General features: G+C 41.6%; 5 protein-coding genes across 6 annotated transcripts in view; 1 reads left to right on the top strand and 4 right to left on the bottom strand.

Annotated features, from left to right (window-relative positions):
- Positions 1-4,317, bottom strand: part of plk3 (polo-like kinase 3 (Drosophila)) — an 8,486-nt gene extending 4,169 nt beyond the window's left edge. The window contains exons 1-9 of the mRNA XM_061083756.1: positions 3,964-4,317; positions 2,934-3,041; positions 2,674-2,790; positions 2,251-2,380; positions 2,025-2,112; positions 1,446-1,541; positions 1,010-1,208; positions 717-843; positions 303-418 (exon numbers count right to left, since the gene is read on the bottom strand). Of these exons, the coding sequence (XP_060939739.1) occupies positions 303-418; positions 717-843; positions 1,010-1,208; positions 1,446-1,541; positions 2,025-2,112; positions 2,251-2,380; positions 2,674-2,790; positions 2,934-3,041; positions 3,964-4,194 (1,212 nt within the window). The 5' untranslated portion in view covers positions 4,195-4,317. The remainder of the gene's footprint in view (positions 1-302; positions 419-716; positions 844-1,009; positions 1,209-1,445; positions 1,542-2,024; positions 2,113-2,250; positions 2,381-2,673; positions 2,791-2,933; positions 3,042-3,963) is intronic.
- A 1,263-nt stretch (positions 4,318-5,580) lies between these two features.
- Positions 5,581-9,157, bottom strand: cacybp (calcyclin binding protein). The gene is made up of 6 exons (XM_061083757.1): positions 9,069-9,157; positions 7,933-8,143; positions 7,726-7,822; positions 7,528-7,627; positions 6,962-7,056; positions 5,581-6,614 (listed from the first exon to the last, which is right to left on the bottom strand). Exons 1-6 carry the CDS (start codon positions 9,084-9,086, stop codon positions 6,452-6,454), a joined length of 684 nt encoding a protein of 227 aa, XP_060939740.1. The 5' UTR covers positions 9,087-9,157; the 3' UTR covers positions 5,581-6,451.
- Positions 9,158-9,431: 274 nt separating this feature from the next.
- On the bottom strand, positions 9,432-11,520 carry mrps14 (mitochondrial ribosomal protein S14). Its single transcript, XM_061084686.1, has 3 exons — positions 11,451-11,520; positions 10,344-10,508; positions 9,432-9,974 (listed from the first exon to the last, which is right to left on the bottom strand). The coding sequence occupies exons 1-3, from the start codon at positions 11,517-11,519 to the stop codon at positions 9,792-9,794; spliced, it is 417 nt and encodes a 138-aa protein (XP_060940669.1). The 5' UTR covers position 11,520; the 3' UTR covers positions 9,432-9,791.
- Positions 11,521-23,696: 12,176 nt separating this feature from the next.
- tnn (tenascin N) lies at positions 23,697-58,603 on the top strand. 2 transcript variants are annotated; one of them, XM_061084579.1, is made up of 19 exons: positions 23,697-23,748; positions 29,206-29,394; positions 29,894-30,094; positions 30,238-30,612; positions 37,181-37,311; positions 37,406-37,535; positions 40,054-40,236; positions 40,830-40,919; positions 46,961-47,224; positions 48,612-48,875; positions 49,029-49,292; positions 50,846-51,109; positions 53,452-53,582; positions 54,145-54,283; positions 54,414-54,565; positions 55,112-55,208; positions 55,321-55,485; positions 55,876-56,039; positions 57,768-58,603. In XM_061084579.1, exons 2-19 carry the CDS (start codon positions 29,208-29,210, stop codon positions 57,915-57,917), a joined length of 3,351 nt encoding a protein of 1,116 aa, XP_060940562.1. In that variant the 5' UTR covers positions 23,697-23,748; positions 29,206-29,207; the 3' UTR covers positions 57,918-58,603. The 2 variants fall into 2 exon arrangements, with proteins under 2 accessions (XP_060940562.1, XP_060940563.1); XM_061084580.1 differs by lacking the exons at positions 23,697-23,748; positions 50,846-51,109 and having other exon boundaries at positions 29,314-29,394.
- Positions 58,604-65,556: 6,953 nt separating this feature from the next.
- On the bottom strand, positions 65,557-70,306 carry LOC133018467 (uncharacterized protein KIAA0040). Its single transcript, XM_061084834.1, has 3 exons — positions 70,171-70,306; positions 67,344-67,450; positions 65,557-66,845 (listed from the first exon to the last, which is right to left on the bottom strand). Exon 3 carries the CDS (start codon positions 66,216-66,218, stop codon positions 65,889-65,891), a length of 330 nt encoding a protein of 109 aa, XP_060940817.1. The 5' UTR covers positions 66,219-66,845; positions 67,344-67,450; positions 70,171-70,306; the 3' UTR covers positions 65,557-65,888.
- Between the last annotated feature and the right edge of the window lie 635 nt (positions 70,307-70,941).

The following is a 70,941-nucleotide window of genomic DNA, read 5'->3' as shown; positions in this document are numbered from 1 at the left end:
TTTGAAGTTAAAAACTACAAGTGCTTGAAGTTAAAAGCTCAATATTTAGTCTGTTGAAATGTGTCAATGGCAGTTACATTTGTAGAATAGTAACAGCATTTAAATGAATGCTCTGGTGTTCGGCTCACTTCAAACAGTTTTAGAAGAGGTTGTTATCTATCCGTATATTTATCCATTTACGAACAATGATAAAACTTTTAAATAGGGTTATTTTTATCCAATTATTAATATTGATAGTGTGATGTAGAGCTGAAGCTATAGGAGGAGGGGAAAAAACAACAACAAAAGAAAAAAAGGTGTACCTCATGTGGTCCCACTGTCTTGTAACTGATCTGGCGGTTGATTGAACATTTGACGATGCCCGAAACCAGCTTGGAAATGTCTTTCTCGTCCTTTTCCTCGCATGGAATCTTCTCCACTGCAACAGAAACAGTTGTACATTAGAAATGACAAGACAAATATGTTCAAGCATGAGGTGACGCTTCATGTCTCATTTTCAGAAATGCGTAGAGGAAATCTTAACCTGGAAACCATCCGGTTGGTCAAGTGCAGTTTTAAAAACACTTCACACAAGAGCAAACCGGATTGACAACATGACCAAAGAGCAGAGTTTAATTTATAAAAAGAACAAATATGTAACCAACCAGATTATTTACTTAATGAATGACCTAATCCTCTACTGTGCCAGTCACTTCAAAGCTGCTGCTGCTGCTTACCTTTCGATTTCTTCTTGCCAAAGAAGCTCTTGGCCATTTTAGCAAAGAATTTCTTGGCAGGACTCGGGGGGTGGAGCTCTGGCTCCATCTCACAGCTGCTGGGAGGAAGCTTATCAGGAGTGAAACCCTAGAGGAGGAAAACGCAGAGAGCAAACAGACAAAAGGTGAGGAACATGACGAGAGAAGTAGAAGGCACAGATCTCATTCTCTGTGAACACTAAAGAGAAGAGTACTAAACTCTGTAACAGTTTTAAGCATAATTTCCCGCTCCCTATACAGTCATTTGGACGTACTTTGGTGAAGAATTCATGGTTGAGGATCTGATCGAGCGACAGTCTGTCCTGGGGGTTTTTCTGCAGGATGCCCGAGATGAGTCTCTGTGCGGCGGGGGGAAGTGTGGCGGGCAGGTTGTACCGAACTTCCTTTATACACTTGTACGTCTCCTTCAGGTCGAGAGTCTCGAACGGAGGGTTGCCACACATCAGCGTGTACCTGGACAGCAGAAACCAAGACAACCGTCGGTCAAATAAAGAGACAAACAGAGACTTTTTTTTTTTTTAAATGACCTCGCTGCTCCAGTGCAATGTCCTCATTTACACTCTGACCGAGGCAGGATAGATAAACCACAAAGAAAGTAGCTACAATATAAGCATTAGTCATTTACACATGACCGGAGAGAGCATATGACCCCGGGCTAAATTAGAGAAGAAAGAACTAAGCCAAACTCACATGACACATCCAAGAGACCAAACATCAGACTCAGTGCCATGGCCCTGTCTGTTGAGCACCTCAGGGGCCAAATAGTTTGGAGTACCGCAGATTGTTCTGAGGAAAGGAAAAAAAACAAAAAAACAATCAAGACACATTTAACACCTCAATCTTCCAATTCAGATTTGGTCTGAAGGAAGCAGTGGTTGAAGCAGTTTTCCCCGTCACAGAAACACTTCTGGTATTCCACAGGAAGGTGTCAAACAGGTAGTGAAACTCTGCTCTAAGCGCTACATTCAACTGCCACTTGGAAACCGGTTTACTTAGGTACTTGCTGAGGGGGAAAGAGGTGAGAGGAACAATGTGCTTTGTAACTGACGTAAGGGTTTAAGGTAATTGTGCATCATACAAGTCTAGAACAGGACTCGTGTTCATGATGTGGATAGAGATACCCCTCAATGAGAACTATGCACAGCTTTGAACTACAAATCACATAAGGTGAGAATGTCAGACATGTCCCAAGAGCCATTTATAATTTTTACATATAAACAGTTTGTGTCTAACTCCTTTAAAATAAAACTTAGGTTAAAATAAACTAACTTTTTCCTCTGTTCGACTGTCTCCAGCTTGGCAGCGAGGCCAAAGTCTCCCAGCCGCAGCTCCATGTTCTCGTTGACAAAGAAGTTGCCTAAAAAAGAGACAAAACCATTTGTCCAGTCAGCATTCCACAGATAACATGTGCACCAGCCCAAAGCCACAGCAGATTCCTGGCATGCCTTTGTGTGCGTGTGCACGCCACGTTTTCCAGTGTCGTCGGTTCACATACCTAGTTTGAGGTCTCTGTGCAGGATTCCTCGGCTGTGGAGGTACTTGAGGCCGGATATGATCTGTTTGAGGTAATATCGCACTTCTGGCTCCGTGAGCGTGTGTCTGGCCTTCCAAATGTGTGCTAGAGACTAGGGAGACAAAGCAATGAGCATCCGTCAACGCCACATCCATCAGTGGGACTGTGCACCACACATCACACGCTCCGCACCAGCACAGAGATGGGGTGATGCTGGTAATCAGATGGGTGTCTGGGACTCTACGTCGATAGTCATTTGACACGGAGATATATATTAGACAGAGCCTTTGTTTTGTTTCCATTGCACCACTGCAGAGCAAAACAAAGCAAGCTGTAAACTGTAGGTATATGCAAAACACATGTAGGCGTATGGTCCCACATGCAAATAAATGTCTGAGGTCTCACCTTCCGACTGCAGAGCTCGAGGAATATGTAGATGTTTTCTTTGTCTTCAAAATGATGAGAGAATTTCACCACATGCTTGTGTGACAGGGTTTTGTGCAGCTCGATTTCGTTCGTAATCTGCCAAAAGAAATGTGACATCCGATCAGTTTTCTGGGGCCCATTATGTCAAGCCCCGACACATCCAGATGTTTTGAAGTCAGATAACGCAGCGTTCTCTTCAGCGAGACACACCGATCAAACAAACAAGTACGGTCGTGTACCTTGTCCCTCTGGTGTGGTTTGGACACCCTGCTCTGGGGAATCACCTTCACGGCATACATTTTGTTGCTGGAGAGGTCTGTCATCTCGTAGCATCGAGCAAAGCCACCCTGAGGGGGAGATCAAAAACAACCATCGGTTAAAATGCAGCAGGTTGAAAACCTGCAATGGCCATAAATAAGCTGCATTAAAGCAAGTCTCTGATCCAAGAATGACTGGGCCAAATATGATGTGGAGGCAAAGGGTGAGGTGAGGCAATATGCAAACCAGAATTTAACACAATTCAAGAAAAGGGTTAACTCAGTCAGGTGGATCATTTCATAACCAAGGTAATCAGCATCTGGATGTTCTCATTTGCTTGTTAATCCCTAAAAATCATGCCCAGATTTTCATGTCTCCTGGTTTACGTTCACGCATTTCCCAGGTTGTAATCAAGATGTGCTCGAGGACAGAAGGGACGAGGCAGAGCCGGCTGCTGCATTCATTAACCGTGAAATTGACGGAGACGTTTCCAGCTCTGCGGCAGGCAGCAGGAGAGAGAGAGAACCGACTTGGCTGGGTGCCTGACGCAGCGTGTGGATGACGAGCAACACGTTGATCACACAGCCCCTCCATTCATACATGTGCGAAAACACACACAACACTGAGAGGGAGGGGAGACACGGGCGGACACATGCGTTACTGGTTTCACAGACTGGGAGCCCCCCCATGCCATTTAAACACACGCGTGCTCTCGGATGAGGAACTCCGCGGGGTCTGTGAAGGTGCTGCCGGTCATGTGTGCGCACCGGAGCCGGGCACACCTTGCGCCGGATTCATTCGGCATGACGCGCGGCCACGGAGTGGAAGACCGGCCACATCCACCACGAGGTCGAGCCCTAGTCCCGGAGGAGGTAACACACCTGGGAGACAGCCCGCGGTGATTCGGTATCAAACTAAAACCTGAGACTCAGTTACACACGGGGGGATATAAAAAAAAAAAAGATTCCGATGGCAACCATGAGGGGGGAAACATGAAATGAAAGTCCATACCTTTCCCAGAAGCTTCCCTTTACTGTATGACCTCCCCGTCTTTGAGTCAGTCACCACCTGAGCCAGCTCCGGCTTGCTCTGCTCGGGTCGGGTCCTGCTGGCTCTCCCCGGGGCAGCGGGCTGCGGAGCTCCACGCTGCGGGGCTCCGCGCTCCGGAGCAGGCTTGAATAGATCCGCATTCATGGCGTGGCAGGAAAGGCGCTGCGCCGCGGTGAAACAGCCGGTATCCATGCAGCTCGGCGGCGGTGGTGGGAGCGAGACAGTTCGTACTCAGGCCCGAAGATGAATAAATATCCCTGTCGCTGGTTCAGCAGTTGCTCGTGTGCTTAATGATCCTTCCGCCGCTTCTGACTGTCTCCATCTGGCTTAGCACGGCTCGGCTCGGTCGGCATATATAGGCGGGCGGCGACGTCACGGAGCAGGGGGCGGGGGGAGGCTGGCGCAACCCCGGCAGGGAGGAAGTCCAGACGATTTGTCCAGACACGTTCCCGATCACAACAGTATCCCGACTGCGGTCAAGGCAGTCGACACTCTCGTCTCTGTGGTCAAATCAACCGACACAGAACCTCTACTGCGCGCATATACTGACGTTTGTGGTAAACGCATCCAAAGCGTTTTTTTCAAAATAAACTGTTGACATGGAGCATATACAAAATGCATCATTGAAAAGGAAATGGATTGGATTATATTCACAAGAAGTATGTATCGTCTCACGTGTATTTTAATGAACCTCTCAAATTATCAATGTACTGAATATCAATCCAACATTTTCACAGTGGAATATATAATTTAAGGATACTTCAAAGTACTGTTCAATAAGTTCAGAGAGAGACTGATATGCATGTGTTCAGGACCGCTCTGACTACCTACATACTGAATAGCAAACATTTTTACTGGATAGATTTGGAGATTTTTCAAAGTAAAGTCCAACATTTTCACTATGGAATAGATCATTTCAGTATTTTCACTGTAGAAAAGTACTGTAAAAACACTCAATAAGTTCAGAGGGAAGAACCGGGAAGCGCCGCGGCCACACACACACACAAAGCACATAATCTCTTAGATTATAGATTATAAAATACATTGCAGTAAATCTCATTCATTTTGTAAATCTACAGGAGCAGAAAATGCTAAAAACTTAAGTCCTACAAAATAAAAGCTCACATTTCCCAATAAAAAAACTTTGATTGGACTTCTCTTCAACGAACGATAAATGCTGCCCCCTGGTGGAGTAGACATCTAAAAACAACTTGAGTATACATAGACTCCCCTTATACAATTGTGCTGTGACTGTTTTTAGAAACATGACAAGTCATTGTCGATTAAAAGTTGCACTGGATCACAATCAGTTCTCTACGTGCCCATTAGCAAGTTAATATATTGGTCAAAACTAGGATTGTTAAATGTACGGATAATGAGGCCTTATATTTTAGCTTTAACAATGAGTAAAGATTCAGCTCACAGAGTCCTGAAACAAAACCTAAAACTTCCAATCAGGCAGCCTTCTGTGAAGGCTTCACTAAATTCAAACGCTTCATGAGAGTAAATATAATATCCAATAAATGTAATCAAGTCCAATTTGACATCAAAATCACAAGACAAATGGAACCACGAGGAGTCAGTTCAAAAGTTATATTTGTCTGAACTGCATGAACAACCTGAGGGCGGGCAACATTACACATAAGACTTACATGAACAACCAAAGCAAAATATCAACTTAGTTAAAAAGTCAATTTGTACATATTCACAAATATTGGAGACAAACCACGATGCAAAAAAGTTGAACCATAGAAATCATAGTAGGAAAATCACTTTAAAGAATTGAAATAAATGTTTGAGTTTTGCACAGTTTAACACGAGTAAAGCACATTACACAAATATATTTGCAAATATCAGTATGGTCCATTTATAGAATGACAAAAAAAATCAAAAGGCTGATCTGAAGACTGACATGTCCTCTGGTCGTCTTCATTTAAGGAATGTGAAGGTGACTTAAGCAAATGATCACGAGAAAACACACTCAACATCAGTTTAGCTACAACAAATCAGCAGGTGACTTAACAGATCAAGTCAACAATTTTTCAATTTCCCTGATCCAGTTGAAATCATGTACAACTTACAAGATATTCATCTTGGGAAGAAAATGGCTGCTTTATGGTAGGTGATGAATCGGTGTGACTTCTTGCTATTTAGGCTGCTGCCTCATCATCAGCACTTTTGTGTTTGTACACAATTGTGTGATTCTATTCTATTAACAGCTTTATGATTTATGACTATTTGCAACCTGGTTTTCAAAGCTGAGGCCATCCAGGGCTAAACAATTACTCATGTCTCTTTATTTATGAGCTGTATATCTAAATTTTACATATTGTGAAAGTGTGATTTATATACTTGGACGTCAGTTATAGCGTTTGATATTCAAGTCATGTCCGCTGCAGCCCTGGAAGATCTCACTTATTTTCGCTTGCGGAATAGAAGTGGGTGCAGTTTACACGTCAAGCGCGTCTTCTCCTCGGCTCTTCTTCTCCTGGGACTCTGACCAGGCTTTGTTGATGGTTCTCTTCATCTCGTCATCTCCGTCGGTGTATATCTTCTTCAGCATAGTCATCAGGCCGTCGCTGGGGTCTGCAGTCTCCGCCGCACTGGGTTTTCTGTTGAGTGTCCAAGTTTAGCTTAATTGTTTGAATTCTCAGTTTGCATGTGTGCACCCAAGTGACATGTATTCCCTGCCTAATACATAGTGGCACACATAGTGCTGTTGAGTGATTGGATGTGGAAATTATCATTGTCATTTATAGAAAGTTTTGGTTAATTTTATTCTTCATGTAACTACAACTACCAATGTGTCTTTGGCTGCAGCTGATGCATCTGCAGACATTCATTTAATGAAATCAGTCACTTGAGCATGCAGTGGTCCTAACCTCAATTAAAATTCCAGACTAATGTCGTCTTCCTAATTAAAAGCTTAAATACATAGAGTAAGTTGAAAAAGACGTACTCTTTCTCTTTAGACTGCAGTTCCGCCTTCGTTAGGCACTCCCACTTCTTTGTTGTCTTCTTCTTGCACATGACCAGGATCATGTCTGTTTTTATCTGTGGCAGGGAGGAAAAGTGGTTAAAGGCCTTTCAGAGAGACAAAGACACTAGAATATTCTCTCCAGGAATCTTCTGAACTAAACCAAGAGCAATATTCAAAATTAACACAAACTAATACAGTTGGCAAGAAAAGAAACAACAAGATGGCCATGTTGATTAAATCTGGCCAATAGTTGAGCTGTTAGATATTGTCTTCTTTTTGCCCTCTAGTGGTTGAACAAATTTAAAATGAGTGCAAATGAATTCAAATTAGCCTAAGATGTTTTGTTGTGAAAGGCTGAAATATTATGATTTAAAATGCCATAATTAGTTAGAATCATTTAATGCTGCTTATTTATGTCTTATAAGTTTATTGATCAACAACTGCAAGTCTCAATGCCTCAGTTTATACCAATATCCAATAACTATTCACTTTCTATAAAAAATTACTATATTATCCCTTTAAACACATCTATCTGTTTTCTTTACCTTTTTGCAGCTTTCCTTTTCATCGATTGGATATGACAGATTGAGGATTTTCATTTGATGGTTTTTCCCATCAAGATCCTTCACCAGAACCGAAAAGGACCTGCAACAGGCATAATTTGAATTGTATGTAAAACAATATATGCTGAATGATTATGTATGTAATGTACCAACATTGATACAGGCTGGTTATCGTCTAACCTTTCTGTGAAGTTGACCTCCACGTTTTCTGATGGGATTTTGTGCACATCCTTCAGTGTGAGGTAAATTTTTACAAATTTATCTGACTGGTCCCATGCTTTAAAAGGAGAAGGAAAATTGTGAACAACTTTCAAAAGACTTTGTGAACACATAGACACACTTGCTAAAAAATAACTGACAGCATCGGTGTGAACAATTGCATCATACCATAGTTGTTGATCTTGACTGTGTACGCTGCTTTAGAGGCTGCAGATGGGTCTGCTTGTCTCTTGGCCTGTTGCTCCTTCTGTTGTTTTTTGCTTGAAAGCTCCTTCTCCGCCTTCTTCTGCTCCTGCTTTAACAGCTCCTGCACACGTTTCCTCTCCGATTTTTCCAAGAGTGAACCCATTTCCATCAAGTCTGCCTCCAACTGGTTGATCTGCATTAAGGAAAGCATCGGACCAATGAGAAATGCACATCCTGGAATTACAGTTTCATTTCATTCTCAATGTCCACCGGCTATTTCCGATGGCAAAACACCAGACAAGATAGAATGTTAAAAGCTGAATAATTTAGTAGAAAAACAGCTAATCTAAATGTCACTGAATGGTTTGATGATTACTTGATTAAATGGTTCATGTGCCATCACCTTCACAGTCACCATCTCTTAACTCAATCAAATACCTTTGGTAATTGTTGGATTTGTCAAGTCAACCCCCTCAATCAAAACACTAAAGGAGGGACTGTCTTCTGAGAAGAGGTGTTTATTACTAATGATGATCTTCTGTTGGTAGCTCAACACTTAAAAAACATTATTTAGCTTTTACCTTTATTATCAGTTTGTCATTGCCTCCTTGTAGTTGACAAACCATAGATCCCCCTGATCCTAACCGCCATCAACTGCCCCTCTGTATGTTTACCTGATATACTTCAAGATCTCATCATATAAAAGTTCAGACAAAAAACATAAACGTCCAATCTCCTCACTTTCATTTTGCGGCCACAGTGACTGATGAGAATTGAGCTTCTACGTCGGCTAACGTTAGCCTGTTAGCATTACGTTGCTAGAACAATCTGACTCCAGTCACAGCTAGTGGTGTGCTGGATAGCTAGCTAGCTGCTGACAAACACAAAGTTGTGTCTCCGTCTCTAGCAAACCTGCGTAACAACTTAATTTAAATATATATAGGTTACGTTCAGACTTTCAGAGGATACGTATGGACGTTATTTGACCGGTTAGCGGTTGCTAGTTATCTAAACTAGTGTTATTAATATGTGTTTAATTCAGCCACATCAGTTCATAAGGTTAACCTCACTGTTGCTCTGGGTTTTTAAATGGCGTTAAATGAAAATATGAAACTTACCTGCTCAGTTAAATCCATTTTAGCTTCTGGGTTGTGTTAGCCTAGCACAAACACGCTCTTCTCACTACAGCGCCGTTGCTCTTCTTCTTCCTGATTGTTGGTGGTCAGACAGCCTGTCTGTAAGCGCACGACTGCCACCTACCGGACTGAAGTGGTGACATATATAAAACACGAACAGCCTCACTAAATATTCTTTTAAGTTGTTTATTTTATCACTTGATTAATTCATTGTCTTTGTCTTTTCTGGCTGCTGGTGAAGGAAAAAGTGGGTTTTCCATATGTTTACTTATAACACTAAATATATTTCTAATCTCTGTATCAACTTCTACAATGTACCATAAAGACACTGGGAAAAAAACTGAGCCATGTGCAACAATGTTTATTCTCCAATATTATTTTAGCATACAGTAAGTTACATGTACTTTTTTTTCATATTTAAAAGCCATAAGAAAACAAACAATCTACAGAAAGGGAATATTCACGTCCTTTTTTAGCACAAAATACTGAAAACCAGCTGCAGTGCTCTCAGAAGATTCCCTTTGAACACCTTCCAGGCTTTTGTGGGTGTTGGTGAAACGGTTTTACTATTGTCAATACCTGTAAAGACTCCAGACAATACAAGCCCAAATCAAGTCAGTGTTGAGTGCTGACGTCCTGCTGATCACAACCACATATCCACTTGTTTTTTATGGTCCAATTTGAAGAGTGTCCAACGGTTCCTGACTACCATCTTGCCCTCAGAATCCCAGACATCTGGTTGTGATCAGCTAGATGACGGAAAACGATCCGGCTCAGTCGCCATCTCCGCTTCACTCCCCGGGGCCTGGAAGTCATCACGCACCTGTTGCGTATTCTCACGGGGCAGCTGTCTCTGGGCAGTGCGGAAATTTCTTTATCTGCTACCTCCTGCAAAGGTTTTAAAACATAAGTTAGTAAGTCTCTAATTGTATTCTTAATTATTTTGGAATGCCTTTGATTTGCATTACCTAACTCACATAATGAGCTACAAAGACACAGTTATGACAATTGATATTCACCAAAAATCATCAATAGGACCATATTATTATGCTTAGTATCCTTATTTAATCATTTATTGTGCGCAGATGTTTCAGATGAGACAAAGCCAAGATGAGGTTTGTAACGAAATAAAAAACAACAACATTGCCACTTGAAAGCAAGATAAACTGACTAGAAGTGCAAAGACATTATCAGATCAAGGTTACACAGATGTTTTTCCTTGAATCCTACATGACTTGTTTGGTGCGTTACTCTTACCTGAAGCTCTTTGGGTAGGATGGTGTTCTTCCTCAGTGCATTGATACGTAGCCTCTCGTCAGCAAAGTCGAAGGCCATCTCCCTCCTCTTGACGTCCCTCAGCATCCTCCAGTTAACATAGTAGCCCCGAGCCTGCTCCAGTGCCCCCCAGCAGCTCCGCAGGGCCTGCAAACAGTGATTCAGCAGTTGTTATGGAATGACAGCTAATATCATGCGAGTGAAAAGCTATACAAATCCATGACAAGCTTGGTTACAGGCTGTTCTGGAAGTCTTTTTGAGGATAGGAGGTAGAAAACTAACACAAAGCCGTGTATTTGAACCCGGAGTTAATATGAGCCTTTATTACAGGAAGAAGAGCAAGATCATCTTGGTTCACCTGCACTATTGCTATATGTTGTATGGCCAGAGTCAGCATGCTCTTTTTTTTGAATAAAAAAAAAAAAAAAAAAAAAAAACTAACCACTTTTGAAAACTAACACTTTGGTAGCACTAAAATGGCACTTACTTATAGCACTCTGTAGTTTTGCTTTATTTCGAAGAAATTTTACTGTCTTGATTCTTGTTGTTCTTGGTTTGTACCCTCAGGGTTGAATGCACTTATTGTAAGTCGCTTTGGATAAAAGCGTCAGCTAAATGAAATGTAATGTAATAATGTAAAATCACTCAAAATCAAGTCATAGAGGATAGTCGTAAGGTCCTATGTCAGATTGGGTGGAGTTTAGAGGTACACATGTTTTGAGTACAGGTTTTGTTGAACCATAACACAACCTCTGTTTTACATGACTCCTTGACATAGCCTCCTTGTTAACATGCGTTCAAGTGACAGTTTGCTCCACATGTGTTTTAAAGCGGATCTAGGCTGCCACATACACAACCGGAGACAATAGTTCAGATTTAGATCCGCTACTGTAAACGAACAGGTAGTTCTTCATTTAAAGATGTATACAGGATTCCCTGAGCATTAGCTATGAAGCTAACGTCTGGCAGCTACTGGGGCCACTGGCACCGAGATACTTTCTCTTCCTTTCTGTTGCAGCTATGCGATGACACCTAAATAAATAAAAGCACAACACAATATGAAATGTCAGGTTATATGGAGGCGGTTACCTGCTGTGGAGCGAAAACACTGGAACCCAGGGCACTTAACCCTGAACATGCTATTCTCTGGGCCGCCATGTTGGATTTGCTTCGTTGTGCGAAACCACCAAAAAGAGAAAACATCGCCACCTGCTGAGCTGGAGGATGAAATGAGCGATCATTGTAAGTTACTCTACTTTTATTTTATTACTTTACACAGTTTTATCTATTTTATTTGTATTTTGTTCCTCCTTCAACTTATTTTAAACTCTTTTCGCTTTTTTAATTTGTGTCCATTTCTCTCCTACTTAAATAAATGGCCAACTTTACTTCAGTGAAATAGAAATACAGAAGTTGTCTTTCTTTCTTCTTTTTATAATATGTAAAACTAAATATGAATCTGCTTAGTGAAAGAGAGAGAGAGAGAGAGAGAGAGAGAGAGAGAGAGAGAGAGAGAGAGAGAGAGAGAGAGAGAGAGACTATAGACTATGCTGTCAAACTCATACATTTCATTCAATTAAGCACCTCCACTCCCTGGCATCTCTCAGACTATTTGTCTTCAACAATGTTCTGTCAAATTGTCAGAGTTGATATAAAGCATTGTTTTTCTGAATTTTCTTCCCAAACAAAAAATGTTGACCTCATGTTGGCGCTGTTGCCTCACTATCAATGTGACTGAGCACAGCAGTAAGATGATGGACAGCACCTCGATGTCAGGTTTAGTGCAGGGCAGCATTTCTCTTTGATGCTGGAGGCCGACAAACCTGCACTCTCCTGGATAAAAAAAGTGGTTATTCAGCAGCTGTGGCCTCGACATGGAGGAGATGTGCCAGCGATTGAAAAAGTGATGAATTGTCTGAGAGGCTTTCATCTGTTCGGACACAGAATTGCTCGGATGTAAAACTGCACAAACACTTTGTGCAAATCTTGCAACAGGAATAGATGATTGATTATTGTGCCGTCAGTCTCTGAGACGTTTCAGCCAACTTTTTAATATTTCTAAAGTTCTGTTTTTTCTTTTTCTGAATGTAATTTAAAGGAAAAAAGGTAATCATTACATTGACTTATAAGTATTTTGCCCATGGTATAAATTAACACAAAGTATATACATTTGAGGAACATTTGAGAAATATTTATTGTTCATTTGAATGTATGCTTACAAGATATTTAAAACTGAAGCACACGTTTTTAACCACCGCAATGGATGTGGTTATTAGGGCCCGAGCACTGACAGGCACTGACAGGCAGTCCTAGAAATTTTAAAAATTGTATTTTATAGTTGGTACTTTCAAGGGTTGAACAATCTTAGTTATTCTTACCCAAATTTGCAGAAAATTAGTTGTATTTCATTCTATTCTATTGATTGAGATTTTTTGGAGTTTTAAAGTTGTTACTTTACATTTAAAATTTCAACTGGTAGATGCGAAAGAAAGCAGTTTGTACACTATTACAAAAACCCTGCAAATGCAAGCACCTAGAACCAAACTGACAACTATTCCGAAACAATTCATGGCTCTTTTGAGTCAGAAACAACAATGATGTCATAGGTGTATGCTATCTCAACACCAGCATACATGTTTTCTGCAGCTTTAACCTGACTGGCTTTGCTTCTGCTCCTCCTGCGACCCACCAATGGAGAAGTGAAAGAGATGGTCCAAGGTTGAGAGTCAGCTGTTTATTAACCAACAGGTGGCAGTATTGTCACATGAGTACAATCTCTCTATCACTCTCACGCCAACAACCATGGACTTTATATGCCAACACAGGAGTGATTCCCTCCTCATTTTAAATCTAAAGAAGGGATAACTGTTAAATCAAGGATAAAAAAAGGGAGAAGGTCTCTTCTGGAGTGCTTTTTAAAAGTATGACCCTCTCTAAAGTCTACGAAATTCACAGTGTCCCTTTTACCTGGGGCCGTCACTTATCGATTATTTGTTGTTGCCTGTTCTCGTGATAAGCCTTAAAATAGTAAAAAGAAGACCATTGTCTCATGAACTGATCATTTTGTGGAAATCTATATTATATATTATTATATATACTATACTATATTATATATTAAGAGAGTGAAGAGATTAAAATAGGTTATTAAGTAAGCCAGAGATTTGTTACGATAATTAACTTTTTTACTACAATTTCTTTCATAAATGGGATTATAGGTGCTCTTTTCCCCACTTGAGCTGGTACCCCCCAAAATATTTGTGCACGTCCCTGATCTAAACTGCCGGTCTGAAACCCAGATCTGTATTTTCTCCCCAGACACCCCTGACAATTAAACTCTTGTGTTTTAGGGAAGCATGTACATAAAACATCTTTCAACACATGGTCCAGCAGTGCACTGTTGTGAGTTTTTATAGAACAAGATTTAACAGCAGATTCCATTAAAGATTTCTTCAACAATCCCCATTATTTTGAAGGCTCGAGGGGATGCTTCCTTGGATAAATATTAACACATGACAAACTGCAGGCTGTGTTTCCACTATAAAGAGCAACGTTATGGCAGCAAGCTGGAAAATCTGTGCAGGCCTCCCAGCGCTGAATGAAATTATAAATGAAGCTCATCAATGTTGATTGTGGGAAGTGGTTTTGAGAACCTGACGATGAATACATAGCGAGACTTCATAAAAATCAATATAACTGGTTGGAAGTTTAAGCATGAAATAACAAATTATTCCTTGTTTTTATTTACCTGAGGTCAAATTATTCAACTGTTTTTCAGCGAGGGAGAAATGTTTTTGTTAAGTTTTAGATTTGGAAACTATCACATTATTACTCGGCAGCACCAGCGTTTTGTAGATCAACTGCTTCTGGGTTGGTTTCCACTCGTAAGTTCAACCTCTTGCAGATAAGTGGTTGCACCATAATGACCGATAAAGCAAACTCATTCCCTCTCCGCCTTCATACAGTCGGTGTGTCAAAGCCCAGAGCAGATCTGAAAAGTGACCTCCTGCATTTCCATATTTTGAAATTTATGATAACTGCCAACGTGTGCCAGCAAAAAATAAGCTTTGTGTTGGTTTGGCAGAAAGGCCTTTCTGCTGGAGAGGTTCAACCCGTCTTCAGTCACATCTTTAACAGCTTCATCAGAGTAAAAAAAGTTTTCTTCCTGATTAAATTATGTAAGGGTCAGGCTCTCTGCAGATGCATTATACAGCAGCCTAGTTATTCATCAATATTGGAATATTTGAATACAAAATCAGTGAATCCATTGTGTGAGCAGTTGTGAGCATAAGAAAGTGAACCTTTTTGTCACTAATGCGTCCACTGAGGTAAGGTATCTCCCCCCAGCCATCGGATATGAGCAGGTCTGTCGCAGTGTCAAATGTCTTAAAGAAATTTGGTCAATTTGATCAAGATAACTCAGAGGCAAAGCAGCCCAATCCATTAAAACAACAGCAGTGCAGTGAACATGGTCAAGATTATGTAACTGAGGCTGGAACCATTCAGCAATGTTTCACCTCAGAATTGAAGCACACGTACCTACAGATCATCAGTCATTGCTTCCTCATTGCCACTTAATAATACCCATGTAAAGGTGTAGAGTTACAGGAAAACCAACTTTTAAGGAACCATCAAAAAAACGACAACATACCAGTAAACAATTGATGCTGCAGCTAACTGAGTTGAAGCTTTTTTAATCAAGAACCATAAACGTTTCTCTGAGAAAAAAAAAGAAAATGTTGTATAACACCCTGTCTCTCATTGATAAGTTCCGTGACAATCTGCTCAGTAGTGTTTTTGTAATGCTGTGATGTGTGAATTGTGACTATGGACGATACACTATGGATTTTAATGAGGTGTGACATTTCTGTCTTCTTTACCAAATTCCATCACATTATGGTCCCATATACCATGATGTTATTGTACAGAAAGATAAGAAACATTTTGTTTTTGCAGCTGGAGATGACTGCTCTCCAAATTGTTTCAAATATTTTTATGACCTGAGGCGTTCTTGTTGAGGTGAGATGCTGTACTCGAACCGTGGCCTTCTCACCAAGAAGCCAAAGATACATTTTATCACATCTCACAACAACTCTCAATATGTGGACTTTGTTTTTGTAGTTTTATATTCAAAGGTCATATTGACAGTAGAAGTCAAACACGTACAACTCCGTTTACAAGCCGAGACACAGACCTGAAACTTAGACTAAACTTACTTTTAATCAATAATGTAAGTAGTGCATAGTGATTATTATTATTATTATTGTAAAAAAGATCATTCTTATGTTGGATAAATATTTTTCTCATATAAAAAAAAAAGAAGTTTTACTTAAGCTTCTTGTGGGCTTTTGTGTATCTACACCAAACATATAGCCACTAAATGTCAAGAAAAGTATTATGTCTTGAACGAGCCGTCTATACAAATGTGGCTAAGTGCTCGCCACCATTCTTAAATATTCCACCAGTTCTGCGAAACCATACTCAAATGCATTCAGTACCTGGTGCATGGAGGACAAACCAAACAGTGAGACATTTCCTGTATTTCTCTCGCGGGGTAAAATAAATATTCTCCTCGAGATGTTGTAAACTTCACAAGCGGGAACAAAGTTCTTCAGCCATCAACTGATCCTTTATTCTGGAGAGGACGGCAGCACATGTCACAGTGTTTAAAAGCGCTCTAATAAATCATTGACAAAGCAAACCTTTCATACTGGATTTTTTGGATGGTGGAAAACTCATAGAGCAGTGTAAGTATATTTAAACACTGTATAAGTGCACCTTGGGAGAAACTGAAACGGCTAAATGACTTTCCACCTCTTTAGAACTATATATACAAAATAAATGCAGTTAATCTTAGCTCCACAGTAATTATATTTTCTTTTATGAGTTCAGAAAGAGCCTCTATGTTTCAGATTGAGTTTTTCAAGTGTTCTTCTGCAAAATTGATATTTGGTATACATCTCAAAAAGCAGTCTGGAGCGGATACTTCAGGTATCAGGCTCTGAATCAGCAGTCTCTAATAATTGTGTTGCCTTCACTGACACGTCAGCATGGGAACTCGCTCTCCTCTCAGTAATCAGTGTCCATTTGAAGCAGATACAGCTCATTTAGCACAAGGCCATGACCTGAATGACTCAGAGGTTCCTGCTTTCCAGACCATAGGAATGTCTCATAGTCTCCCAGGAGATACAGAGAAAAGGAGAAAGAGAAAGGGAGATAACTGTCAATTTATGGGATGTATATGAATAGGTCCAGTCACACATTTTGGAGCAATGGATTGTGCAAAAAACAAGCTTATGATCAGTGCAGGATTGACAAACTGTCTAATTTAATCAACAGAATAATACAAATTCAAATAAATAGTATTAGCTTGGCTCATACGTTATTTTCTTTGTTGATGACGAGTTTTGGCACCAATTACAGATATTAATACCAGCACATGACACACTGTGCAAATGAAAGAATTAATATTTGGACCCATGTTCCATTTATCATCCCATAGGCCAAATGTCATGTTAAAAATCATATTTATATAATTCATAAGTAAACATTTTGCAGATAACACTGTGGATATAATCAGACATAATCAAATCAAATCCAAAATGTTAGATTCCGACCTTTTCTGAGTTTTGATGTTTCCAGAAACTGCCCGATGTACAAGATATCCTCATCAATAACTGTAAAAAATGTGTTAAAACCATCTGCTTTATAATTGTCCCTGCAAATACATTTCCTGCCTAATATTATCAGTCACAATATGATAAGTTTGGGTAAAATAAAGATGATGAGTCCCATCTGCAGATAAGCTGTGATCAGTCACCATCAACAGTCCCAAATTCAAATCCTGCTGCACTATTTACATGAATAAAATGTGAAAAAACATTATCTTGTTTGTGTTTAACCTCAATTCTTCCCCATTTCACAAGGATATAAAGGAATATTTGTAAAAGCCAAAACTGTTGGTCCCTTTATTTTATGCTTAGGTTTTAATGTCATTGTCAAGGAGAAGAACAGAGACACTTTGAGACGATGAGAACTGAATTTAAATGAGCGCAATCATTCAAAGGGTTGGGAAGAAGAGAAAGAGACAGGGAGAAAAATAGAGGGAGGGAGCAACGGACACATCTGTGATTCTGCTTAGCTGGCAGGACCACCAACACTGGAGGAAGTGTAGTCCGCAAGCTTGGAAAACAAACCTTTCTTGACCCAAAAGAATCAGGTGAAGGGTAGCTCCTGGTGCCGTCTTACAAAACTGAAATAATTTCCTTCATGTCAGCGTGTGGGGAAGTGTAGATTCATGTGACCTTCCACTTTTTCTACCATGTTTCCAGGCAGGAGATTGTTCATTTCAAACTCAGTATTAAAGAATTAGACCATGCTCGGTGTGTGATTTGTCACTGGCTCTGTAAACATGTGCCTCTGTTTGCCAGTGGCAACCTGAAGGTCCTGGCCTGTCAGTCAGAAGCTGTGCCTTTACTGTGTGTTTACTGTTGGCTGAAATAAGATATATCACATGGACACAACCATGCAGCAAGAATGAATGCCAGTGTATTGATTTGCAGCTTGCAGAGTTATATAGTTATTTCTCTATTTTCTTGTGGAAATCTTGTCCCTCTGTTTATTTTTATGATGGAAGTTTGCGCCGTGCAATCTATTCCATGACTTTTTATTCCATTTTCATTGGAAAGGGAGCAGGAGCCACAAGTATTTACAGGAAGTGACCATGATCTTTATCAGCTTGATCCTTCTTTCTCTTTCTTTATCTCGGCCAAAGAGCTTAAAGAGGTATTTCACCGAAAAATGAAAATGCACCCATCATCTACTTACCACTATGACGACAGAGGGGTGGATGAAGTGTTTGAGTCCACAAAACACTTCTGGAGTTTAAGGGGGTAAACTTTGTCGGAGCTGAATACAATACAATTGAAGTCAATGGTGACCTAGACTTCATACCTAATAAAACAACAGTAAAAACATGAAATGCCTCCCCACTGCTCTTGTGGTGTCATCCCAGTGTCCATAAGCCCCGACATTCAAATTCTACTCCAAAAGGAGTCATTTACACCATGTTTTTATACTAAATGTCCCCTGTTATCCTCCTCTAGAGCCGCGTACGCTTGTGGATCACAGCGGACATTTAGGCTAAAACATGTGGAAACTCCAAAAGTATCTTGTTGACCCCAACACTTCACCCACACTTCCATCGGCATAGTTGTGAGTAGAAAATGTTTGAAATGTTTGAAATTTTGGGTGAACTATCCCTTTAACTGGTACTCTTGTGTTTTTGTCTGATTTGTTTGTCTTTTTGTTGCTTAGTTTGCAGAAATATGCAAGAACTACTGAACTGATCAGCATGACACTTTGTAAAAGGTTGGGGCACGACCCCATTACAATTTAGGAGGGGAATCTTGCTAAACAGACAGGGTCCAGAAACTTTTTATGTTTCCACTTCCCTCGGCAAAGCGAGACAGGGCGTTAGCCTCGGCCGAGGTATGCCCTGTCCGAGTGCCCTTCAGGTTTTAAAATTCACCCTTTTCTTCATTCGTCTGTGGCCAAAAAAGTAGCGGCTGCTGCGTCTCTGAGATCAAAAGCCACAAGCACTGCTGGGTTGTGTCAGCTGGCGCAGCGGGGACAGGACCTTCACATGGCCTCTCAGGACAGGATGACCTGACCCTGCAAGGTTGGTATCCACATCAGCGAAGGAAGTTTCTGTTACGACTGTTGACACCAGCTCATCTGTCAGACGGCTGCCCCGTCTGTTCCAATTAACTCATCTGCTAATGTGCTTCAGCGCTCTCCTGTATATGAACACCAAAATCATATTTTCCTGAATTGTACTGTGGCTGTTAATAAATTAGATACTCAAACTTTTTGGCAGGTTTCTAATTTGTGATTTGGAGCAAATGTTTCCCGAGAAGCCCTGTACCGCGCTCATGACGTCACAGGTCTGAGTCCGGACCACAGCCATGGGCTGTTCTACAAACAAAAGCCACATAAATAATCATCTTTAAAAACAATCTGACAGTTGTGTGTGTCGACCGCACACAGTGGTTGAGGAACATTAACAGATAATCACGATGCACTGAACTGGGAGTGAAGACGGGGACACAGCTTAAAGTTCACAAGCATGTACATTACGTGTGTTTATGTATACACGTTTGTTTGAATGAGTGCAGTGTGGTACATGCATCAAAAACAGCTGAACACACAACAAGAGTCTTGAAAGGAGCCCGTTCAACCAAACCTCCATATGTCTTTAGTTTGTCTGAGGCTTTATCTGCTCTCTGTCTTCTAATCTGATCCAGTTTACCACCAAAGTCACACACATTCAGTTTACACTGTTAAAAAAAAAAACACAAAAAACCCCCAAGACAACTGACAAATGTAAACATGCAGAATGTGGCATCGAACCCGGCTCTCGCTCCGGCTTCCGCTGATCGGATCTTGTCATTTCCCCATAAACAATTACAAAACATTTTAGTCCCCATGTCTGCATGTTTAGACCGGAATGGGGAAAAAAAAACAAGTTTGCTGTGTGAATCCATCCCGATTACCCCCCGGATGAGCTAAGTCAGTCTTCAAACACATTTCATACGTTAGATATCCTCTGGTGCTATTTGGATCTGACTGTCTGTTCTCATTTTGCATGTGGCTCCTCACAGTGCAGCTCCCCCCCTTCAGATCAGATCAGACCCTCAATCAACGCTTTCCAGATCTGTAGAGGAAACACGCAATCTGCTCCCCTTACCACAGTTAGCCTGTGTGTGATTAAATACTCCATCAGGTTCAAAGGGGAGAGTTAATGTGCTTTTGTATGTTTACTTGAATGGATCCGATGAGGGTTCACGTTAACAAGCAGAGTTATAAATGGATGATGCTGTCAAACCAACCTGGCCTGGAGAAGGACGGCTTGAGGCAAAATGAAGTGTTTTAGTTATGGTCTACATTTTTCTGCAGGCAGTATATATAGAAATACTTGAAACCATTAGTGCAGTCAGCTGTCGGAACATGTCTGTATCTTTCTACACAAATACCTCCTATTATATTGGACCATAACGTGATGGAACTTGAGGAAATCATAGACGTCACATCTCTGAAAAACTGTCGATGAACTCTTAAGGTCTGCGCCGTATCCTGTTATTTTGAATGTGTAGATGTGAGGGTTCCTCCAACAAGACTTCAGAGACTGTCTCTTTCCCCGGAGAGAGGAAAAGGTAGAACAAATGTGTGTCACATTAAAGTTAAACCAGATAAAAAATTCAACCTGCGGTGAAAAGCTCTGTTACATGTGTTGCTGACGAGGGGCACATTTCCCTGCAGGGGGCCCGAAACCAGCAACCGCTCACAATGGGAAACAGTCATATTTCTTTGGAAGTGACAAGCATGAAATATTTTCCCAGTGTCGCATAAAGTTCAATGAATGTCATCACCTCCCACAACATGTCTTCACAACACATTAGTATGAGTTCTGTGGGACATATTTGACCTCATCTACGTCTTCTCTGTGTTCACTGCACCAAGGGTTTGTTAAGAATGATCCACATGTTTGTTCAAATAAGGGAGGAGGGATAAATGGATGGAGAGACACAATAGAAATTAAACAATTACAGGAACTAACTTATTATAAAAATTGAGTCAATTGTAGGAGAGGAGGGACGGAAGGAATGATGGAACCAAACCACAGCGCATCATGGATCTTTTCAAAATGATCTGAATCACTTGTTTCTCACTTTTAATTCAGAGTTGTTTCACCTACTTGGTTCCCAGTGTCAGTCACTTAAAGCTGATGCTCTAGAAAGACTCTCAGTTGAGCGTACACCTCCACCAAGGCTCAACATTCCCTTTAAATTCAATCGAGACAACGATTTCCTGAAAGTTTCCGGTGCAGGGCTGTTCATGAGCACACAAATACCCGAGGCAGTTTCTCCTGACAGCACCCTGAGTAAAATGTCTGGTAAATGTTGGAGTGAGGGCAAGTGAGAATACAGCATAACAATGTCTGGAAAATACACTTTGAGCAAGTGGGTGTGTTGATGACATTTTCATCGTGCAATGGAAGCAAAGTGAAGAAAACAAAAAGAATAACAAAGTGGTGCCAAACAGCGACACAGACTCTGGAACTAATTTTCAAAATCCCTTCTGTAGTTTTTGGGATATCCTGCTGACAAACAAACAAACCAATGGACAGAGTAAAAAAACATGACTGCCTAAAGGGAGAGGTCATATGGACTAAAAACCTGCTGTTAATTATGCCAGTTTGACTCAAATTTGAACGTCGGGGCTAACAGACACTTAGATTTCACAACGGGAGCAATATTGAAGCATTTCATCTTTTTTACTGTGGTTTTATTACGTTTAAAGAAGTGGTCACCATTCATTTAGATTGTTTTGGATTTGGCTGCAAAGCTGTTTGCCCCTGAAACTCCAAGAGCGTTTTGTGGACCCACCCCTCCATCAGCATAGTGGTGAGTAGATAATGATTGAATTTCCATTTTGGGGTGAACTATCCCTTTAAATGGCGGTAATTAGAGTCAATTTGTTACACATACAAGAGAGAAATTGTTGGAAAGCAACCCAATGAATCTTTGAGGTTGTAGATTATTTAAAACGTTCCTTCTTTCCTTTTCTTTGAGAATGGGCATTAGCAGATTGGGTCGAATTCTCTTTTGTGGGAATATACAGCATTACAAGATTTGCATCATAGCTCCCAGTGGAAGTGTAAACTCTGCAATGACGGAGACATAATGGAGCATCCGGTGATTCAATCATCTCTCTTGGTGTTCCAAGCAGCTCTTTGCTTCCAGAGGCAGAGTAGACACTGCTAAACATGACAGATATTATCTTTGCAGAGTTATCGTGCCTGGAAGTGACAGCAACATGGCAAACTGGCTCTAAGAACACAAAGAGATAGAAAACTCCACTGACACACACGGTGCAGGTGTCAATCCTTTCATCAGATATAAAAACTCAACACTGTCCAACATGTAGCGGAGGACATTTAAAAGTACAAACATCCACACCGGCCCCCACTGCGCAGCCTCATCTCCAGTGTCACTGTCGTGTGTGTTCCCACAGAAATCTGAAACCTTACTTATATATTTAGAGACAAACAGGCGCTGTCACCGTTATGTTTGCCAACCTTGACACCGGGGGACTTTGGGTAATAATGGTCCTGGTGGTCGGGGCTGACTTCTGCTTCCTGCCACTGTTTGTATTCATGCACTTCGTACCCTGCATTTTTTCAAACCTTCATTTGCAAAACAAAAAACAATTTGGATCTGCACCGCCTCAAAAACACCTAAATATCAGTCCTCTAAACATGCCAAACTTTCTATATCGATATCATTGAATAATTATCTGAAAAATCAATGAAAATATTATAATGTTGACAATCTGGCAATGTAATAGAAAGTAAAACAAATTAAGTTATTTTTCTGGTTAATGGTTTCTTCCTTGGGTCATGTCCCACCCCTTCACAAAATGTGATGCAAATCTGTTTCATATTTTTTTGCGAATTCCTGCAAAGTAAAAAAATAACTAAAAAACACACGCAGACAAAAACAGAACCTTCCCGACAGAGGTAAAAAAACAGAAAAATAATCATGTCACCACCTTTTGGTTTCTACCAAACATCCTGCCGACAATAAATCAGGACCCTTGCTGTTATCGTCGTTATTTATTAGGACCCATTGCCCCTGATGGTTTATTCCAGGAATTCCCTCAGCTCTTTGTTTTTCTCCATGTCAAACGTGATCTGTCAATTTAATCGAAATTTGTTCTTTGTCCTTTGAGCCTTCCTGTATTATTCTGTGTACTGTTATGACTTTTAAAAACGCAATTTGTCAAATTTAACCTCTCCCCAGTGCTTCCTGCCTACTCAAGGTTTTTCTTGGCTTCAAACTCGCCCCCTTGATTCCTCCTGCTAAAGAGATCATTTCCAGCCTCTCCTGCTTCTGTAACTAAACACAGAGACGCAAGAAAGAAAAAATCAATTATTAAAAATTGAAGCAAGTGTCGAAACGATGAGGAATCAATTGTGTAGTTTAGGGTAGAAAGTGACTTACTCAGGGGAAAAAGTGGTAAACGCTGCTCGTTATCTCTCACCTCCTCCCTTCCCTCTCCATTTTCATACCATCACTCGAGGAGAGGAAGAGAGGAGGGGAGAGGACACACTCCCAAGCTAAGTGCCCATTGGCCTATAGGCATTTGGAAGAGACTTTTAACAATTGAAGAGGGAGGGGGGAGAGCAAAAAGTCAGCGGTAGCAAAGAAGTCTTGGAATCAGCCGGCCTGGCCTGTCAACAGGTGGCAGAGGGAGTTCAGTCCTTCAGAGGGAAGAGAGGAGAGAGGGCAGAGAAGAGAGAAGAGAAAGTAGAAGCAAACCCTCAAGGGTAAGGAAACTTATTCTAATTCCATCGTTTTTCAAAGAAAGAAGTTAATTGTACTAAATTCTCAATTGAACGTTTAAATTCGATAGACCCGTTGACCTGTGACAGTGTCAGAAGTTTAGCTGTCAGGTTAGATTTATAAATTTGATTTCTCTGCAGTGAATGCATCATTTTTAAATGATCCCAAGGAACCAATTAAGCTTTTTGCTTCCCTCGTAATCCTTCTTTCTCTCTATTCATCTATTTCCCACTCAGCCATTTATCAGCTTCTCTCCCTCCTCGACGTCTTTTTTACTTCTCCAGCCAATTCCCTTACACATCTTTCTTCCCGTCTGTCCTCCACTCCTCAGCCCTCACCTCCACCTCTCTTCATTCATCCTCTGTCATCAGATGGTCACTGAGGTTTTAATGAGGCGGTGCACATCCACAGCCTGGGACTCTGCTGTCAGTCACATTAGAGACTGAAGTTGGACTCCGACACCTGGAGTTTATCATGTTAGTTTAAGTTTGCATGGCAGCACTTTGTCTGTGGTAAAACTGTGGAAGGTCAGATCGTTGATACAAGTCACGGGGGGCAGCTTCGGCTCAGGAGGACGATATGACAGGAAGATCGGTGGTTTGATCCCGAGCTGTCCGCTGGGAAGACACTAAACCCCAATTTGGCCATGATGGCTGTGCCTGACAGTGAGTGAGTGATGTGTGATAGAGAAAGTGCACGGTATAAATATGTGTGTGAATGTGTGAAAGGCAGAAAAACAGCATGAATCCCTTCGAATGGTCATGAAGACAGACAAAGCATTCAAATACAAACCAGTTTGCCATATGTGACGGGATTTGAGGTTATATGTGAACTTTTCGTTATATATGTGAAGGGTTGTGCATAGTTCTGTGTTTTGCTATAAACAACAACGAATTTTAACATGAATATAAAATACATTATTTTAAGTCAGATGCTCTATGCAATCATATTGACATTTTGATTAGTTAAAACAATATTTAGAAATGCTCATAAATCAACATTGGACAATTTATTCCACTAACTTATGATCTGTAAACCCAGTTCACAACAGCTTTATATCAAAGATAAGATATTATGATATATATGATATTACATTATACTATTATTGTCTGTCAATAAAGGTGCCAGGACACATTTACCTCTGTGATAATAGCATAAATATTTCTAATAACTATGTGCAAGGGTGATAGATGGTCTCTCAGGGCTGTCACTCCGGTATAGATTTACGTTTAATGCTACTGTGTTGGCTCAGGCAATACACAGAAGGCCTCACGAAATGAGCCACAGATGTGGGCCCTCAGCCATGCAAAATGATAGAGAGAGGACGACAGAGAAAAGGAGAGAGAGAGGATGAGGAGGGGGCGTTAAAACCCTTAGTGGGTGGCTTATGAGATTGTAAAATGTGACTTCTTCCATAAAAAACTCAAAACTTCAGTTATGGATTTTTTTTCCATTTACCCCTCGGTGATTGAAACTGACCCCTTGGGCTTATGAAAGCCACAAAAATGATTTTATTATATCAGAGAATTATCTGGATCTAGAGCTTATGGGATGTGTGGGTTGTATTATGTTTTCTTTCTTTTTTCGGTGGGTCAGGTTTTCATCTGATAGCCCCATAGGGGGCGAGGCGCCTCCGTGATTCGGATGAAGCCAAGTCCTTATCGAGGTCTCCTTCTGCGCGGCAGCAGAAGGCAGACGGAATCATGAAGATATGAGCTCTGCTGCTCTCAGACGATAATTGCTTTCAGCTTCGTTTTATTCTTAGCTTCCCTGTTCTGTCTGCAAGCTGCCGTGAGGAACAGCCACAAGCTCTGCGAGTTTGGAACCCCGGGCATAAAGACATGAACTTGCCTCACCTCTATTTCAACCCTCCCTTGTCTTTCATCCTCGTGCTTGTTGGTTTGCTCCGATGGGATTTGTACAGAGTTAAAACCTGGCGAAACAGTCAGTCTTTTGTCTGAGGCCTAATGGCTCTCCAGAGAGGAGAGGGCAAATGGGCTCGTCCTCTCCTGCCTCCTCCCCATCTGTATTTCCTGTACAAGGTACTTTCTGCAGCTGTTTGTCTTTGCTCTTGTGGTCTGTCCTTCCTCCCTGGTGCACTCACCCTCTCCAAAGCCCTGAGATTATGAGGAGACTTTTTGAAAACATGCTCCAACAAACAAGCATCCCTCCCAAACTGTCAAGAAGCCCTCTGAGAAAGTTTTCTGTGGATCCAAACACTGTTGTCTCCATGTGGTTAAATTGCAGTTGTTACCTATGCAGGCAGGTCCCTTGTTAGCTGTAAATACAAAGTTTCACACACATACTGTACACACATGCAGAGTCCCACACTTCTTATCCCCTAATAAAAGAGTGAACAAACATTTTACAGGCCCATTGACATAGCTCTGCTTTCACATAGAGAGGTTATAGTCAGGAAGGAATTTTGAACTGTGTTTATGGACATGTTGAATTTGACTTGAGTCGGCTTCAAAGCCCCAGGTTGAAAAGTAATCTGGATCAGCAGAGAGAATCTTTCTATCTATCTATCTATCTATCTATCTATCTATCTATCTATCTATCTATCTATCTATCTATCTATCTATCTATCTATCTGTCTGTCTGTCTGTCTGTCTGTCTGTCTGTCTGTCTGTCTGTCTGTCTGTCTGTCTGTCTGTCTGTCTGTCTGTCTGTCTGTCTGTCTGTCTGTCTGTCTGTCTGTCTGTCTGTCTGTCTGTCTGTCTGTCTGTCTGTCTGTCTGTCTGTCTGTCTGTCTGTCTGTCTGTCTGTCTGTCTGTCTGTCTGTCTGTCTGTCTGTCTGTCTGTCTGTCTGTCTGTCTGTCTGTCTGTCTGTCTGTCTGTCTGTCTGTCTGTCTGTCTGTCTGTCTGTCTGTCTGTCTGTCTGTCTGTCTGTCTGTCTGTCTGTCTGTCTGTCTGTCTGTCTGTCTGTCTGTCTGTCTGTCTGTCTGTCTGTCTGTCTGTCTGTCTGTCTGTCTGTCTGTCTGTCTAACTATCTATCTATCTATCTATCTATCTATCTATCTATCTATCTATCTATCTATCTATCTATCTATCTATCTATCTATCTATCTATCTATCTATCTATCTATCTATCTATCTATCTATCTATCTATCTATCTATCTATCTATCTATCTATCTATCTATCTATCTATCTATCTATCTATCTATCTATCTATCTATCTATCTATCTATCTATCTATCTATCTATCTATCTATTTCAAATTCTTTCAATACTTCAAATTTCCTCAACACATTCATCCATTGTCCATCAATCAATCTATCCAACACTCTTAATTCTGTTTGCACCATTTCCCTCTTTATTCATGGTTTCCTCTGTCTCTCTCTCACTATCACTCCATCTACACTCTCCTCCACACGGAGACAGACTTACTAGTCAGTCGTGGCTTTACATGTGGGAGGTCACAGTTCTGTCTCCTCCAAGAGAAATAAGCGCCTGAAGATGTCAAGCATCAAGTAAAACCCAGACAGGGAGCTATAAACATGCTTGTTAAGCATCTCGCAAGAGCTCAGTTCTGTTCCACATGGCTAAATCATACTATCTGTAATGTGACTAACTGCTAGACTGTCAAAGATTCACCCTCACTCTGTCCATCATCCTCTATTCAGTCTCTCTTACTTACTTCATCCCTCTCACGCTATAGTTTTTCATCTTCAATTCCTTTACTTTCCATCCGTCTCTCTCCATCATTTTCTCATAATGTCTCTTTCATTTTGTCTCTGGTTTGCCTTCCCAAATCTTGGCCATTGATAACACCCACTGAAGTATATGGTTCCTGGCCACAGTAAAAAAAAAGAAGCTATTTCTCTGTGATCTCATAGTTTGGATTTCATGTACAGGGACCAGTAAACCTCAGGCCTTTGACCAGCAGCAATCAAACAGCTAACATAAGCAAACAAGGTCAAGCATATCGAGTTTGGACTTGTGAGAAACAGGTTATTTTGATGATATGTCCATTTGTCCTCTTAAAAAGGGGCTGGAGCATTTTGACCAGAGCTGCTTGAGTTACCTCCTGCATAAATCATCAGAGGAAAGATTCATAAGCCAACGTTTATTTGACGGAAAACAAGTTGAGTCCAGTTGAATAAGCAGATTTCCACATGAGCCTCTGAAAGTATTCAAGAGGTTGCATAATTATTTTAACAGGATATCTGTTAATCTGATAATGGGTTGATCGAGGTATCCGGAGGATTTGGCAGGTTTAAGGTCAACTGGTTGACATTTTAATGTTCTGGCCAATGCTCAAGCTGTGTCCAGTGGGATTTTACAGAATCTGTTTCTCTCACCAGACATTCTTCTGCTTTTACATCTGTTTGACTCTTTAAAATTACAACAGAACAAATAGTTTATTCAACTTTTATAGTTCCTGTGTGAAGTCCAGATAAAACATGGAATCAGAGGAAGACTTCTGTGGTTACTATATGTGTAATACTTAAAGTTTTGCAGTACTTAGTTCCATAGAATAATAATGTATCCTTCAAACAAATCCAGCTAATTTTTTCAAACATGTATGCTACAGTATATTCCTATACAGTTTTTCCAGTTGCCAGCAGGACCTCCTACACTGTTTGACTGATCTGTCAGTCGCTCTATTAGAGGTCTTGTGTTTACATAGACCACACAAGCTTAGCATTATTATAAGAATGAATCATTATTCACACCAGAAAGTTAAATTCAGACCAAAGTCTCAACCAGCGCAGAGTGAAGGTTAAGACAGCCGTATAACTTTGAAAGCATGTAATTAGGCTTCCTTGAGGAAGCTGCAGCAAGGTTTTAGGTTCAGATGACATCACACACAATGACATCATCACTGAAGACAGGTTTGTATGCTTTCTGAGTGAGCACTATTCATGGTTTAGTGGGAAAAAGGATCTTTGTTAAAGTGATGACTGCTCACTTTCTGCTGCCACACACACACACACACACACACACACACACACAGATTTAAAAAAAAAAAAACAGTGTGTCCCGCTGACTGTAATGTAATTCAGTAATGTAACTAATCCACACAGTATATCTGTCCTCTGTTCTCCATAAAACTCTGAATGGAAAGTACCAACGTGAGTCTCAACGCAGAGGCTGATGTCCAGTGAGCTGTGACGACAAACATCTTCAGTCCCAGTTGTCTGTTACACATAGTTCATGCAAAAGACTCCAACTCTCTAAAAAATGTATATACTTAAAATATAAATGGGATTTTAAATTTCGCTCAGAGCCTCATGCTGCCCTGTGTGAGGTGAGTTCGATGTGCCTGTCAGTCAGAAGAGCAGGAGTTCTGTTTTGTTCCTCTTGATACGATTGAATCAGGTACAAATAAAAATACTTTAATGAAAGCACTTACCTTTTGGGGAAATATTCCCTGCTGCACACTGGCTATTACTGTCTGGTTTAACAATGATCTCCTCTTATCTCTTCATCCAGCCATGACCACTAGACTCCTGCGGAGGGCCCTGTGCCTGTGGGCCCTACTCAGCACCGTCTCGCACTTCAGCCACGCCGACAACCATGCAGACCCCTCAGCCGCAGAGCAGGGAGTCACCTTCAGCCACGTCTATAAAATAGACATGCCAGGGAGCTCCAGCTGTAAACTGGAGAGCCAGGACGATACAGGTTATTCAAATCAAATTGAAAAATTATTCAGTATTGTGTAAAATTCTGCCAAGACCTAACACTCCACCTTAAATTAAACCAAATACTAATGGTAAATAATAAATACATTTTTGATAAAATGATAAAAGCACAGGAGTTAAGTTTTCTTTCAAATAAATTTACTGAACCAGCTGCTCTGATATTTAGTGGCAATGCTGTCCCTTTAATACACAGTCTCTTTAATATGCCTGATCTTTTTTATTATCGGGAACCATGCATTATTCCCTAGGGAATTGGTGAAAACATAAAAAATCACTCTATCTGGCATTGTTAAATAAAGTGAAGAGAAAAACCAGAATGCACCAAAATTAAGCAACCTGCAAGCTGATCCAAACCTCATTATTTACCCAAGTTCCCTGGTAATCTGTCCAGTAGTTTTTGCATAATGCTGCAAACAAACAAGGGCTGTGATGATCATGACTCATCACAGTATTTTTGATCATCTGTCCTATTTTCTCAGGTATGCAGACAGAGACGACTTCGAACGGACAGAACGACATAATCTTCAGACACAACATCAGGCTGCAGACACCCAAGTGCGACTGTGCGGAGTCTGAAAGCTTCAAGTCTTTGTTGTACAGAGTCAACGGGCTGGAAGAAGAAGTCACCTACCTAAAGACCCAGTGTACTCAGGGCTGCTGTGGAACAGGTGGTGCTGTAGGTAAGGCAGTGCCTTAAGTTTGTTTTCTAGTAGTGTGCATATGTGGAAGAATCTAATCAATAAGGGTGAAGAGGTTTGAAAAAAATACAATTCTGCCCTATACCTATAACCTAGAACATAGAATGACCTTTCTCTGTCTCAAGGTGTGGACACAAGCTGCAGTGGTCATGGTACCTACCAACACGACACCTGCAGCTGCCTCTGTAACCCGGGATGGGAAGGCCCCGATTGCTCAGTGTCCTCCTGCCCAGATGAGTGTAATGACAATGGCCGATGTGTGGACGGGAAGTGCGTTTGCCACCAGGGCTTCACGGGTGAAGACTGCAGCCAGCCGATGTGTCCGGGCGATTGCAACGACAAGGGACACTGCGTGGACGGGAAATGTGTGTGTTTCCCGCACTTCAGTGGCGAAGACTGCAGCGTAGCCAAGTGTCCCAATGACTGCAGCGCTAATGGCCAGTGTTTGGACGGCCAGTGCATCTGTGCTGAAGGCTTTTATGGAGAGGACTGTGCATTAGGTAAGCAATTCAACTTCGAAATAATGCAAATACATACAAAATGAGTAATGGACGGATATCAGTTGGTCCCCAGTAGCAGAGCATCCAGAGGTCCATGGGACATCGACGGTGTTAGAGGCTTGGTGTATACCATAGACCGTATATAAAAAAGGGGAATACCCATGTGCCTAGTTGAACTACTTTAGAGGTAATGGCTGATTTGCTAGCAAGGTACATGTGAGCACTCTATTGTGTCTCTACTGTGCAGTTTACTGACTCGAGGTTTGCTAAATTTCATCATGGGACTCAAGATTCTCATTTGACCTTTTAATACAGTGGCCTCTGTGGCTTTGCTGACATTAAGCAGTGCATATTGATTGGTTTCTTGTAGAAAACACTGATTCTATAAAAAGCTCTGGGACCATTAAGAATGAAACACTCAGACCTTCACGTACAGTTCACCCTCTTATTCACTTCTTTCCCTCATTGTTTAGTTAAAACTTTTGGGACCTCAGTGAAAAAGCTGCCATTGCATCTGCTAATCCGCCACCAGCTGTTTAGAATACTGATGTTTCAGGGTTCTTGGCTCACGCATCATTTGAACAGCGTTCACCTGATTAAAAATATCCAGTTCTTTTCAAACAATTGTACAAATGATAGTAGCCACTTCGACTTTGCTGCCTCATTTCATGAACACACCAGCTGTGCTCTTCAAATCGGCAAGTGCGGAGAACGTGTGGACCCAATGTTCCACACATTTCATGTCTGAAAATGACTCAAAAGATTTGGTAGCATTGTAGCTCAGCCAATATTTTTGCCCAAATAATCTGACATTGTAATAACCATTTCTGTTGAGGCTCTCTTCATAACCCCAACCATCTTTCTTATGCTTTGTGGCTTTTGGCACTGTTGACCTTTCTAATATTCTGCACAATAATTATATTGAGCAGCAGTAGAATCCGTGATGTAGCTCAAACTATAATCTTACACTCTAAATATAACTAACGATGATAAATAAATGGTCAGCTTATTGACAAAAGTGTCTCTGAGTGAACCCAAAGCTTTGGCAGTTATTATGAAGACCATACAATCATCCACGTCTGTGGAATTCAAAGCATCCCTCCAAAAGTTATTTCAGATACAGCAGGTGATGGGGCCCTATCTGTGCGCTGACCCCGTGAACACTGGCAGCTTTGGACTTCTGAAAACGTATGACATCGGGTCACATAATACCACAGGGAACACCCATCAGTCTTCTGGGGCTCCGTCGAAATTTCTGACCCCGCCGAAAAATCATCACCTTTCTTGCTGAATGCTTTTCTTGCCAAAACACGCTTGCTGTACTGCCCTGGGAGCAGAGGACAAAATTACATTTTATGGCAATTTAAGGCCAGAAGAGCAGGAAGGTGAGCAGCAGTAGCAGCTGCCCGTCGCGGAAAGTTGAATTCACACATTGAGACTGTGAAGAACCCGAGGAGTTTTGGCTGTGAGTGAATGACGGATAATTTTGCTCTGTCAACATACTCCCTTTTGGATTACAGCAGTAGCAAATAATCTCCTTCGTATAACAATGTCTGTCTGTACTAGTCTAGGACAGTTCTTCTTCTACACTTAACCCAGCGTACACCGGGGGCACGCAACACAAAGTCGCACATTATAAAAGTTTTCGGCATGTCAATCAACCAAAAGAAAGTCGACAGCCAACTTCAGGTGCTGGGCGAAAGTTTGAGAAACTTGAAATGGACATAAATGGTTAAGTCTTCACAGTAGCAGGTCAGCTCTGTCGAAACCCTCGATGGCGATTCAGTTTCTTCAAGCTGTGCTTTGCTCTGCAGAGGCACAGAGAGAGGGAATAATTAGAGACAGATCTGCAGCTTCATGTGTAGGTGCTGCTGAACGGGGTCCAACAGCAACAGTGGCAGCAGTCGACAGAGGAAAAGTCAGGGTGGATGGGAAAGTGGGAGGCAAGAAAAAAAAAAGCCAATATGTTGATATTAGGTGTTAGTAATAGTGGAAGAAAGCAGTGGGAGAAGAGGAGAACCACAGCAGCACGGGTTCAGACATTCTTTGTTTCATCTGGCTTTTTGCCATTTCGACACCTGGATGATGGATGTCAGTTTGCTCCCTGGGTGATGACGGCAACATGACTCCCAAAGTGTGACTAAAGATATACCCTACACCCATTATAGTGCAGTGTGGTTCCAATGCCTTTCATAGGTAAGATAAGATGAGATAAGATCAGCTTTAATGATCCCAGGCCAGGTAAATTACCTTCTTACAGCAGCATAGGGTCGAAATGAGGTCGACAAGAGAACACGTAAAAATGTATAAAATAGAATAAAATAGGCAATAACATTTTATATAACACCAATATTTACATTACAGGCACTTTCCACAACAGACAGAAAAATGTTTTCCAAAGAAGACTACTTGAGGAAAGTGCAGTTATGGTATACAACATGAATATAGTATAAAAAGGTTCTGTGTATATGTTAATCAAGCTTCAATATTACTATCTATGTTCTACAATCAAAGGCAAAGGTAACATGGTTTGGGTGATGAGAGCAAGAAAACATGAATTTTCTTTATCCTTCAGATTATGGGGAAAAAGAGGATCATCTAGCGGCCACATCTGAAAATCTGGATATTATGAATGTGGTAAATTCTTTTAAGCTACATCAACACAACGCGGGAGCTTTGGGTTTAACGTTCTTATCGCACTTCCTGTCAGTGTCAGAAAAATGTTTACTTTCATCTATGGACATATTTAAAGAGATTGTGTTCATCATAATGTACCCTTTGATTTTGCTTCTTGACTCAGAACCGTATTTGGCAATTTTTTCCCAGTTTAGCGTGGGTTGTCTAAGAAATGTGGTTCATGTCTAATTTTCAAATATTTCAAACTAAATGGTAGTTTTATATAATGTAATAGGATTCAAAGGAACTAAGAAATAGATGTTGTTTGAGATCCCACTTCATTGGTCCTGAAACACTGGCTATGTTTATGGACACCAATATTCTGACTAATCCCTTAATTCAGAATAGGACAATATTTTGACTATGGTGTTTACATGAGTTGCTATTAGAATATCCCATTCATATTCCAGTTTATATGTTATAGAGCGTAGTCTGGCCGACACACCATAATGTCTGGCCTTATTCCGACGGCTTAAACCCCCAATCTGAAATAGTTTACAATGTACTATTTGGGGGTTTTAATCTAATTTTGGATAAACTCCTTTTTATTTTTCCATCTTGTTTTCACCAAGGATCAAGCAGCCGTATGTTGATGTCACAAAATGCAGAAAAAAGTCAGATAGGATGTCATAATGTGATGAAGGTCAGAAAAGTCCATGTTTTAATTAAAGCAATAAAGAAAATCTTGGGTACATGGCGGCGTCTTATTCAGAATAGTGTCTTTATCAGGTTTATATCAGAATATTGATGTACATGTAACCATGAGTCACTGATACTTCCTTATTCCTGCAGTGTTTTGCAGTCAAGAACTCAAAAAATATTGTTTCAGTCACATTTTCCGTCTTCAAATTGTGTGTCACTCCATTTCAATCAAGGGAGACACAAATCAGCACCTTTTCCGTTCTTCATATGTTAATTTATTCACCCCAGCTGTTCCCGGAATATAACTTGAGGGTAAAGGCTGTCGATAGTTGCGCCTCAAGTGGCACCAGGGGGCTATTAACTGATATGGAAAACGACTGCTACATTTGAGGGAAAACACTCAGCTTCCTGTCTTTGCCGTGTGGAACAGTGTGTGAAGCTGATGTGAATTCCATCCCTACCGAAGTCGTAGCTGACTCCTTCACCACCCGTTTCACATTTTCGCCGTATGAAATATGCTTACATTTCTGTGTATGGTTTAATTCTCAGAATCTAACACCATGTACCATTTATGTCAATCTACCGCGCCCACAGATTGGTTCCGTTCCGGGAAGGCCTTCACTCCCCAACAGTGCTGACTTGCTGTCTTCGGTCTTTTGGCAGCTTTTTTGTTATTGTACTCCCTTTTAGATACCTTCTTGCCCCCTCACCGTATTTTTTATCCATCAACGCCACTGAAGCGCTTTGGCCTTGTATAACTGAAAAAAATATTTTCTCTAAACTATTTCCATCTCAGGTTTGGGAGGAAACCTTGATGTTCGCAAAGTTCATTACGTTTTGCCTGGTTAGTTCTTTCTAAATGGTTTAAGAGAAATATGCAGGTGAAAGAGAAGGAGAGATCCCACTTCCAAGAGGCCATTGAGTTCTGTTTCAACACTTTAAAGACTGACGAATGGCACTCAGTATAACGCAGACCACCAATCCGGCCCTACAGTTGCTTTAAATTCAATCAAGCTGCTGATTTCACACTCATAGAAATCAGTACCCTGAATGGGCCGGATTTATTTCATCAAGAAGCATGAATTATTCCCTGGGGAAACAAACACAATGTTAAAGAAACTTTTCATTTATTTTCCCTGATACATATCTTCTAAAACTTTGGAAACCATGTGCAGAATATTCTATCAAAGAGGCATTCTCCAAGATTTCAGACTTGCAGGTTGGATGAGGAAAAGTTCTATCCTATGAAATCTTGTGAAATACCGTGACTGTCAAAGAAATTTGGTGACACCAGTTGCTGGAGGAAACAGCATATGGTGGTTTATTACGCCAAGTCACAGAATTCCGAGACATTTCAATAAAGAAGTGAGGCCATAATTGGTCTTTTTCCATCATTCTGTGAGCAACCGCAACTTGTTTTCATGCCGCACCCAGCATGAGTCTGCGAGCTGCAGGGCACAGTGAAGGGAGTTGGTTACCTCTGTGAGAAGTTGGAGGTGAGCAGCTTGTCACCTGCAGCTCTTCATCTTACGGCTCAGCTGTGGCAACTCCGTCTCGTTTGTCTGCTCCCTGCAATACGACAACCCAAAGATGAAATATCAAAACATTTGCGGAAATCATTGCGGTCTAGTTTTTGAGGCACATTTTTGATGAAAACGTAGGAAGACATATTGTGTTTTCTCTGACCACTTCAGAAAAAATCTTCCCCTGCCCAGGCCAAGGCGTCAGTTCACTTACGAAACCCTCTAAATCAGGGGTGTCCAAACTTTTTGTCCGGAGGGCCACATACAGAAAAAAATACCAACGACTTGGCCACTCACGCCGCCACGCCCCCCTGCCCTGGAGTGGACTGTTGGTAGTCGCGTCGTTTAGGGCCGGGGGGCGTGGCGGCGTTCTGAGGGACAGCTAGCAGGTCAGCAAAGCAATTCACTACCAGACCACTAGGTGGAGTAACGTTTTTTGTCGAAGACAACCTTAGAGACACCTTCTTTGTGTGTGGCAGTCTTCGTTGACTGTTTATTACTTTTTCTGGAGGACAAATTTGTCCCTGATCTTTCTACACAGCTTCGTACACTCGTCGACCTGCAAACCGACGTCAGCCGAGATCTCCTTCCAGGAATTGCAGGTCATCTGCGTGTCCTTGTATTTAGTCAGTGACAGGTTATACAAGTGGTCATACTTTCAGATCTCTTCTGGCAAGTGCTCTTCTACGTATTTGGTCCATATCCGTGCTTCCAAATCTTCCTTGGTTTCTGCCGGTATTATGGGGCATGAAACCGTAAATATGACTCTGGAAAGGATGTAGTTAGCGGACCAATCACAGCCTTGCGGGCTGCGTGAGGCTTACGTAGCTTTGTCGTATAGTTACAAAAATTGCACGCAAGCACGAAAGAAGGGGCACGCAAGGGGCTCTTGCGTGCTTACGTGCCCCTTCTTGCGTGTCTCTGAAAACGCAGAAGCATGCACCGGCCTCTCCCCTGTCGACGAAGCCTGGCCCCATAAAGCAAAACAAAGTGCTTTAAGTAAGTGCCATTTGAGCGCTACAAAATTTTGAGTTTCAAAATTTTTTTTTTTTTTATACATTATATTTTTAGACATTGATGCGGGCCAATTAAAAATGGATGGCGGGCCGCAGTTGGCCCGCGGGCAGTAGTTTGGACACCCCTGCTCTAAATCAATTTTTATTTTAATCTGCAGCAAACTGTACACAGTCAGTTTCCTAAAAATGTCAGATTTTTAAATCAACATCCATGCTTTATTTGAGAAATCTCGCAATGTTGACAGTAAAAGAAAAATCTAAATCGAATCCTCACCAAATTGTAATTGGTTCTTCCCACCACACCAACTTTCGTGGTAATCCATCCAGTAGTGTTAATACAATCCTGCTGACAATTAAACAAACCAGTAAACAAACCGACAGTGGTGATATCATATCCTCCTTGGAAGAAGAACTCAATCCTAAATCCAGAATGCTGCACAGATGCAAAGTCATGAATTTACAATTAAACCTCATTCACCTCAAACTAATGAGCGTAATCCAAGAAATACCAAAAATGTCTTGTGTGATATAACTGTTCCGTCTTTGACAAAAAGTCGTGTGTTCTTTTAGGATCAGGCAGCTCAAGCCACAAGCTGAGAAAATTGGCTTTTAAAGCCTTTAAGAAATGTGAAGACTAAAATGTAAAATGTTCTGCCACCTCCATTAAACATGATCTCCTTCTCTTTATCCACCTCTCTCTGTCTCCCTCAGTGTTGGGACCTCAGGGTCTGCGGTTGGTGCAGGTGACGGACGTCTCTCTCCTGGTCGAGTGGGAATCAGTTCGTGGGGCAGAATATTACATTTTGACATATCATCCCAAAGGAGCTGGAGCCATGGAGCAGGTACTTTCTCTTATCCCTCGTTTTATGTCAGATAAAGGATGGAGCATGGAGACACATTTTTAAAATTGTTTTGTTTCGACCTGCTTTATCCCAGGTGCGGATTCCCAACACAGAGAACTCCTACCTCATCACTGGGCTGACTCCTGGGGTCACTTACATTGTCCAGGTGTACGCAGTCATCAAAGAAATCCACAGTGACGCAGACAAGATCGTGGCTACAACAGGTGAGAGATCAGATCTGGAAAAAAATGAGCATCATTAAACATCTGTTTCTTTTGATAAGATCAGCATTTTCCAAAATGAGTTTCATTGCTGATGAGGTGGAATTGGGCCGGGTGTAGTTTCTGTGTTTCGTCGGACAGATGTGACCCATTAAAGAATCACGTAGCAGGGAGCCAAGGTATTGCCTGCAGGTCTGGGACATTTAGTTTCTGTGGTTTAAATGGTTACAATTGGGATCAAATGTGAGCACATGCATGATGAGCTGTGAAAACGCTTAATGTCAAGCAATAAAATGTTATGCAGAAGGAGGTGGAACTTGATCATAGAGAAGAGGCCAAGGACGATGGGTCCAGTTCTACAAGAATGCAACGGTATGCATGGCACCCTCGACTTAAGGCAACATTATGCAACAATTTAACCTTTTAAGAGCAGCTTCAAAACAATTGTGGCATTGTTACCTCACCCCAAAGGAATTCGTTGAGCGGGTACGATCTCCAGCAGAATGAATCGGCACATGTGGCTGCAGAGGGCCCTGTTGCTCAGTTCAAAGTTACATGGAGTTGCTTTAATGTTTTTGACCTTCTGTTGAAATTTGACTGACGAACGTGTCATCACTGAATTGTGAGTGGCAAGTGGGGGTGTATTGATGCTCATTTAAACAGTGATGGAAGCTGCATAGCTCTGCTGTGCTGTGTTGGTCTGCGCTGCTGCAGACTCTCATCAGACAACTTCAGTCTACACATGCTACAACTGTGCTAGTTGTCCAGCTGTTGTTACATGGATATTTCAGAATGGTTGATGAGGCCAAAGACAAACACCGGCAGCAACAAAGCCTCCACAGCTGCAGGCTCGGAGGCAGATCATGGAGACATCAGCAGTTTTACCAGCAGCAAAGTCATTGTAAAAGTTCGGCTATCGAGGCCGAGTTTAGCATTAACACACCAGCTCACTGCAGCTCCACCCAAGGCCCCAAACTCAGCATTCAGATGTGACTCCTGAGGCGACGGTTGTTTGAGGACACGGGTGTCCTTCTCGCTCATAAAGTAGACTGAAAAGGAATGAAACGTTCTGTTCCATTACTACTTAACAATGTTTTGCAGCTGTGTTCCAGCTCAAACTGGTCATCAGGGGCTGCAACTGGGACCCTTCAAACATGTTCATTCATCACACATCCTTCAATTAACGTGCTTACGGTCTCGTTTCCCATATATAGAACATCCTAAACTGCTTTATTACACATGCCAAATGAATCAGAAACAGACACTATAGAATTGAGTATAATCAATTACACCTGATTACACCATAAACTGCAAAAATTTGTATTTGCAGATTATCATCATGTACAGACAGGGCATTGATCAGTTACTGGGGGTCAGCGATTCCTTTTAGGTGTCTCCACAAGTGCATGCCATTTTGTAACAATGTGAGGTGACAAGTCGCCAAAAACACTGACTTTGCATATTTGGACATAAACTCACATTTGAACGTTGCAATTACTTGAGTAAAATGTGTTTTTTTGCATGAAGTTAAATAAAAAAATATGTCTTGTTGTTCAATTGTTTTTCTAAAGGAGCAACGTACAAGCTGGAGCTTGTCATTACCAAGTGATTCATTAAGAGTTTGCTGTAAAAGTTTGTTAACCAATGAATTTAAAAGTAATTACAGGGAAATGGGTCCACAGATGTGTTCTATGGTAATCATACTTGCTCACAGATGTGGTAGGAGACAGATGTGACGTTGGTAGGTTGTGAGACAGACAGACGGACAGAGTGAGAGACCGAGTTTGACTCTAATGTGTGGTCAGCCTGGTTAGCCATGGAAAACCTTACTGAGTCTGGCATTCCTGTACGGGCATGAGAAAACACTCCATCATCTGGCTCTTGGTTGTGTGAGTATCAGACAGCATGAGGCAGTGATTTCACTGAGCTCATAGTTTTCAACTTCAAACGATGATCTACTTCAAAAGAGGGTTTAAGTGAATGTTCTCGTTTGCCTTTAGGAAAACACAGTAACTGACATTTTCTGTCTTAAAAATGTAACCTTTTTCATTTGGTACCATTTGTTTTCTTTTGATCGTTCATATGATTCCGTCTTTTTTCACTATCAAATCCTGATGGCCTTGAACCCCTTATCATGTCGGATCGGCAAGTACACAGTGCTTACATGACTGAGAGCCATGTTCCACTAGTGTGTATGTTTAAAATGAAAACATGAACTTTTCCTGTCATTCTAGTGTTGCAGTGGAATGACACCATTTTACCCAAGAGATGACTTTCATTTTTATAGCAGGACAAAATAAAAATACTTTGATATGTTGGTTTTTCACCAAAAGGCAAATTCCTGTTCGGCTGCTGCTCTTGGAAGGTCACATTAATGGGTGGTAGGGATTCATCGTCTTGCTCAAGGGCATGTGGCAGCAGAACAGATGCTTGTGATCATGTTAATGCAGGTTTTCCAGTTTGAGGCTCACGTCTGTCCACCCAGATCCAACTTGTTGTCCACCGCTTGTATCCTTCCCAGATGTCTCGGCCATCGATGATATTCAGGTTCTTGGCCAGTCAGAAGCGTCTATCCAGGTGGACTGGAAGAACCCACCAGCTGAAGTGGATCACTTCAGGCTCACACACACTGACCCGGAGGGACAGGAGGAGGAGCTGAATGTACAGGGCAGCCAGGAGGCGCGCACCAAACACACTATAGTTGGTAGGTCTAGTCACAGAGCGAACACAGTTTATACTGAAGACATCCTCCAGTTGTTATATTGAAGGACTTTGTAACTTTTGTTAAACAACAGTTAGTATACACACACATATGCAAATGTATGAATTACCAATATGTCATAATAGCTCAACATTATAAAACTAGAATGGCACTCAGTATATTCCATATTCCTTTGCCAAGGCCCGACTGTACCCTTATTGAACCACATTTAAATTTACTAGAGGCAGATTTTGATTTGGACCAAATTGCACACGCGTAAATATCAGTTCCCTAAACTGTAAATTTTTCATCAAGATCCATGAATTATTTTCCGAAAGTCACCTCTCCACAAAATGTTGTTTGTCATAACCCTAATCCTATATTTCGCATAATCCTGCTAACAAACTTATAAGCACAATCATAAACATAACTTCCATGGCGGAGGTAAAAGGAGGAAACATGTTTCTCTCTTAATCCTTTTAATAATTTTGTTACCCTCCAAATGTACCTTACATTTAGCAACCACTTGTTTCAAGCATCAAAATTCTTACATCTTTCCCAGTTTCCTAAAGTTTGATAAAGGTGTCTTTGTGCAGGTCTTTATCCAGGAACCGAGTACCTGATCTCAGTGCAGGCCATCAAGGGAGCAACTGAGGGGAAAACGTCTTCTGTCACCGGGACCACAGGTCAGTGTCGACGCATCAGCACTCAAGAGTTATTGAAGATAATGTGGCTCCTCTGTTATTATCAGAAACAGACTGCCGCTGCAGCCGTGCCGAAATTACACCGAGAGTACATTTGTGCCTCAACTGGCAGCGTCTCAACGTAGATGACACTTAAAATGAACACTTGAACTGATAGATCAGCCACTTGTGGAAGTGAACTTGTCCGTATTCCACTTAGTTTTGCAGCATCAGAGGCAGCTCTTATAGTTCTTGTCAAGGCACCTATAATTCACCGGTGGTCAGAAGCTAATAGGAAAAACATCAAATCTGTCACACACAGAGTGCTGCTGCTGGTTTTACCGTCCACACACGCAGCCAATGACAACAGCATAATAAATGCTGCCAGCGAGAGACACAATTATGGGTTGATAATGGACGGCGGGAATTCACAGCCTAATACTCTGGACTGTTTCCAATAGCTGTGGTGAGCATGGCCACCGAGGGGAAACGTGATATGAGCGGTGTAACGACTACAAGATGCTCCCCTAAGGCTGAAGTGAGAAGGTTCCTGATTTCCAAAGTGCGTCTGGCAATGTCGGATTTCTGTGTTCTTGCGTTCTGGACGGATTTTTAAGATGTGAGGAGGAATTCATTTTACAGTCTCTATTTGACATTTGGTCTTGACTTGACTTGGAGCTTTTGTTTCAGTGACTGACACACGGTCCACACACACACACACACACATCTTCAGTTGCTCCCATTATTCTGCTCATTTGTGCTTTTTTTTTATGCTGTTTTTCTTCAATCGTGCACTTTCCTTTCTTTTTTCCACTTCTCCCTCCTTTTTAGCGGTTCACAAGCATTCTCCAGGTTGATGGCTCTTCATCTTTAAAGCCCCGATGCAGACAATTTAATGGTTTTTAGTTTTAGTCATCAGTGTTCGCCGGGTGTTTTCGAGACTCACCTCTCTTCTCTCTGAAGCACGTCAGGTGCTCAAGGGGCCCTGTCATTGCTAATCTCCTTTCCCTCTGAGTGTGCCACCTAATTGCAGGGGCTTGTGAATGTGCTAATCTAGCCCAGACAGACGGTTGGCTTGTCTCCACGCTGCAGTGCTTCATTTTTAAGGTGAAGCGGGAAAAAGGCTTGGAGCTGTTTGAGGAGGATAGCCCTCAGCTGGGCCTGCCAGCGAGCATGTGTTGGTTTCATGAAGACCGACCTGACACAGCGGAGAGCGGAGGAGTCACCCACTCTCTCACCCACTATCTCTCCGAAACATGCCGTTACCATTGGGCCAGCGAGGTGCTAATATGTGAGAGATTAGAAGAACTTGTACGCAGGAAATATGGGAAAATACAGGGAAGAGATGACGCTGATTGTTGTGGTCACAGCAGTTGTCCTCCGAGTGGGGGGGCTGCTTTCCCCAGGGGAGGACTACAGAGCCTCTGTAGGGGGTCTGTGGATGACCAGGGATAATATGTGAGATCAGTATAAGTTCAATGATGGATTTATAGAGAAAATAAACAGACTGCTACAACCATGCTGATCTTAAATGATCTCAAATATAACTTGGATCCTTTTTTATTTGTTGTTCCACTGTCATTGTCAGTAATTGATTAAACAAATTAAATGTGGGGTTAGGAGAGGGTGAACCTTTTCCTTGGCATGCAGAGAAAAAGTTTACAGTATGACATTTAGGCAAACAATAGGAATCAGGAATGATGGCACCCATCAGGGACAAAATATAATGAGAAATCAAGATATTTATGAGAAATGTATAAGGCAGGTTAGAAAACCATGGGTCACTAAGAGGCAGTATCAGTAGGTAATGTATTACTGTGCAGCTACTGTTAGATGAAAGGGAGCTTTGTCCTCCAGGGCTACAGCTGACTCCTTCTATGATAGATAACCTGCGCTTTCCCTACATTCCCTCTTCCGTTCTTTCTCTTTTTTATTTTAATTTCAGCTCCTTTCACACTTCACTGTCAGTATTATTAAGTAAACAGTAATATCGGTATATATTTTTAATGATACTGCCGTTGTTCATACTGTGCCATGACCCTTAAATATTGATCTAAATTCCACCGTGTATATGACACTTTAACTATCCTTTCAAAAAATGACAAATAAACACAAGCTTAACTAACTTATCTCATCTCTGCAAGAAGGCAGCTCCGATGCTGAACATGTTTGGAAAGTGCTTTGAATGGTGCTGCCGGATATAATCTGTCTTGCAGCTTGTGACTGAATTTAATATTTATGGCTGATTTCCTGGTGTTTATTCAGTGTTGCTTCATAGATCATCTTCTGTCTGTGGTGGTCTCATGTCTGTATGTCAATATGAAAATGATTAAATGAGAGGTGACAGCCACGAAAACACCAGAATTAAAGGAAGTCTCTGTTCCGAGCAGAGGTTTCACAGTGGCTGACCTGCCAAAGGATTATATGGGGTTTAAACTCAACACGCTACGGCTGCTTCTGCCGCTTCAAATTCAATTAAGACACCACCAAGGCTCGTAAAATCAGGAGCAGATGGGCTGGACTCAGGCAGAGACAGGGAATGTGGCGACCCGATGTTATCTGGACACATTTTAGCACCTGATGTGGTCCAGCGGGAGCTCCATATCCCCACAGGCTCGGGCATGAGACGTTTTCTGAGCCAGCTCCACTTAATAGATGCTGGAAAGAATTTGAAATTTGTAATGGCACTCACTTTTTCGGTTACAATAAGTTATTCATTAAGGCACATTAATAATTTATTAATGACTTTTATTATTGATTATTTGACAGAATGACTGCATCTTGAGTTTGACACAGGAAGAAACTCTGTTGGCTAAACTGAAACTTTGCCACCGACTGGATAATGAGGTGATGGTTTACAATGATCCAAAGGAGCTATTCATATCATGTTTGTGTTCCTCTAGATGTGGGCAAGTAAAGTAAAGGAGTCATTTCTGTCTCAAAGAATTACGAGCTGCTTACAGTTCACATTGGAAAACACAGGAAAAAAGCCTGAAGCCGGGGGACTCCTGCTCGAAACATAAGTTACAAGTGACAGCTTCTAAAAGAATGGCACCTTATTGACACATATTTTCCCTCGGTTCCATCCTGAGACATACATGGACGTATGGCTGCCGCTGCACAGCGAGGCCGTGAAGCTGCGAGGCTGTAAACGATGAAAGATGGCCTGTTACTCTGCGCTTTGTGGTCGATGCCTCTGCCGAACATGCCACCCATAATGGATAAGCTGTTTTCCAAATGGCTGAAGCCGCGTCTCGGCTCGCGTTGTGTAGCCCGGTAGCTGCTGTCGCTCTGCAGCCAGTGGGGTAGAACGTCTGGGGTAACTCGATCCATCATAGACTGCAACTTCAGAGCAAATGCGGGCTCCCTCAGAAAGGAGCAGTGCTCGGGGAAAAAAAAGGATCTAATAAAATATAGAAACTGTCAGGCAGCAGAGTTATATCGTCTGTAAGAGCGAAAGGAACAGTGCTTCTTTGTTCAGAGGGCGACAACGTAACAGCAGAGAGGGAGAAGGAGACCTGTGCTCTGCAGGAGAACAAGGCAAAGTTAAATTCAAGCTTTAGTCAGATGGTTGCAAATCAAATACATTAGATTACGTTGAAATGAGAAATCACTTATACTGAATATCATAAACAAAACTAGACAGTAAAAGATGAAACTACACGGAGTTCCACTTCTGTAAACTCTGTAGCAAAAAAAAATTAAAACTAGAATAACTCAAAGAGGAGTGCATACCTTTGCCTAGACCCAACAGTGCCCTAAAATTCAATCAATTAACTCCGCCCACTGTATTTTGTGTATTGCTGACAACTAACAGACAAACATACAAATGTAGATGAACAAATAATTTCTTTAGAAGAGGTCACAATATTTCTAGTTTATAGCTATACTGAATCAAGGGCTGTTCTCCAGAGAAACTTAAAGATGTCACTGAAAGCTACACAAAGGGACCCACAACAAATAGCTTAAAAATTACTAGAAAACCATAAAGAGATGCTGAACAACCACAATTAGAACCTCTTTCACTGTCTGTGCCTCGGAGCCCATTATATTTTAATGCAGCTTTGGAAGTGTTTGTTGTAATGACAAAACATTTACAAACAGCATGTCACACAACAGAAACTAACTGCTGCTGATTTTTCTTGATGTCCTGTTGAGACACTGCACACTTTCTGCAGCAGAAATAAACTGGAACAAACATTCAAACACTCAGTAAATGCTTTTGTTTGTATCGACATGAATGAAGGACCAAGTGAGCATTCTGACTTCAGGTACTTCAGGCGTGATCGCATTTTCATTTCATGTTCCACCGAGAAAACGCTGAAAAATGCAGCAGTTATAAATTCTTTCAGTGGTTTAACTCGAGACAGACGGTGGAGCTGTGCAGCCGCAAGGACAGAAAAGTGACAGCAAGAGAAAAAGAGAGGGAAGAGACAAAGTTGGGGAGAACTGATGGATACTGTGAAAACCACAAAGGCACAATCGCCCTGAGCAGCACCATTAACTGCACATCATTCCCCAACTCTTTCCCCTTTAGTTCTATATTATCCCTATGAAATGGCCTGAAACACCGTGCATGATCAGTCAGTTTCCTTGGCGACTCGGCACTAACACAAGACTGACCTCGGCTGAGCTGCCGCCACAGAGGAATCGTCCGAAATGATGATTGCTTTTACATCTCCCTTCACTTCCTCTGTGTCTGTCTCTTTTATTTCTTCCTCCCTCTCTCTTCACGTTCACTGAGATTCCTTCCCATCCACACACATCATGCGTACCAACTTGTACCTTCCACATGTCTCCTGGGACTTTGAAGCACTGACTCTACGAACCCCTCCACTGGCTTGTGATGTTTCTATGAAGAGCTCTTTCTCTGGATTAGAACAAATTCTGCTTGGGTGAACGTTTGTAAAAAAGTAAACTCGAGATAACAAGCTAGCGTGAAGTTATATCTGGGAAAAAGGTTTGCCAGCTACATACGCTTTTGATTTAAAAATAAAAACAGCAGTGACGAGTGCCCTATAATTCCTTCTTGCCAAAACACTGCTGAAGACTTCCACTTACTCACAAGCTGCCGTGGCTGATTCTTAGTCTACTGCTTCCTCTACTCACATCAGCTCAATGCATTTGTGGTAAAGACAAACCCACAGAGGGTGATTTACACCATTGTCATGCTAACCCTCAGACCAATGCAGTTCACACGAAATACAACCCTGATTTTGTTGAGACTGTCCTCCCTGAAAAAACTGTACGTTCAGAAATTACACACCAAAGTCCTTTGCTCAAATACATACAAGTTTTTCCGCAGTCCTTGTAGTCACGAGTGTTACTCTGTGAACATAGTACTACTAAACATTGTAGTGTGGAAATATATCTAAATATATCTTCATTTTGTCTACTACTAATAATACAACAATCAATTAATTTCATTTTAGAATTACCATCATCTTAACATATCCATGGCAGAACTATTTGTATTACTTCAGGTTTTTTGTTTTTCAGCTGTCTCCATTTGATTGTTTCATGGTTTGTTTGTCTGTAAGCATAATGTGGGGCCACTTCAGGAAATGATGCTACACTTCTTGCCTTTAAAAATAAATAAAAAACGGATATGAGCCTACAGTGGCCCACTTGTAAAATAGTTGTAATCGTGATGTGAACCAAGTGGCCCATGTGGTAAATAGTGAATACGGCCTAAACAGCACAAAACTAATTTGGGCCACCTTTGGCATCTTTTGTTGACATTCAGTATTGCTATGGCTTACTTGTTACCCATATCTTGCAAAAAGGTGTGGACCGACCAAGTGCCATCATTCCACTCTTGCGGGCCGGATGAATTCTGTGCCGATCCAGATCAAGGGAGTGGATCCAGGATTTTGTTATTACTTTCTTTAACATTGTTATGGGAACTGATATGAATGTGTGAAATTTGGTGGAGTTGCTTTTTGTAGCCTGGACGTGATGGACAAATCATCTCCACAACCATTTCATTCGTCCGGTTGTTTGGTGTCCTTTCTCATCTCTGTTTTGTTTTTTATCTCCTCTAGACATCGATGCTCCGTCAAACCTCGTCACCACCCAGGTAACAGAGGATACTGCAACGGTTTCCTGGGATCGAGTCCAGGCGGAAATCGAGGGCTACATGCTGAGCTACACCTCCGCTGAGGGCTCCAGCCAGGAGATCCCCGTAGGCCGTGACAGCACCTCGTACAGGCTGGTTGGCTTGAGGCCGGGAGTCATCTACACCGTCTACATCTGGTCCTTCAAGGGAGACAAAGTCAGCAGGAAGAGTTCGACAGAGGCTGAAACAGGTAAACTCTGAAGAGAACCCTGGTTCATTACTGGAGCGATTGATTTTAGTCTTTTATGCAGGTAAATACTGGAGAGTCGGTTCAAACGCTCCCCTTGATAACGAAAGGTAAACTACTAACACATCTTCTTTTTGAAGATGAGGGCAAACATTCTCACTTTCGTCTGCACAACGATCGGTGACACTCAGATATCTCAGTTCCCAGGCAATGTCTGTTGTTTTCTTTAATCCTTTTAACCTGAGAACAGTGGGAGTTTGATATTTTAATGTTTCTTTAAAGCTCCAATCGTGCAAGATGCTCTCTCTCCTCTTTGAGCAATGCACCAATAATTTCATTCCATTTTTTTGAGTAATTTCTGTACAATTTTCTTGTCTTTTTTTTTTTTTTTCATTTGCAAGAGGTGAAAAACATCATTGACATTTTACACTTCACACACTCACCCCTCGTTACCTTACTGCCAAGGGGGAGGCTCTCACTAAAGAAGGCTGTATGTGTAATTAGGTTGGACACCTCATTTAAAGACAGCTTTAGTTTAGCCTGGGGCAGGATGTCCACACGAAATGTGAGACAAGCCAATCTCCACAAAGCCACCTTTTCTGTTTCTCCTATGTTGTGCTATCTCTTAATCTGCCTGGTGTGAAGGTTAACAGCTGTTGCTGTCTGCTTGAATTTATGTTTCGGAGGAAATGCTGCAAGAGAACAGGTTTGAGTAGTGACTGGTATTTACCTAAAACTTTACAGACTTTTACAAACTTAACGGTAAAGGAAGGGAAATAACTGACATTTGCACCTTTTAAACCAACAGCACTTAATGTCAGTGTTTTTTATGTGGCCAGGAATAATTATCAATAGAACTTAAAGAATTTCACGATTGGGTTTTGCAGTGTTACTCTTTTCATATTTTTATAAACAATTCTTAATCTATTTTCCATCCATATTCTTATTTTCTTCTGTGCTTCTTTTTGACGAGCAAAGCAGACACATTGGTTCCAATAACCTCCCTCATACATAAAACAACAGGAGGCAAATATCTGAAGTGGCCTGGAACTCAATCTTGCAGACTGGTCTTGAAACTGTTGTTTGCAGATGTTGTTAACACAGTTCATAATAGAATCAAAGTACCTCCGCATAGAAGCTACCATACAGAAGCGAAGTGATATGATGTAAAACTCGAACGAGGAACTGAATATTCGATTCATAGTTTATTTTCCTCTTAAAATATTTAATATTGCAACAATTTAAATTATTATTTTTTTTTTTTTAAATAAACCCCAAATTTCAATATCTTCGTTATGTGAAACAGATAACTTCACACTGCTGGTTTGCCTCAGTCTTGTGTATTTTCTGGACGTATAGTCATCTTTACTAACCATGACTTCCCACGCAGAGATGGATGCCCCTACTAACGTCTTGGCCCGGGATGAGACAGAGTCCAGTTTCAGGGTGTCCTGGGATCACACTCAGGCGGAAGTCGAAGGCTACGTCCTCACCTACAGCTCCTCTGAGGGCTCAAGCGCAGAAGTCCCACTTGGATCTGACAGGAACTCTCACATGCTGACAGGCCTGAGGCCCGGAGTCCTCTACACCGTCTACATCTGGGCGGTCAAGGGAGGCAAAGTCAGCAGGAAGATCTCAACACAGGCTGTGACAGGTCTCGATCTACAACTTGTTATCCAAATCCTAAACATTTAGTTATCCTCCTTTCAAATGGCAGATTTGAGGGAACCCTCTTTTTTCACCCATCTATGTAATGTAGTATGCGACCAGTAGCATATTAATATCCTCCACTAACCTCTTTCTCCAGAACTGGACGCTCCCGCTAACCTCTTAGCCCGAGATGAGACAGAGTCCAGCCTCAGCGTGTCCTGGGATCCGGTCCAGGCAGAGATCGATGGCTACGTTCTAACCTACAGCTCCTCTGAAGGATCTAGTGGGGAGATCCCAGTCGGGTCTGACAGAACCTCTCACAGTCTGACTGGCTTGAGGCCGGGAGTTATCTACACTGTGTACGTCTGGGCTGTCAAGGGGAACAAAGCCAGCAGGAAGACCTCAACGCAATCGGAGACAGGTGTCAAACATGTATATATTTGTTGAACAGAAATGACCTGATCTTTAAACCCCAAAAGAAAAAGGTTGGTTCTCACATGGTAGACCAATTAGATTCTGTGAGTGTGTGTAAGCATGTTTCCGATGAAATACTTCTTCCGTTTATCCATCCACTTGCCAACAGCTATTTCGGGTCAAAAGGTGCAAAGCAACCTTGATGTATTTTTTCCCAATTACTAACTTGAGCTATTCCTGAGTTGTCTCACACCAGCTCAGAGGTGCAGTCTGTCCACCATGTCCTGGGACCCTGTGGTCTCCTCTCATTCAATCATATCTGGAGGCTTAAGAGGCCTTCAGGGACATTCTCTCCAACCAGACCAATCAACTCTTCAATCTGTCAAGCAGACTGATTTCAGTCAACATGTCGGGATATTCACCTCGGCCTCTGGTGTCCAACAGTCTGATGATTTCAGTCAAAGATTGTGATAGCGGATGATGGATGGATTGAAGACAGGAAACCATCCAGACCTTTGGAAAAGCTCTCAGCTCACGAGAAGGATCTGATATGATATCTTCATTTATACAAAAAGTTCCACCGACCTTCTGTCTGCTGCTACATTTCTTATTTTAACTTTTGTGTAAAATCTGAAGTCTGGATTTATTGCTTGGTGTTTACACCTCCTCATCTGAATTGGAAATGGCAAACTTTTGAAGAGATGGAAATTGACCTGCAAAGTCTCAGGACATGTTTGGCATTCTTCTTGAATGCAGGTCTCCCCCTTAAGTTTCTTTGGTTTTCACAATCTGAAGCATTCTTCATCTTCTAACCACAACTCTGTGCAGCTGCCAAGGTTTGATACATGAAATTAAGGATCCGACACATTTTCAGCAAACTCACAAGGCCAAATATTTTTATCTGATCTGATTTCTCCCTGAAACTTGTAGAATTACCGACTGTGGACCAGCTGGTATTGGTGGATATACCTCCTGAATACGATAAAACCAGAGTCAAAAAGTGTAGATTCAAAGCAAACTCCTGTGTCCTGAGGCGAGGTCGACAATATTTAATAAGCACTTCTCGACCTCGAGCACAACCGTTATCCAACCTCACAGGTATCGCTCGCAACTCCCAGCATTTCTGGCTGAGCTCCTCAATTCCCAGCCACAGGCCTCTCTTGTTTCAGGAATGGTCTCACACCCTCCCAGTCGGCTTGGCTTCAGCTGTAACCATGACTTAATTCAGAATTTGATGTTTTTACGAATCTCTTTGGCCCAGAAAGACAATTAATTCTGAGTCTGTCATTAAACCAAATATGTGGTTTTAAAAATCAAAAAATAATAACAGACGTGATGAGAAACTCAGCTCAAGACACCGCATGTAATTTACACCAAATTCCCTCAAGTTCCTGCTTCTGATACAGCTTTTTTCAAAGTTTAAAATAATTCACATAATCATAATTTGAATTTTACTTACAGTAATGTTACTAAAATCTGTAAACAATGCATGGTTAACAGTTTAATTTCTCCTTTCTGCTCACCAGTTTGTTAACTACCTCCACTAACATCTCCCTGCAGAACTCGACACTCCCGCTAACCTCTTAGCTCGAGACGAGACAGAGTCCAGCTTCAACGTGTCCTGGGATCAGGTCCAGGCACAAATTGATGGCTACATCCTCACCTACAGTTCCTCTGAGGGCTCTAGTGGAGAAATCCCAGTCGGGCCTGACAGTATCTCTTACACGCTGACTGGCCTGAGACCTGCAGTTCTCTATACTGTCTACATCTGGGCTTTCAAGGAAGGAAAAGTCAGCAGGAAGATCTCAACCAAAGCTGAGACAGGTTAATACATTTTTAACTGACAGAGTTGGTTACCTACAAGTTTTTTTTATCAAATATGACTTCATTATCCAATTAATATACCAACAACATGAGGTATAAACTAGATAAGTTTATGATACACAGTCCAAACATCAAAAAGTGAACAGTAGGTCAATTTGAGAACCACCATTTTTTAAAATATTCTACCAATCATTAACTTAAAATCCACATACATTGAAACACAGAACAACACTGTATGACATCCAGGACTCTGGATTTTTTTTTCCAGACATAGTGTATATTTTGAATCTAAGCTGCAAATTTGTTAGTTAAGGTTAGGTTGGGTTGAAAAAAACACTCTAAATGAGTTTTACATGGGAGCTAGAGGTCAAAGAATAAAACTATTTTGACAAGATTCTTTATTTAAGTTCCTTGTTGTAAAATATCTATAAAGCTCAGTATCTCTGTCCTGATGAGTTATCAATAAAATGATTCCTGAGTTTCAGCAGCTTCCCCTCAAGGGTAAAAAATGATCCGTATCAGATGAAGTTATGATACAAGATCTTAAATATAATGAGCATTGTTTAATTGAATATAGGGATTAAGGTGGTTAATTGTGGTGAGGACGACCTAAGTGAGTGGAAGATTAGTGATGTGACCATGCAGGGTGAATCAGGAGTCAGGGAATAGCTCTTACTCAGTTTGAAAAGATTCTTGTATCATGTTTGAGACTTTTTTCGTAAAATGTACAGCAACTCGAGCTTCTATAATTGTTTAGCGTTCACTTCAAAACAGCCGGCACTATCCAAAACACTGATTAAATCCAAGAGTGGGGGTGTACCACATCTAAAAACCAAAACGAACTAGGGTATTGACTGACTGTCTTTGATTAATGCACACAAGAGGGCAATCCATAAAGCCGTGTGTCATGTGATGTTTGATTTATTAACTAAAGAATTTTCTTTCAAAGTCACAATGTGTTTACTTTCAACTTGTAAACCAACACGAAGCACCAAATCTCCAGCGCTGACGGGAAAGGCCTCCCACAGGCCGAGCCAGGTCTCTGGGTATCCCTCGTTCCTCGGTGTGGGGCTGAAGCAGCAGCGGCAGCACATGGGGAAGGGAATACAACAGGGGGATCTTTGTACGAGCCACATGAGCCGTAAAATCGCCTTCTTTCAATTAGGCAGCAAATGGCCGAGTTTTGGATTATAAACTTGTCTCGTCGTGATTCATTAGAAACCGTCGCTGGCTGCAGACCAACTGGGTTCAGATAGGAAAGCTAGTGTGTCAGAAAGAAATCATCTGGGATGCAATAAAACGTGTGTTATTACATTTGTGACTTTATTGTACTGTGTCAGTCGTGTTCCGTTGACATTTTCAGCAGCATCGCTTCCCGCTAATGACACCAGTGGTACAACTAAAATGTGTTTCTGCCCACAGTATTTCCTCTATCCTGATTCAATTACCCGGAAAGCTGTTTAATTTCTCTTCAGTAATTTGTGACAGTAAAACTCCCAATTGGAGAATAAAAGTAGAGGGTGTAATGATTTTAGCAGAAGAGCAATAACAGTGTGAATCTTGATTTGAATTAATAATGGACTGTTTGACACGCACCTCTTCTAATTTCCCGAACCATGGGAGGTCAAGTCTCCCGCTGCTGCAGCAGGCGACTCTGTGTATGGCAGATTGTTTCAGCATCTGGTTTGGTTCAAACCTCCACAGCGGAAAACTGTCAAGTTTGTGGAGGAAGATTGTAACGCTGCAGGAGGACGGTCTTCGTCTCTGGTGAAAGTATTTACTGTCAAGACGATTTAACTGGATTTAGACTCATCAAGGAAATAAGAAATGACAGGTATTTGTTAGCGTGTGGAAAATACTTTCATATGAGTAGGAGAGAGTTTTGTATGGACTGTATGAAAAGATGACCAATCTCGAGTCAGTCTCAGCTGTCAATCCTGACATGTGACTGCATTTTTTGTCAAATGTCACTGGAACATACATGAATGTGATAACAACCTACAGTGAATGAAACCATCTTCAAAAAAAATATTTGGTTTGACTTTTTAGTTTTGTGCATGACCCATCCATTAACACAGGAGAGTGGGATGAATGATCAGTGCTGCAGTCAGCCACCAGGTGGCAACAAGATGCTTTGGCTTCACTTTTGGGGGGTTTGTTTATGTTGTTTGTATTCAGTCTACTCACAGTTTGTACTAAAACACCTAAAAATGTATGGAATCACTAAAATTTTTTTTAAAAACACGCTCAAGTCTAATCGCCACCACCTGAATCCTAAAGGCGCATTGAAGACATTAATCTTCTTGTCATTTAATCCTCTCTGATTATTCTCCTATTCACAGATATCGATGCCCCGAAGGACCTGAAGGCTACTGATGTGACACTGGACTCTGCCTCTCTGACCTGGATTCCTCCTCTGGCGGACATAGAAGGTTACATCCTCACCTACAGAGACGAGGAAGGCAGCATGGAGGTACTGAGCCAGGTTTAACACACACACATATTTTGTCATCTGAACAGAAACCAAACTACGCCAAAGGGTATTCAGATATAAATAGATATAGAACTGAAATTGTTACCTTAAAAAATTATAATAAAAACTCATATCCTTTACATTTCAAAGTACATATGGAAAATGTTCTCCATTGGGTAAAAGCTGTTTTACTGTATATTTGCTTGAACTGCCCTTTAACAAAAGGAGGATAGTGATGTATAGGATTTATGCCCTGTCCCTAACCCTAACCCTAACCCTGTCTGTTTATTCAACATTTAAATAAGGTATAATTTATCAAATGCATTTCGAATCTAATCTCTGTGGAACGCTGACCCCTTGTGGCCAAAAATAATACTCATGCAGAAGTAATGTAAAGCACATGGATGAAGTGAATTATGTTTTATCTTCATACTTCACAAGAATTCACTCAAACTGTGGACTTTTTTGTTTCCCAATATCAGGAGCATCTACATTATGTGATGCTATTGCATCATATGACACTGAGGCTCAGTAAGATTAATTTGTGTCACTTTGTGGTCAGACTGTTGAAAAGCAGCTCGGAGCCAGCGGGAGCAGTTTTGCTGTGTCCAGTCTGGAGACGGGGAAGAGATACATCGTCACCCTCATTGCCTACAGAGGCAGCAGGAGGAGTAAGGTGGTGGAGACGATCTTTATTACAGGTCTGTGCTCACCGACTCAGATGTTATTGATGCTTTTCACTGTCCTGATGCTTCATTTGTCTTGAAACACATGATACACATGATCTTGAATATTGAGTGTTGTGTTCACATCCCATCTTCCTCCCTGTAGTTGGCCTCGTTTACCCCTTCCCCATGGACTGCGTTCAGATCATGAAGAACGGAAATAAGGAAAGCGGAATCTACAACATCTTTATTAATAACAACCGCTCCAAACCAATTGAGGTCTTCTGCGACATGGACACTGACGGAGGCGGCTGGCTGGTACAGATTACTGATCTACTACAGGACTATAATAATGGAAAAAATATATGTACCTTCAAAATTGTTTCAGAATATTGACCCTAGTGCTAACCCTAAAACCTTTTTCATGGGTTATGTGGGATTTTATATCAGTAAATAGTAAAGGAACCTATAGAAACAGCTGTATATTATCTAGTCCCCCAAACCTTGGAAATGCAATACTAAATCGCTGGAGCAACTTTTAATGACAGTAACTGACAGTTCAATGACAAGTCATTGAACTGTCAGAACAAGTCATTGAAATCTCTCAGTAAGACCGCCTGTCGGTATAGAACAAGTTGTTCTATACCGACCTGCAGGAGTCAATCATTATCAGCAAATAAATACAACACAACAAAACGTAAACCGAAGACTTAATTACAACAATTGAAAAACAATCACAAGAAACATCAGATAACATCAGTGATTTAAAAATCACCAAGGGGTTGTAGGACTGGAGTTGTGGGACAGATTGCAGCTTATTGCATTTAAAGGCGAAACAACCATCACGCTGTTTGCTGTTTCCAGATGCTGCAGCGTCGTACAACTGGCAAGCTGGACTTCCTGAAACGCTGGAGGCAGTACATCGCAGGTTTTGGCAACATGACGGACGAGTTCTGGATCGGTGAGTGCACCGATGATCCCAGGGTGTTTTTTTGAAACGTGCATATATTTGAACGGTAAAGGAGCGTTTTCCTCTCCCCTTCATATTCTCTGTGTTTGTCTGTTCCCCTCAGGGCTGGATAAGATATACGAGCTCACCAACACTCCAACTCAGTACGAGCTGCGATTTGACCTGGGCCTGGGCTCAGAGAGGGTCTACGCTGTGTATGACAACTTTAAGATCGCTGCAGTCAAGCAGAAGTTCAAACTCACCATCGGCGAATACAGGGGCACAGCAGGTGGGTCGTAAAGTCTGTTCCCATTTACAGGTACTGTGACAGGCTGAGACTGAGCAGGGGACACGTGCGGCTTTTCACATTTTCTCTCTGACACTTCACTGAAATAGGAGTTATAGAAGAAGAAGAGAGGCCAGGGGTGGCGATGAAACAAACAGAGGTGGGAGTAAAAAGGGGTTTCAGGCACCAGGCACCCTGCCGCCTGTTCTGTGGGGTGCTGGGAAAACAAATTCTTGGGGTATTTGTTTCAGAAACCTATTTTCAAAAGAGACAAGAGACAGTAGCTATATAGTAAAAGTTTCTGAAATGTTGTTAAAGTATTAAACAATTCTAAAGTCGGTTTTATCAAGTTCTGATTTAACTGTGCTTAATACGGTTGTTGATAATCCCCAGGTGACGCCATGACCTACCACCAAGGCCGAGCCTGGACCACTATCGACTCGGATAATGACGTCTCTTTGGGTAACTGCGCCCTGACCCACCGCGGCGCCTGGTGGTACCAAAACTGTCACCTGGCCAACCTGAACGGCAAATGGGGAGACAGCAGACACAGTTTGGTGAGTGAACAGGGAGGCAGCTCTGCATTTAATAAGCCGAGTACGTGGTTTTTGGTTGGCTCGTGAATGCAAAATGCAATTTGCTCTCCAGAGGTTCCACCCAGTCAGGACAAAATTTACCAGTGTGGGTTTGAAAATGGGTTTTGTAAAAAATACGAAATTTAACATGTGAAAAAGAGGCAGCTAGTAGAGTGGTTCATCCTCGGGTCACAGTGTTTGTGGATCAATCCCCACACCCTCCTTCCCTAGTGTCCTTGAGCCAGACATTAACCCTTAATCGCTTTTCAACAGTCAGTGATAATTCCCTCCAATATCAGGCCATTAATTAAAAACATTGTTAGTTTCATAGCATGCAAAGTTCAGCCACCACATACATGCACAATAAGCAAGTGGCTTACATGTAGGATGTAACCAGTACATTTACTATGTTGCTGTACTTTAGTACCTTTTTCATGTATTGTATTGTATGGTATGTATTTATTTTCTGTCACGTTTCGCGTTTACTCCACTTTATCAGAAAATATCTAAACTTTCTACTCCAGTACATTTTTAAAACAGTTGAGACAAAGTCATTAGGATGTTGTGGACCGTTGCATTAGGGAATATCCTACATGCTGCAAGTATATTTAAAATCAAGTACTTATTTACTTTAAAACTTTAAAACTAGAAAATGTGATGTGCTATTTTAACTTGAGCACATGTGTGTGTATTCATTTTCACTTTGTACTGCCACTGGATAACACAGTATAGAAATAGGACTAGTGTGCCTTCACACCAGTAGGTGGCAGTGATGGTATTATGCTGTGACACGTCTCAAATTTACTGGTTAACGGTCTTTGAATCTTGGAAATGGGACTGTCAGACATCATGGCCTCACTCTACACTTCACATTTGTCTTTCATAGTGATGGATGATGATGCGAGTGGATCTTAAAGCTGTTTTCATCTCAGTGTTTGCTCTTCTGAATCCTCCTCCTGCCCAAAATAACTGCGTAGAAAATAAAACATCTCAGCTAAAGGATACAAAATAAGTAGTTGCACATCTACTACTCACAACAAACTGCTTCATTTGCTACGATTGACACCAGCTGTACAAGAAACACGGCTATACCCATCATGATCAAAGGATGCATCACTGTTATTAAGGATCATTTCTCCAGATCCTTCACAGTCAGACAAAAGCAAAGCAGAGAGGGAGGCTGTTCTCTGGTCAGCAATCAAAAGCAGCTTCAGACCACCACACTTGTAGTTGTTTTGTGCTGGATTGTCGGGGTGAGGCAGAAATGGCCTGAATCCATCAACAAGGATAAGAAAGCACATTTCTCACACCAGCTATAAACCATAAGTGTTTTTTATTCCAGGCTGATACGGTGAGAACAACAGTTATTATGTCCAAGGAAGACTGATACTAAAGGAAATAACGGGGGGATTTTTTACGCCTGTCGTCGATGTGATTTCATCCGTAATATCGCCGCTGCAGATGTCTCCTGCAGTGTTTGTCGATGAAATGCAATAACAGTCAAAACAAGTTTGTGCTCACATGAAACCAAAGCCAGAGGCTGGTGTTTATTACTGTTTGTCATCCTGCCTGTCCGTCACGCCGCATGCCTCTTATGTGACAATTCATGCCTCTACTCTCTGTTTCTCAAAATTTCCTTTGATAACCATTTTTTCTTGCTCTTCCTCCCCTCATTCCAAACTCCTCTTCCTCTGTTTACTTTGCTGTCAGGGGGTGAACTGGGAGCCGTGGAAGGGCCACCTGACGTCCCTCGACTTCACGGAGATGAAGATCCGACCTCTGGGAGCCTTGTCCAGCAGGAAGAGGCGATCGTTGTTGGCCAGAGAGAAGAGCAGAAACGCAAACCTCCTTAAGAAATAGAAGAGCGCCCCCTTCTGAAACTACAACACAAGTCTTCAGCCATTTTTACCTGCCGTCACACTTGACTGGGATATATCTCCATGTAGCTGCAAGCTTTGCTCCTCTGACCACACAGGAAAAATCTCTCTCCAAGTCTTCACCATAGACTGTGTTTAAAGATGGACGACATGACAGCTCCCCAAAAGTGAAGCCAAAGCGTCTTTGTCACCTCCTGGTGGCTGGATGAAGTATAGGTCATAAACCCAGCCTCCTTAGTGGAAGAAACATGAACCAAACTAAAAAGTCAAAGTTCAACTCAAATACTTTTTTCTCAAGGTAGTTTCTGTCATTTTAGGTCGTTCTTATCACATTGTTGTTTGTTCAAGTAATTCCTGTAATTTGGTTTGAAATGAATGCTTAAAACTTCATGATTAAGAGCTTGCAATCAGTCGAGCGCATGTATCAATGAGGCCTCGCTAGTGTGGCTCCATCACGCAATTGTTATACCACTCTGACTCCTAATGGGATCGTATCGGGGAAATTTTTGAATAGCAAGGGGAAGGAATATAAAAATATTGCATTCATTTAAAGTTTGTTTTTTTGTAACATGGGGCAGCAGCCTAGGATAATGGTGTTAAATTTGTTACATTCATGTTCTATGAATAACTTGAGTAGCAATTTTGCCTGTGTATAGTGGTATTTTCATCATAACATAAATGTTTGAAAAATAAAAGAGTGGAAAGTGTGTGTTTTGTTTTCAATCAGGCTCAGACGATTAGCAAGTTAGCGTCCTGAGTCTATTGATTATGGAGCTGGCTGGCTGTGACACATTAAACTGCCACTGTTCCTCAAAAACTGTCACATCACATTAGCTTGTGTAGGACAAGCTGGGGAATAATGGTGGATGGCTGTGTAGATTGTCCATATTGCTCCTGCTTTGTATTCATGTGATCAGGACGGCACACATCCGTCAATGTGATGTGACCGTGTCAAACGTCAACAACAATCACGTTTGCTTGCCCCATACGTAGAAATGCATCGCCACAGTCTTGTTTTCAAGCTGGAAAACTGACAACATTTATTAGTAATAGTTTGACTCTGGCTTTATTACTTAATTAAGCATTTTTTTACACTTTTATTACAAACTCTGTTGGTTTACGTGACAAGGACGAAGGACATCAATCAACCTGCTAATCTGCCATAACTGTTTTACAGCCCCCGCTCCTCATAAATCCTGAGTTGCCGCCATTTTTCTTTGGGTTATGAGGGTTTATTCCGGGCGATACTCAGAAAGGCTTTTCAAGGACACAAATGAGGAGCAACACTGAGGAATAAAAAAAACGTTTTTCTCAGTTTTGTCAAATTAGAAGTACAGCTGCTCATTTATATTCATATCGCACATTTACACGATAGATAAATGAAGGTTTTGTTACATGGACACATTTTCTTTAGATATCGACACTTAATGAGGAAACGGAGCTGTCTGTTTTTGATCCCACAGATTTTTAATGATGAGCTGGAGACCAGATATTTTACCACACACAGTGGTGCATGTCTTTTTCACTACAACATGTTGCTCTATTTGGATTCAAGACAGACTTCCCCATGGGGACAATAGAGATAATTGTTTTGTGTCTCTTAAATCAACAACACTAAGAGCCATCTATCTATCCATTATCTATAGTGCTTATCCTTTCAGGGTAGTGGGGGAGTCAATCCCAGCTGACATTGGGCGAGATGGGGGGTACATCTCTGGACAGGTTGCCAGTGTATTGCAGGGGCATCATACAGAAAACACACAACCATCACAGTCACATTCACATCTATGGTCGACATAGAGTCTCAAATAAATATTTGCTTAATGTCTTCGGACAGAGGGATGAAGTTTTATTAACGATAGAAATTCCAGAGCATTCTGACTCTATACGGACAGAAGACCATTTCACCCAAGCCAAAATACCAACCATAAATCAGGGGATCTCCCATCATCAGGGTTCATCCTCTGAGGAAATTGAACAGATTTGTATCACAATCCCTCTAATGGTTGTCCAGGTATTTTAGTTGTGACCACAGCGTTGGACCCACACACCGACATTCCTCAGATCCCTCTGCTTACATGGATACTGAACAAGATATCCAGACTTTACCCACACCTTTAGTTTAATGATCTTCTTCAAGGTTTCCTTACAAAGCTGAGCTGCATTATTCATTTAACAAAATCGTCCATAACCCAAGGTCAACCTTCAACAGCATCTCAGTTTCCTAACAAGACAGAGGTTTCTCTCGCCGTTCAATATTCAGCTCTTGTTAAACTTGATGAGGTCTTACAGTTAAACTGCTCATACAATTGTTTTGATAATACTTAGCATTAGATTGCTGCTGTAACCCTCCTCAGTGTTTTCATACAGGAGTTGCGCAATTGCACTTTCAGGAACTGCCGACTGTTTGACGCCTGGTTTCTCAACAGTTTCTCAATTCTACAGCTGTAGACAGTAACAGCTCACACGGCTGTCTGGATGGAGCCACTTTGACACAGCTGCCAAAAAAAGTATGGCGAGACTAAGAGTAGCACATTACCCCATTTCACACACGAAAAAGATAAGATATAAGACACGATCTATAATCTTCTCCTCTCGATACATATCCTTCCAGAGACCCCATGAGGAAATACAAAGAAACTATTTTTGAGTGTTTATTCATCCAAATAAAATAAGAGCGTGAGAAGCCTGCTGCCTAAAATTTGGCAGCACATATTTCTAGCATAGCATTTTCATTTCAACTTTGAAATGAAATGTCTCACAAAAGCTCATTGATGCGAACGGCCTTTTCAGCCACAGTGATTGCGAATTACTTTAAGGAGATTGGTTCCTGCCGTTGCTCTGCAAGGCAAAGCGGTTCGCTTGGTGCCAGGATAAACAGAGAGGGGAGAAGACGTTTGCCCTTTTCTCTCCCTCTCTTTCTCTCTCTCCCTGTGTGTGTGTGTATGTACAGTATAAGGTACAGCACAAACTTGACGACATGCAGATACTGTATGTACTGTGTGCCTGTGTCACTGGGGTGTCACTTACGTCTCGGCCTCAGCGTGATGCTTTTTTTCCATGACACAACTTGGTAATGTGGCAACAAGGGAGTGTTTGTTTTAAGGGGTGGAGAGTGAGCTGTTCGTGGAGAGACAGAAATAGTAGCCAAAGAGAAGGGAGGAGAAGACGTCTGCTAAAGACTACTAAAAACAAAACATACGTAGATGACCGATTTGCTGACAGCTACATATGACCTGTTCATAGTCCAGACCACAAACTGTATATCAAGATGGACAATGTCTCTCCACTTCCTCCAACTATCTATAAATGGAGCTTCAATATCCCTGATATAACGTCTCCATCTTGAACATTTTGGGGCACATCTGGGAAGTAGCAATCAGGGGATGGAGCCACAGTAGCAATGTCTCTACGATATATACCCTCAACCAATCAGGAGTCAGTCTCACCTGTCAATCATGATGTTTCACCCCATTAGCCTCACATTGCTATTAAAACCAGACTGGACAAATTAACTCTTGAAAGTTTATCAGTGTGATAAGAACTACCTAAAATGAAAGAATTAAACTTATTAGTTTGGTGGATGTTCCATCTGTTAACATGGTGGAAGTGGGTATTTATTGTTTACAGTTTGTCACAAACCCATCAATGAATCAATGAAACAGAAGTTAGTCAGTGAGTCCAACCCATTTCCTGATTTAAGATAGCTGCCTTCTTTCTACATTACAGTGAACCGATATGTTGCGGCACCTCACGTCCTTGGGCCTTAAAGAATGAAATAAACAAACAGCTTGTTTACATGATGGGATTAAAGTTATGCTAATTCACTGAGCGTCTAATGCAGGTTGAAAATCAGGATCCGTGAGATGGAACAAATTTCCCAAAGTGGATGTCGGAGTGTAAGTGTTGTCAAAGAGGAACTGATCCTCAGGCCAAAGTGATTACTTGCATCAAAGATCGCTCGGCTACGGCTCTCAAAACAATGACGGAAATTAGATGTTCATGAAGATCACTGGAGGCAGCAGTGCTTATTAATTATATTGTCTCTTCAGCCTTGTTTGTTCACACAATTAATACATAGAGACCTTTCTCTGCCCCTTTGATTTACTTACTTCCTCCTGTATTCACTGCCATAAAAAACGGATGTTATGGTAATAAAGGAATTTAATGTTCCGAACTGTTCACAGCAGATGTCACGCTGCATGAGAACAAACACAAACTCCTGTAGCTCTTTGCTGTTTTGTTTTCTTTAGTCACAGTCACAGTTCCCGTGGTCTCAAAAAGTACAGTGTGTCAACAGTCCAGAAGAAGATCATGGGCCTCGGTTCCCATTTTGCTGAGAGTTTCGTCTGAGGCCTGTGAAATATGTTCACTTGGCTCATGTCGAAACTCAAAGGCTCCATTGACTTCAGTTAACGTTAGAAAACAGAAAGAGGAGATTCCACAAAGATAGAAAAATACTTTATTTGCTGTCATCTCCCACATTTGCTCTCCTTTATCATCTCTATATGTCAGGATAAATTATGCATGCAGAGCTACACACAAAGCCCAGCCAGGCACATCAAAAAAAAAATAATAATCACCTCAGCATTTTTTTTTCAAGTGTGGAAACAACAGGAACATGTCCTAAATACAAAATCTCATGCATAATAGGAAGGGATAAAAAAAAAGTGGTGCTGTCAAATGAAAAAAACATCCAGCTGATTTGCTGTTCAAACAATAGACAAATCCTGCACCTCCTCTCCCTGTGATCGCAGCGAACTGACACCAGAAGAAAAACATATATATCTTATATTTCATACCTGCTGCCTCCTGATACAGAGACCCTGGGAAATAAATGTTCAAAGCGAGGGAAATCAAAACACGATGAGGCTCAATGTTACAAAATGCTGTTTAACAGGTGTCGACAAGGAAAACGTGAATGATGTGTGAACACGTTTAAGCAAAGTGGGAGGTGGGGGGACATTAATGCTACCAACACTGTGGCATAATATACATTTTATACAATACTGTTTGGTGGATGTGAAACGTGTGATAATGAGAAACAGTAACTCATAGTCCGCTAATAACCGACTGCTGCTGGGAGGCGACGGAGAGAGGAATAAATTATAAGGAACTATCAGCATTCGTGTGTGAATTGTTGAGTGAAACAGAAAACTGTCACTTTTGCTGCCTGGCTGAAATGAAAACTGAGAAGAAGAGATTCTAATACTGTATAATGTGGAAACCCAATCAAAAAGGATTAACAATCAAATGGGATGTTAATATCAACCAGCCTAACCATGTTGAAATCAATGATCAGTCTGGTTTTAGATCCTCCAGCATGAGACTCCCTGCTGCGACTCCCTGCCTCAGCGTCTCAGGCTGGAGAGTCGAATCAATCTTGTATATCTCTCGTTAAAGCTCTTCTTCTGGTGGTTTAAAAGGAATTGTTTGACATTTTGGGGAAATACGCTGATTCGCTGGCTTGTCGAGAATTAGATGAGAAGATTGAAACTGCTCTAGGTTCTTAGGAGCTAAATATAAAGTCGGAGCCCGCAGTCAGTCAGTACAAAGAGTGGAAACAGAAGAGGAAACAGCGCGTTTATGGCTCTGGATGTAACTCACATATACCGGCACTTCTAAAACTCACCAATTAACATGTAGTCTTTATTTAATCTGCAATAATGTTCTAAAAAAAGAGTAAGAATGACAATTTGTTGGTTTACAGGAGGTAATATAACCCTTTACGAAACAGGTCCTTTCTGTTTTTGCAGATTAAATAATTACACAATTGAACATTAGCTGTTTCCAGTCTTTGTTGTGAGGCAACAGCTTTTCTCTTTTCATCTAGTTTGTCATAAATCCACATTTCCTGTCTTTTATCTGCCCATTTGCTATTATTATCATGTTGGTGTTGAGAACGCCTACCACAGCCAATAGGATGAAAGACTCTGTAAACCTATTACAAACCACAATGACATGTTCAGGTGTTGGCTAAACATGTCAGTGATATCATCTCCTGGCAATCCCCTCAGCGTGGGAGGAAACAGTATTTCGTCACCACGCATTGCTACTGATACTTTGTTGTTTTCGTTTCACGGGCCAAGGCTTCATATTAAACCCAAACTGTGTGTGCACATGGAGCAGAACCTCACTCTCCACAGAGGAGTGTGTGTGTGTGTTCGAGCAGGGTCCTGATTTCCCAGCAGAACTCGAGCAGATAAATCGACTCAGCGCGAGTGTAAACTCATTCGTAAAGATGATGATACTGCCGAGATGCTTCTGCCTAATTGGGTTCTGAGATATCACGCGCCTTAAAGAAATAAAAAGAGCCTTTGGGCACCATCCACTCAAATCAAACCGTTTGATTGATTCTGGGCTTCTTCTTGAATATTCTAAAAAAATGTTAAGTTAATTAAGTTTAGAAATCGACTTTGAATGCTTCTTCCTGACCACATTACTCATGAGAGTTATTTTTACATGCATAATTGAAGAGTTTGACTTACAGATGAAATACATCAGCATTGAGTTTGTATCTCGGCTGAATGTAATTATACTGCTGCTGTGTTTACAAGGTTTATTCATGGAAACACATACCTTGGCCTGTATTTATTAACTTATAAGAATGATACTAACAATGCTTCAAAGAGACGACTACAAAACTCAAACTTCTTTAGCTCAGGCCACAATCAGACACTTTTGTTGAGCAGTTTGGTCCTCCTCCATCAGAGGTACAGTAGAATGATAAGACAAGCTACCATATCACACCGATCCTTGCATAAAGAGTCACACAATTAATAGCTACTGCTATCTCTTTCTACTTGAAAAAGTGAGGCTTCCTATTAAAAGTTCAAATGAAATGAAAATGTTTATCGATCCTATTATTTTACTATTATCATATATATGATTATAGAGCTCTCTTTAATTTAAGAGCATTTTAAATTTGAGAAATAAGTTTTACTATAACTTAGTCATTAGCTTTTACTAGATTTCACTTCAGCAGTGAACTTTGAATAAATAAAGGCCCAGAACACGTTCCTGTCTCTGATGCAAACGCAGATTTTTCCAAGTGTTGATCAGTGACCTGGAAGATCTGTCAGACACTTTGGGAAGGACCACAGATTTTAAATGTAGTTTTTGCTTTTCTTTTTTAAATCCTTTGATAAGAACTGTGCCTTCAAGGTAAACCTGACCTGAATACTGAAACATTCTCAAAAACAAAATAAAAGTGCTTCTCCCGTGGACCAAATTGTATCATATCACTCAAATAACGCAAAATTAGGAGACAAATCAAAGTATAATTTTCTTTGTGCATCCTTTGAGTTTGACAGTTTGGACATCAGTGCATTTTCATTCTGAAAGTGCGAGTGAATCACGGCTCTACAGCGCAGCCTCATTGTGAAAAGTAAACAGTATTATAGCCATGTGAATGCTGGGCAGACCTTAAAGTGGCTCTCTCTCAAATACAGATGCAATGAATTTCACATGGGGGCTCAAAGAACAAAGCGCTTTCAATAACACTCTATACACACACGCACAGACACACGCACAGACACACACGCACACACACACACACACACACACACGCACAGACACACGCACAAACACACGCACACACACACACCGAACACACACACACACACACACTGCCTCTTTTCTATCCAACACACACATTTGTTGCTTACATATATATATATATAAAAGCCTGTCTGTATATTGTATGCACGGCGCCAAAAAGCTCAAACTAAAAGCTGTAAACAACTTAATCAAATCCCCACAAACTAAAAACAATCTGCACTGTTTACATATTTCTACCAAATCTGTGCCCATTACAATGTGAAGTGCCTCCCATCAGTTTAAACAGCATCCCCAGCCTCCTTCAAGTGTGCGATGACTTTTGCGACACTTGATTGGCTCTGCTGCACGGACTGGCCCAGGATCAGCAATTAAAGAAAAATTGAAAAATTCATCCCTACACCATGTCCAGTGGGATCCTGTCAGGTGTCATCGACCCCGCCTTAACAGAAATCCACAAGTCGTCTGTATTTGCCGAATTTTTCTTCTTCTTCGTCTCCGACCTTGCAGTTGCTATGTCGTATCTGCGGTAGCAACAGCAGCCGTTGGCATGGCGACAGCAGCAGCAGTGGCAGCACACCACCAAAGTAATGAGGAGGACCAGCAGGGGAAGCGTGAGGAGGACCACCAGACAGACGGTGTTGTAAACCCCCTGGTTGTGTTTGTCGGTGGTGAACCTCCACATTTGGTTGAAGAAATCCTGAATGCTGTCAATTTTCTCATCCATGGCTTCAGGATACAGATCTGTGACAGCTTTTTAATTAAGTCTGTGGAAGTTTTTAATGGATCTTCTGGAGAGTTTTGAAGTTTACGAGATAGTAAACGAGCATAAAAAGGCTTCTGGATATACCAACAATAATTAAGATATGGTGTTAATTTGTGTGAAAAGTCCTTTCATGTGGTGAGATGTGACGTTTCACTGTTCAGCAGTCCAACAGCTGTCGGGTCAGATATCTCTGGTGACTCGACTCTGAACTTTCATGTACTTCTCATCTTCTCATCTGCCTTCAGATAGTTTCCCTGAGACGCAGCAGTATCTGATGAGGCCCATATTAGAGGAAGATGAATTTGTAGACGCCTCCTTCAACGAGGGCTGGAGTATTTTTTTTTTTTTTGAACAATCCAAAAGACCAAAAGCGTGTTTGTTTATACGAGGGCCTCTTTGAAATCTGATGATTTTGATCTCAGGGTAAAAGCCAACAACTGCAGCCAAGTTTGTTTGCCTTCTTTTATTGCCGCTTGACATTCAACGTATTTTTTTGTTGGTCTTCGTCCTCTCCAGTCAACTCTTGTCCTCTTGCTCTTGGTTTAGATTAATCCAGTTGTGAAGAGGTGCTTCACTTTGGTCCCGTCTCTGAAACAAAAAAAAAGAGACAGAGTGAACGTGGACAGAAATTCACTTTCCAGCAGACCGCTGCTTTTCCAACCTCCCTCTTTTCTCTCCCTGCCTCCACTACATCCATCTCTCTCTGTCTCTAACGTCTCCACTCTTGCTCTTCCCCTTCGCGTCAATGTCAGCTTTGGATTTTTCAATTTTTTTTTTCCAGCTCTCCCCTCATTAATACTGCAGAGGAGTCATTCAGGATTCAGTGCAGATCTCTCTAAGAGTCCCACTGTGGAGGACGGGGGTGAAGGGAGGGAGAGGGAGGAATGGAGGAAGATTGTGTCTGAGGGTAGAAGAGACAGAGATGGAGGTAACCAATCTCTCTAAGAGTCCCGCTGAGACAGGGGAGTGCGACAGAGTGTCAGGCAGAAAACGAGAGAGGGGAGAGAGGTAGGCCTGAGAGAGACCTGCTATATTTGAATACACAGCTAATGGTTCCCATTGGAGGAGAGAGACTCTTCCTTTTACCTGTGTTTTCAGAAGTGTCTGACTGCAACATTGTCCTCAGGCCTTGGATGAAAACTTCTCTTTAGTGGCTCAACACGAGGTGAGGCACTTTATCTGGTGAAGTAGGTCTGAAAGAGAAAAAGTCAGTCTGAGAAATAAATGCAGATATTGTTCCTTTATTCCCGGTGTGTAGACGGCTTGATTAGGTGTGAGGCCTTGAAGCAGCAGCTTTTTAAAACAACCGTAGTTTCTCTAAAGACCTTCTCAAGTGTGTCCCTCTGTGTCTCCGTAGCTCACGGCCGCAGCGCTTCTTTAGATTCTAGTTGCAGGAGCGTTTCCATCTCTCGTTTGGCTGCGTCTGAGCCGCGATAGGGGACAGATGCACCTGCAAGTGGAGAGCGAGCACATTCGGCGTGGCTGTCGCTGCGTGTTGCGCCTCATGTGTGAAATTGGTTTACCCGCAACAACCTGCTCACTTCCCCCCCGTTCCCATCCTAAACAGGAAGCCGAGCGCTCAGAGCTGAGAAGCAAGATTCAGAGTGAGAGCTCAAAACTGAAGGGATCTAGAATAAACTGCTGCAAATAGGGTTCGGGTTAGTCCCTCTGTCTCATTTGCAAAACCGAAACCAAAAAAAGAAAAATGCAGCTTCTACGTAAACACATCCATGCTTCATGCTTATTGCATACCCTACATACCATACAATAAGTTTGATTTGACCCTATATTGTTTGTCAATGTAGAGAAGGAAGTTTAACAATTCACACCCTGTGTAAAAGCAATCAAGCTGACTACACAATGAAAATGTTTATTCAACAACGTCTGGCATTAATAATAATATTTTCAATGTGAAGTTTCAATTTGCACATAATAATGATGTTTAAATAAATAGGGAATTTAATATTTTGAACAACAAACAAAAAAAACCTTACACACCTTTGGTTCACAACAAAAGGTTGAAACAAACGAGAAAGGTGTGAAAGCAACAAAGTCCAGAAACTTGTTTACTGTCATTCAAGCCCTCATCTTTTCAATGATTTAGTGGCACTTGAATCTAGAATAAGCTGCACCAACTGTTGATCTCGATGCAAATGCATTCATTCACATTTTCTTTTTCCAATTTTTATGGAAATTTCGAAAGATACTAGACTTTCATTTGTTTCTGTTTCCGTTGTCAGGAGCCACTTTGCCACAGTGTCGGTACGTGTTGTTGTGATGAGCCGGCCTGAGCTGCGGTGCCCTTGTGTGCAGTCTGATCCTCACATCCTCACATTATGAAAACACTGTCAACGTGACAAACGACTAAGTCACTGAACAACGGGTTTATTGAAAAGTAGCAGCACCGAGGTGAGGGGTGGTTATATTAAAGAAATGACTAACAATGTGTCATTAAATGGAATGGATAAGTCACTAGGTGTTGTAATAATCTGAAGTCTCTGCCAGACACAATGAGATCACTCTAGGTTATTTCTAAACTGAGTTATGGGTTCAGCATTCACGCTATAACCAACAGAGGAAATAAAGAAAATATAACATCATTCCCCTCATATCTATATGCTCACATACAAACAGCAGCCTCACTAGTTATTATAATATTGTATTGTCACAATTGGTTGACAAAGTTCCTCTAGCCATTCTTATTTTCTCAGCAGGCTATTTGCAGCACTGTGACAGTTACTATGGGGGTTTAGACTATAACTGTTGATGACCTGAGTTTGGTTTTAACCATTTAGCAAAGGCACAGAGCCGCAGATGTCAGAACATTGTCCTGTTTTTACAGAAGTTGGGCTCGTATACGCTTTAAAACGACGCTCTGGGCTTTAAACATTTCCTTGCTTCACATTTTCTCACTGAGATGCATTTCCAAGATTCTCACTGCACGGGTACGTTACTTTCTCATGACATTGTGCTCTCCTGGAGCCATTCATATGCAGGAAAGGCCATTTCTGGGGCACACAAAGCCAGGAAGGGGCTGAGAAAAATGTTATGATTGCACTCGAGGAGCCCCCGCTGCTTTTTCAGGGACACTGGTGACCTAAAAGACAAAGTTGTGACAGAAGGCATGGCAGGAATCTTTAATGACTAGCCCCCGGCACACGTTCACAGCAGATCCTTCATCACACAGCATTAACACACTGAACTTGGACACGTTTCAGTTCGACTTGAGTCAGCAACCAATGAACCGCAGCCGTTTGTTCTCTTTTTACAGAAAAATGGAGTTATCTTACTAGGTGCAGCTGTTAATCGGATGCATATATGCTTTTGGATTGTCTGGAGGAGTGCAGCTCTGCACAGTGTGCAAGTGTGCAAGCCCATTAAAGTTCAGACTTGCATCAACTCGATCATGACTGAGTGAGATGAGCAAAGTGGAGGACATTCCTCCTGTAAGAGCTGGAGGAGGACGATCATGAAACGGAAAAATCTCAAAACTGTTTGAGTCGAAGGTCCTTATTCTTACGAAGTTTCATAGAGCAGAGCACAAGGAAGTTATCCTTCACAGCTTCTGTCACAAACGTCAACACATAGAGTTTCTTTTCATGAGCTCATATTTAAACTCAAGAAAATAACCCTAAAGACTGAGTTTTGCTGACACTCTGTGTAGGACTCCAAAGAGGGAAGAAACTTATCAGCTTATATCTCCAACTTGTCAAACATCCTGTCAAATGTCACCACTGCCAGAACAACATTCTCTGAGTCTGTCACAGCACAGCAGCAACTTTATCTCATTTCCTCCAGTCTAACAACAACAACAACAAAAAAAGCATCGCCAACTTCTATGAACCACTCAGTGGGAATTCAAGGTATTTGAAGTTGGCTGGCGCTAAAGATCTCTTTGAAAGTGGCACCTTACCCTGCAGGCACTTGTGAAGTGGCAGGTCAGGTCTCCTCTCATGTCTAATCCACTCAGCTGCTCAGGCGTCTGGAGGGTTTTTCGGTGTTTTGGCGTCTGGCTGCTGCTCTGCTCTGGTCCCCCTCACCCAGACATCTTGACATGTCTTCACTTTCTGTTCCTGTTTCCCTCTCTACCCTCGTTTCCCGTCCTCCTCCCACTCCTCCTTCTCCTCAGCCCCCCCTCCCCTGTCCCTAGTTGAGTGTGTGTGTGTGTGTTTTGGTCACGACGTCATCGCACCCTGCCCACTTAGTGTAAGAATGGGCCCTCTGTCTGTGCTTATGCGTTTCCTGTAAGGCACGCTGGATTCTTGCGGTCGCTTTACTTTGCTCACACAAGCACTTGAGTGATGTCAGGCAGAGAAATAAGGTCGGGCAAAGTGAATATGAGGAAATCAAGCCATGAGATGACTAAAGGTTTCTCACAATAATGTCCACATGAGGGGTATTAAAAGCAAAGCTACCGGGCCTGCCCTAAAAGCCTTGCAACACCAGAATAAGTTGCAGGCTTTAGTTGCAACAGTTTGTATAATAACACTAAATTACCTCTTAAACCAAACACCACTCCACCCATCACAGAGCCCCACGATGGGAGTAAAGCGGGGAATGAAAACTGTGTGTGTGTGTGTGTGTGTGTGTGTGTGTGTGTGTGTGTGTGTGTGTGTGTGTGTGTGTGTGTGTGTGTCTGGTAAGTACCACCAGGTGAAAGAGTCACATGCAGGCGAGATATGAA

This window comes from Limanda limanda, chromosome 13 (assembly GCF_963576545.1).
Source record: "Limanda limanda chromosome 13, fLimLim1.1, whole genome shotgun sequence".
In the NCBI taxonomy this organism is placed as follows: Eukaryota; Metazoa; Chordata; class Actinopteri; order Pleuronectiformes; family Pleuronectidae; genus Limanda; species Limanda limanda.
This window is presented reverse-complemented; position numbering and strand designations above follow the sequence as displayed.

What these genes read in the sequence shown, in the direction of transcription:
- cacybp (XM_061083757.1), bottom strand. An exon ending in GAGGTCAACTTCACAGAAAG is followed by an intron (nt 7,628 to 7,725) that starts GTTAGACGATAA and finishes TGCCTGTTGCAG; the next exon opens with GTCCTTTTCGGTTCTGGTGA. An exon ending in AAAAGGAAAGCTGCAAAAAG is followed by an intron (nt 7,057 to 7,527) that starts GTAAAGAAAACA and finishes TCCCTGCCACAG; the next exon opens with ATAAAAACAGACATGATCCT.
- mrps14 (XM_061084686.1), bottom strand. Translation starts at nt 11,519, where the DNA reads ATGGCGGCCCAGAGAATAGCATGTTCAGGGTTAAGTGCCCTGGGTTCC. An exon ending in GTGTTTTCGCTCCACAGCAG is followed by an intron (nt 10,509 to 11,450) that starts GTAACCGCCTCC and finishes CACTGTTTGCAG; the next exon opens with GCCCTGCGGAGCTGCTGGGG. An exon ending in TCCTACCCAAAGAGCTTCAG is followed by an intron (nt 9,975 to 10,343) that starts GTAAGAGTAACG and finishes AAACCTTTGCAG; the next exon opens with GAGGTAGCAGATAAAGAAAT.
- tnn (XM_061084579.1), top strand. Translation starts at nt 29,208, where the DNA reads ATGACCACTAGACTCCTGCGGAGGGCCCTGTGCCTGTGGGCCCTACTC. An exon ending in TGGAACAGGTGGTGCTGTAG is followed by an intron (nt 30,095 to 30,237) that starts GTAAGGCAGTGC and finishes CTCTGTCTCAAG; the next exon opens with GTGTGGACACAAGCTGCAGT. An exon ending in TTCGACAGAGGCTGAAACAG is followed by an intron (nt 47,225 to 48,611) that starts GTAAACTCTGAA and finishes CTTCCCACGCAG; the next exon opens with AGATGGATGCCCCTACTAAC.
- LOC133018467 (XM_061084834.1), bottom strand. Translation starts at nt 66,218, where the DNA reads ATGGATGAGAAAATTGACAGCATTCAGGATTTCTTCAACCAAATGTGG.